Here is a 71,867-nt window from a genome sequence, read left to right as displayed (position 1 = left end):
GCCAGAATATGGGTCATCATGGCACGCCAGCAGAACTTCGTCGCGCAAGGCCGCAGGTACGACGAGCAGATAGGCAGCTTCCGTCGGGTTGTAGTTTTTCTTATACAGAACGCCATCGCGCAAACAGAATGACGACAGTCCACGTGAGAAGATTCGCGGGGGTGACGCAGCGCTTCCTTCAAGATACTCAATGAGAGGCCGTAGTTCACTGTCGTCCCTTTGGTGTTGAGTGAGGACGGACGTGGAGATGGCGCCGAGAAAAATAGAATCGTCGTCGGGATCAGCATGGTTGTCCTCGATAGGAGCACGAGACAGACAGTCGGCATCACTGTGCTTCCTACCGGACTTATAAACGATGGTGACATCGAACTCTTGAAGGCGAAGGCTCCAGCGTGCAAGCCGTCCCGAGGGATCTTTGAGGTTCGCCAGCCAACACAGTGAGTGGTGGTCACTGACGACGCTGAAAGGACGGCCATATAAGTACGGGCGAAATTTGGTCACCGCCCACACAACGGCCAGGCATTCTTTTTCGGTGGTGGAATAGTTTGCCTCAGATCGTGACAAGGTGCGGCTCGCGTATGCGATTACGCGTTCGAGACCATCCTGCCACTGCACAAGGACCGCACCGAGGCCGATGTTGCTGGCGTCTGTGTGCAGTTCAGTGGCGGCTGACTCGTCGAAGTGTCCAAGGATGGGCGTACTTTGGAGACGAGTTCGGAGGTCTTCAAAAGCCTTCTGTTGTTTCAGGCCCCAGAAGAACGGTTCGGAATCTTTCGTGAGGCGGGTGAGGGGCTCAGCGATCTGGGAGTTCTGCACAAAACGCCGATAATAGGCGCAGAGACCCAGAAAGCGGCGCACGCTTCGCTTATCGGTGGGCACAGGAAAAGCAGCCACGGCGGCTGTCTTATCGGGGTCAGGGCTAACCCCTTTAGCACTCACGATGTGGCCCAAAAACTTCAACTCTTCGAAAGCGAAGTGGCACTTGTCGGGCTTCAGGGAAAGTCCGGCCGACCGAATTGCTTCGAACACAGCGCGCAGGCGTCTCAGGTGCTCTTCAAACGTATCAGAGAAGATGACAACGTCATCCAAGTACACGAGACAGGACTGCCATTTCAGATCGGCAAGAACGGTATCCATCATCCGCTGGAAGGTTGCAGGAGCCGAGCACAGGCCGAAAGGAAGCACCCGGAATTCGTACAGACCGTCCGGTGTAATAAAGGTGGTCTTCTCCCGGTCGCGTTCGTCCACCTCGATTTGCCAATAGCCGTTGCGCAAATCTAGCGATGAGAAGTACTTGGCGTGGCGCAGCCGATCCAGGGAGTCATCAATGCGCGGCAGAGGATAAACATCTTTTTTTGTGACTTTGTTTAAACGTCGGTAATCAACGCAGAACCGTAGGGTTCCATCTTTATTTGCTACTAGAACAACAGGCGACGCCCACGGGCTCGTCGACGGCTGTATCACGTCGTCCTGGAGCATTTCTTGAACTTGGCGGCGAATGGCATCACGCTCCTTTGAAGAGATCCTGTAAGGCGGCTGACATAACGGCCGCTGGTTGGCGTCGACTATAATTCGGTGCTTAGTGAGCGGTGTCTGCCTAACCTTAGAGGTCGAGGCGAAGCAGTCACAGAAAGACTGGATAACTCTTTCGAGGCAGCGTTTCTGAATAGACGGGAGGTTCGGGTTCACGTCAGTTTTTATGGGAGTGGCCGGTGCCTCCACTGATGCCGAGGCTTCGGACAAAGCGTGCTGTCCCGCGAATTCGCCGAGTTCTTCGAAATACGCAATAACTGTTCTGCCAGGCAAACACTGAGGTTCACGGCCAAAATTGGTTACCAAGAGCTCAGTTCGGCCATTGTTCAGCTCGACAATTCCGCGAGCAACACAGACTTGCCGACAAAGGAGCAGCGACATGTTGGCTTCAGCGATGCCACGAGCTCCGGTGATGTCGCAATCTACGGTAACAAACATGCTAGCTCTTGACGGGATCAATATATGGTCGTCAAAGACTAGTAGCTTAGTCCCGCGTGGCTCGGGATCGCTGTCAACAGGGGGTTGAGTGGAAAATGATACGACCAGCTCCTGAAGGTTGATGACAGCGCCGTACTCCAGAAGGAAATCCAAACCGAGTATCAGGTCTTTAGAGCAGTCGGGCAGCACAGCAAAGCAACCCGGGAAAGTAGCACCGCGGATCTGGATTCGTGACGTGCAGACGCCAATTGGCGTAACCACATGACCGCCGGCGGTGCAGATCTGGGGTCCAGACCAAGGGGTCAGCACCTTTCTGAGGGCCGTAGCTAGCCGACTGCTCATTACAGAAAAGCCAGCGCCGGTGCCCACAAGGGCGGTCACATCACGATTATCAGCGATTACTGGGATTTCGGCAGACACCAGTCGGTCGCAGAACGTCGTTGTCGTTGAGGTCGTCGGGTCAGGTCGTCGTCGGTCGGATCGTAGCCGCGAATCGTCGGGTGGAGGCTCTTGACTTGATCCAATAGCGGCGGCCCTACCCCCTGGGGACGCCGTCTTCAGTTTTCCCGATGTGGGGACGCGCCTCTGAACTGGCTAGAAAAAAGACGGGCGGCTTGGCGAAGAAAACCGCCTTGGGGATGGCGAACGAGACTGGCGTCGCCGCGAGGTCGTTGGCTGCACGTTATCGGACAGATACTGCTCGATGTCCCGCGGCCGTTCTCCGTAGCGTGGTCGAGGTGCGTCAGGTGAAAACCCCCTTAAGCCCATTCTGCGGTAGGGGCAGTGGCGGAGGATGTGGCCGGGCTCCCCACAGTGGTAGCAGAGCGGCCTATTGTTTGGCGTACGCCAAACGCGCGCTTTTCTCATGGTGGACAGGGGCTCCTGTGGTACGACGGGTACAGCTGCAGTTGGGTACCGCAGTGAAGGCACAGGAGTGACGGGAGAAAATGCTTGACTCACTGGTCCAGGACGACTTTGTAGTGCTTGACTGTACGTCATCACATAGGGCGCTGGCTGCGGAGCTGGTGGCGACTGAACAGCTCGCCGGACTTCATCTCGGACCACGTCCGGTATGGCAGCGACGCTTGCCTGTGGAGCTTCGAAGCGAAGTTTCTCGAGTTCTTCGCGCACCAGGCTCCTCACAAGCTCTCGAAGCTCCTCAGTGGGTAACGACGTGGGCGTGCAGTGGTGAGCGGCTGCTACACTAGCCTGACGGCCGTAGTGCGCGCTCCGTTCATGCAGAGAACGCTCCATGCTTGTTGCCTCCTTGGCAAAGTCGGCCACCGTTCTTGGCGGGTCACGTACCAGTCCGGCAAACAATTGCTCTTTGACGCCGCGCATTAGGTGGCGTACCTTCTTGTCCTCGGGCATAGCAGGGTCGGCGCGATTGAAGAGTCGCGTCATGTCCTCGATGAACATGGCGACGCTCTCGTTCGGCTGCTGTGACCTCGATTGCAAGGCGATTTCAGCCTTCTCCTTTCGTTCGCTGGTGTTGAACGTGGCTAAGAGCTCTCGGCGAAAGATCTCCCAGTTAGTGAAGGAAGCTTCGTGGTTCTCATACCACGTCTTGGCCGAGTCCTGTAGTGCGAAGTACACGTTCCGCAATTTGCGCTCGCCGTCCCACTCGTTGAAGCCCGCCACACGGTCAAAGCTGGCCAACCAGTCTTCGACGTCCTCAAACCTCTCACCGTGGAATGATGGGGGCGACCGAGGTGTGTGAAGGACAAACGGCGGGATAACGCTTTCGAGGCAGCGTTTCTGATTAGACGGGAGGTTCGGGTTCACGTCAGTTTTTATGGGAGTGGCCGGTGCCTCCACTGATGCCGAGGCTTCAAAAACCTCTAGCCCCTCGAGAGCGCAAGGCATGGCAAGTCCCATCTAAAACAGTTCGACCGCGGCATGGCGCCACTGGATTGATTGGGACTGTGGCAATATCATCTGCCTTAGACGCATACCTTCAAGCTTTTCTAACGCTTTCGGAATCGAAAAGTGTCACTACGTGAGACGATGGCTGCTTCTAAGGTCGCTACCTGAGCACTAAGTAGCCGAATTTCGTTTTCACTTTCTGCCTGTTTTTCTTTGGCACCTTTTATCTCCTCCAGTAGAAGAGCACAACCATATTCAAGTTTACGGATCGTATCAGGGGCCTCGGTAAATGTGTCAGCTTCGCCTTTAGACATGGGGCCGGGGGTGGATTCAATATCACCAGAGAGCATTAGCAAGATGTCGCACAAACCGGAAAAAAAGCCACTAAAAAACGCGAACATTCGATTTAACATGTCATCAAGAGCAGGTGGGCACGGCACCGCCAAAAGACAGCAATTGTTACTCTTAACACAAGTGGCGTTGTTCAAGTAACTAACCTGCAACATCAAACCGCGTGAGTGCATCATCCCAGGTGCGATGTCGAGCCCGAAGTGTGCGCTTGCTGGGTTGTTCTTATACTGCGCGCCAACCGCCTCGAACGCTGGTAAGGTGCCATTCTAGCCACCTTAACGCTGGTGTTGTAGATTCGGGTTGCCATACGAAAGGGTAGGATTCTTCCAGAAGTGGTGCGTTTCGACTGGATTTCGCCGTAGTCAGTAGCAGGTGCGGTGACGGGAGGTGGCCTGGGTGAAGGAGCCATGAACAGACCGTCCAGGTGAGAGTGGCCTGCAACATAAAGCAGCGTGAGTGCATCATCCCAGGTGCGATGTCGTGCCCGAAGTGGCCCAAGCCATATATAGCGCGCAGTCAATTTTCTAGCGATAACTACACTACGCTAGCACTTCGGGCCTTCAGCGTGAGCTCAGTTCAGCCTTGAGCTGCGTGGCCGCTCTTGAGCTCCGTGGCTGGTCACGTGGTGCGGAGCAACTGCCGGCAGCGCGCCGGCGAAACCGAGGGAGTGGGAAGTGGAGAGGGGGAGAGAGTGAATCCACGGACGAAGATGAAGGAACGCCCAGCGAAACGGAGCGGCAAAAGGCTGACTTTGCAACTCGACTGAATGAGTTCCACTCGGCCAGCTGTAGCTATCGCGTCACTCCAGGTTTAACTAGAGCTAAACCACAGTTTTGAAGCTGTTTTCTTGACCACGCCCCCAAAATCATTAATATTCTTTATGCAAAAGAGCGCGCAGTGGTGCGGTAGTTAGAGCCAAATTAGGCAAGAAGCGACCCAAATGGTTCGCCATGCGCATCAAATTCCTCAGTTCAGCCGCTGTGCTACAGGTGGCTTTAGACGTTTTAATGCTTACAACTTTGCCGGCCGCGGGGTCCGGTTATATGGCACTTTCGCTCAAAATATGCCCGAAAGCGTGCACATTTTAAGCTAAACGTGCGTTTCAGTTTCTTCAAGGGCGTTATGTAGATGTCTTGGCGTCATGTAGATGTCTCATTACAGCTTACGGTCTTTTGTCATGCCCTTTTTTTGCTGTCACCGAACGCCAAGATGTGGTCCGTGAGGTTTACGACGCCTGGAAGATCGCTAAGAATTTCCAACTTTCTCCTCTGGAAATATTCCTGAGGCGGAAATGATGCCGAGTGGAAGGCTGGTAAAACAGCATCTACCAAAAGGCGTCATGAATGTCGTCGTTCTTCAGAGGCCCTACTTAGTCGAACCTGGTGAAACCCAGAGTTGGCATCGAACTTTGAGAACCACTTTGCTCCAGGTAATTGGTCCAGGAGACCGACCAACTGCTGGAAGCCTGAAACGCTCCCGATAGACGTTATGATTAAATTTCGTGAGGTCCACGCATACTCTCACCTCTCACGGTGGTTTCACGACTGGGACGAGTCGTGCACTAGGGTCTACTTATCAAATGACACCCATCCGCTCAATGCTTTCTGCTTAGCGCTTCAGTGGTACCCCTAACGGTATAGACACTCTACGTGGAACAGCATCTGTCCGCAAGCAAATTTTTTATTCTCCCGAGATTGTTCCGAACCTTTCTCATACCGCGGGTATGCAGGCAATTGCAAGGCGGTACGTGCGCGCAAAAAAAATTATTAACCCATAAATTTAACAGTTTCGGTTTAATGCTTCCCATCATAGTGTAGCTAATAGAGCTCTATTTTTATAAAGAAACAAAACAGGATATGTATTCCTTACGAAAAAAAAACAAACGTTTGATTTGCAAAATTTCAGACTAGCTCGCAGAAATATTTACAAAAATATCATTTATATTGAGCCAAAAAAAGAAGGCAAAAATCTAGAATATACGTGTAATGCGTTAATATAACAGAAACGAGCATTCAAAGTTACAGATCGCGTTATGTTGATCTTTCCAATCAGTAAAAAATTAGCTGCTCGCTCGCGAAGTTGGCTGGGTCTCTTCATGGGAAGGTGGTGCTCGTACGAAAAAAATGGGATGGGGCTTAGCTAAGGTTAAGCCTGGATATCTCGAAGCGGAAAGGTTCGGTGATGCTTATGGTTTAGCTTATGGCTGTGCTTTATGATTTAGCCTATGGTTACGCTTACGGTTTAGGTTATGGATATGCTTATGGTTTAACTTATGGAAATGCTTACGGTTTAGCTTATGGTTATGCTTTATGATTTAGCCTATGGTTATGCTTACGGTTTAACTTATGGATATGCTTTGGTTAGCTTATGGTTATGCTATAGACCTCCTTCACTTCGCGACATCACGAAGATGCGGTGGCGCTGATGTCAACAGCGACTTCCGCATGGTAGGCAAAACAGGATCCGCTTGCGCGTGCCAACCGCAGCTACTGGCGGCTGCATCATGCCTGCGCACTGCAGAAGCAGCATGCATTGGCCAGCCGCGTCACTGTTAGATCCGCGTAGTAGCTTAAAAAGGAAAACTAAATTAGCCTCGATAGGTTTCTCACCGATAAATACCACATTAGGAAACTGGATAACGGGGAATGGGCTGCGGTAGTAAAGCGCGAAGTCTGGAAGTCAATCGGCACTCCCATTCAATGTACTTAATAGAATGCAACTTACTGCGTCCATTCACTTGAACATCAGCATAGTGCGCTTATAACTGCGCAAGGAAAAAAAAGCACATATGTAGCTGCACACGTATTTATCACCTTGAGCCGGCCTGCACGGGGCTCCGGCAGGTTCACTCGCCCCCAAGGAATGCGTTCTTTTGTTAATAGCACAGCATGTCTTAATGGCGCGTTTCATGACATTTATTATTTACTTGAAAGTGTTTTTAATATGAACGACGTAATTATTTGATTCGAGTAGAAAGAAGTCTGGTAAGTTCAAGTTTTTGCGCGGTCACGTTGGCGTACTTAGAACAGCGCACCTTGTGTGCTAAAAGCCACATGCTTTTTCATTGCATAGTGCATGTGTCATGTTTCATGATGTAGTCTATGATCGCGAAGCTTGCTTGGAAAGAAGCAACCGCAGGCATGCTACTAACAGACACGTGGCGAGGTTGAGAGGAGACGCGGCAATGAAAAGTGTTTTCGTTATTTATGCATGCGATATGTAACTAAATTTGGTGCAAATATGAAATTCCTACGCTAGTTTTAGTAATGCGTTTCATTTTTAGCTATACCTGGTGCAGTTCTTGGATAATTATAATTAACACCCTCGTCAAGTTACCTCAAGGTCTTAAATAATTGAGTAGAAAGTGAGAAAAATTTTTTATGCCAGCATGTTCCCAAAGCCCTGTTCTGTATATGACGCTATTAGTTCTTTTTAGATTATCAGTACTTATGCATGCACAGCTACGTGAAAACATTTCTTACAAAATAACTAACATATAGTACTGCACGTGTAGGAAAAAATCGAGAGATTTATTACACTTCTCAATTTCTATTTTCTTGTGTTAGGAAATTACGAAGGTGTGAGTGATGCCAATCGCAGAAAATGTGAAAGGTCAGAAAACGAACCTTTACGTTTATTTCCTCGTTTTTGGCCTCTTCGCTTGCGCTTTGGTCAAAGAAATACGGCCCTGAACTCAAAGAAAGCCTTAAAGAAGTCAACGAAATTTCCTCACAATTTTCGACGAGCACACATTAAAAAAAGTAATTTATAAATTTCTACTGAATATTTTACTATAATTTTTCGTCACGAAACAGAAGACCCCAGGCCTAAGAAAGAAATTAATTCCAGAGATCAAACCTTTTCACCAAATCGATCAGTTTTACAAGGGGAGAGAGAAGTCGACCTTGCTGGTGCCTGATCCCGCGGCTAAAAACAACGCTTATAAGCGAGACAGAGGAGATAGGAGACACGACGCTGCCCTCACTTTTCGCACAGCGCGGAAGGTACGTATGTCAGCAGATGGTGAGCGCACGTCTGCTCTGCCAAAACAACGCCAGCACATCCTCTCACTACTGTGCCGAAGTAAAACCATTCTGGTTAGGGCAGAGTGCCAAAAACTTCTTAATTTACTCAATGCCTAGTTTGGAAATCAACGGCCGAAATGCTTTCCGTTTACTACTAACCATACGTACAATACACAGTGGCGATCTATTTCTCTGAATACGCCCCACGTGGCCAACGCGAGCTCGCCTACTTCGAGAAAATACTAAGTTGAAAGCATCAACCACTGCTGTGATTCGCAAAAACTGAAAACGCGCCTACAAGCCTTGAAAACCCCCACTCAACACCTCTCCGCAACGCCACTCCCTGTCCTTTTGCCTACCGCGAGCCCGCTAGCGACTGCAGCGCCACCTCGTTTGTTTACAAACATGCAGGAGGTCTATAGGGCTACCTTGTCTAGTTATGCAAATTGCTTATCAATGATATATACAATAAATTATGCAGGATTATTAAACTTCTTTATTCATCATTGTTGGGCACATTGTCTTGCGATTTCTGTACAGCCATAAACACAGCTCGATGATCAGAATAGTAGCAAGCGGTTGTTGTTGAATGCGCACGCCTATTCTCTGGCAAGCGGTTATACAGTCGGCCTCCACGATAAATACGCGCTTGCGGTGAACGTCAAACGATGACGCATAGCGCGCGGCAGTGGCCACCTGCGCCGCGCGTGACGTCACGCGCGGCAGCGGCGAAAGGTCAGGCGACGGAGTCGGCGGCGGCCACCTGCGCCGTGCGTTACGTCACTCGTGCTCCGACATACGCCGGCTCGCGCGATGCGCGGTGTTGACTAGCGTAGTGAAGCTGCTCGCTTCAATAGATGTGTTTCGCGATTTCGACGCTCTTGCTTGGATGTAGCATTTGTTGTGCGGCTGCAAGAGCTGCATTGTTTTACTGCATTTTGTTAAGTAAAAGCAATACTTATGAACGTTAATGAGAGCGAAAAAGAAATCGCAGTGAGCAAGAAGCATTTATTTAGTGCTGAAGCAAACACGCTTCGCTAATTGCCAAGGTCATTCAGCGTTCACTTGAAATGCAGTTGAATAAAGTGCCTCGCATTTGCTACCTGCGACGCTTGCAGTCCATGCTTGCTGCCAGCTTGCAGTCGTTGACGGGGAAAAACCAGCTCGCACTAAAATCAGCTGCAGCGTTGTCGTCGTCGATAGCACAGAAACGGAACGTCCTCGCCGTATGCGTACCGTAACGATATGAATTTGTTAAGCAGTCCTACCTGAGGTATAAAAAGGACTGAAGCAATGACAGAATAATTTCTGTCTGCTGCTGCATGTTTTGGATAAAGTGGTGTCGCATGCACGACAGCTTCGTGGGATGTCCTTTCGAATTTTTCGATGCTATGGAAACTGTTCCCTCAGTTGTTCAAAATATCATCGCCGCATTAGGGTAACGTGGCCAGGGCATTGCAAACATGTAAGAGCCCAAGTTGGGTCTCGTGGAACGCACAATGTAACTGGGTCAATCGCGGCTGAGATTAACCGCGGAACCGAGAGTATGGCATGGAAATTTAATGCGATAGCATTGGGAAGGTCGTGAAGGCAGTTACCCCCGTATTCACAAACTGGCCTTACCTTTACCTTACTTTAACGCAAACGGCGACTTTCAGAAAGGTCACTGAAAGTGAAAGGTAATGGAAAGGCCAAGCTGTGTTTCAGAAATCCACCTTTCGGCAGCCTTCCGGAAAGCGCCCTTGCCCAGAGAAGTAAGAGGTATGGTAACGAGGCTAAAGAAATATTAATGTTTGTCGCATCAGTGGATGTACTGATAACTTGTATTGTATACTATAGAAAGCAGTTAAACTTATACTGGAGCTGTCATAATCATTCAGTAGACGAAATTAACTAGACTGGCTCAAATTTTTACGCACCTTTCCTCTTGGTCTAGCCACAGTGATAGGCAGCCGTCGCTACAAGAAGATTTGTTGCGTCCACGTCGGTGTTAGTTTACTTTCGTGTGCCTCTATCGTGGTGTGTTGTGCTTGTGCGCGTTTGTTGTTTTGCGCTGAACGTCAAAAGTGTACCTTTTCTGAGGATTGCTGACCAGTACGGAGATGCTGGTAGAAGGGACAACTGCGATACAAGGAAATTTCATCCCATAGCTGCTTTGCTGCTGCTGCCTTGTGCGGCACGGCCTTGGCTTTCGCAAGATCCACTGCTGAAGGCGTCGCGGAAATCGGGCATATCTTTATTTTATTATGGGACAGGCTCACAGTGAAGGGGGTGACGACAGTAGCATTTTAATTATAGCGCTGGCCTGTTCCGAAGCGCCCTCAGCTGCGGCATCGATGCGAAACTAGCTAGGCTTAGCGACGAGCAGGGCAGTCAGGAAGCAGCGTAGTCCGCCGCCGGGCGCGCCCGCAGGCGGTGTCGCTGCCGGAAGGTGGTCTCTTGCGCAGGCATGCTGTCATTGCTCGAATATTGCAGACAGACTTTCTGATAGCATGACTGTTTTGTTTTTTCTAGTGCGAACGTGAAGTACACCAAGCCAGCTGGCCGGCCGGCCTAGCTGAATCCCGTGCGCCGGCGTCAAAAAATGAGCTGAATATTGTTCTTGATGTAAATAATAAAACATGGGATAGAAAAATGTGAAAAATATATCATTTTTGTGGAGTACTGGCCAATACTGAGTTGCTGGTAAAAGTGACAACTGTGATGCGAGAAAATTTCTTGCGAGAACCACCTCGCAGCTTCGGTTGGCCCGCCGTTGTGGTCCGGCTCGCTTGGCGTCCGCCAGCTCCGGTGCCGAAGGCGTCGTGCAAATCGACCATATCTTTAGTTTATTGCGAGATGTAGCGGTTGACAGCACAGCGATATCAATAGTGCGCCATGATTACAGCGCAGGCGACTTCTGAAGCGCTGTGCGCTGCTGCATCGATGCGAAACAGGCTATAGGCCTAGCGGCGACCAGGGCAGCCGGGCGCAGTTCGTAGCGCGACGTTCCCGCGGGTGATGCTGTAGCCGGAAGCTCGCTACTTGCACAGGCATGCTTTGTCACTGTTCGACGATAGCAGGCAGTCTTTCTGATAACATAGATGTTTTGCCTTTTCTGGTGCGAACTTCAAAGCGTGACACCGGCCGTGTGCGGCGCTTGAGCCAAGCTGCGCATCGATGCTTGCCGATCGGTGTTTCCCTGCTTACAGTGGGGCGGCGGTTCGCAAGCGGCGACCAGCGCAGCGCACCGACGAAGTTTTAGCACATGTCTCTCCTGATTTAGTTTTTGCATATATTCGGTTCAGGGAAACTCGACCAGTGCCGGATTACGGCGGATACTAATCGATACCACCGGTAAGGATGCATCGACAGGGTAGCCGGCAACAACTTGGAAAGTTTCCGCACCGTAAAATCGAATGGTGGTGAGCAGTCGCGGCAGCAGCGGCACGGGGAAACCTCGTCCGTTAGGCCAGCGGTGCAGCGGCAGCACAGGCAAGAGTTCCAGCACGGCAGGCTTCGAAAAGCGGTACCTCGCGAGAAGCTCATCGCCGAACAGCTACATCGGGTACTGGCGATCACTCAGCACTCACCGTGCCGGCCTCGCACGATGGGGCACCTGATCGATTTCTTCCATTAACTCCGTGAACTTGATGAACCGGAAAACGGTCGCCGATCGTACTCTGTTGCCATGTTGAATTGACGAAAGGTGCTGCTAAAGGTAGGCCAGGGGCTACCTTTGCGAACGCGCCTTATCCGAGGCCGAAAGGGCGGCTAAAAGTGCACTTTAAGGGCAAGGTTGGTTTCTGAAACCCGGAAAGGAGCCGTAAAGGTAAGGACCTCGAAAGGGAAGGTAAAGTCGGTTTGTGAATACGGGGGTTAAACTGCCCGCAGGCATCTGCGCGAAGCCTCCATACCTCCTGTAGGTGGCGTTCAAGGAAATTCGCCTCTCTCCACCTATCAGCCGCCCCCTCTCCACTTGTAGGGGACGGGAGAAATACGCAGGACGTTGAGGGACTCTGCAAAAACGAAAATGACTAAGACAACAGCAAGCCTAAGCGCAAAATATGCAGCCTCCCAAAGAGCTGCGTGTGCAAAAATGAGGCTTGCGGGAGCTATTCCTTCTCGCATTGCTCGGGCATTGAAAGAAAAATGCTATCGCATTTTCACTACTTCAGTCCAATCGATCGCCCCTAAATTTTTTCTGCCGCTGGAGGTGTAGCAAGTGAAAGCTGTAGACACTATCGCGTGCCGATAGAACCACGAACGCTTATGTTGAAACGGGCGTAGCTGCAGAGTCATAAGGGTACAGTCACGCTCAATATGAGCTGCAGCGCACAAAATGTGGCAGACTGAAGAAAACTGCCGAGTGTACCCTATTGTTTCTGCATATCGTGTGTTCTGTGTTGTGGGGACCTGCCCTGCAGCCCCTGTGTTTGCTTTCCCGCGAGGCACCGTGCAGCGGCGGTCTCACCTCGAAGATGAACGCATTCCCTTGTCAGTTACATTAACTGGCAAGAGAGGGCGCCAGCATCGCTGCGCGGGAGACTGCCAAAGCCCACGCGCGGGAGAGGGGGCATGGGGGCTTCGGCCTGGACCGTCGGCGCGAGCGGACGTGTCGCTCGCGGCTCCACTCTTCGCCGGCGGGGCGAGAGAGCGACGCGGAGACAGGCCAATACCACCTAGATGGACAGGCTCCCGTACTCGTCCCGTCCGGCCTTCGGAGTATATATCCCTTGCCCTAGCGCGGGCGAACATTCGCTCGGAACCTTGCTGGTGAGTCGGACGACCTTGATTCATTAGCGTACCTTGTTGCTAACTGGCGTTATTGTTGCTGTAGCAATAAATGTCTGTGTCAGCCAATGTGTCGTTCCTTCAGAGCAAGGCCCTCGGCCCTCAGAGCAAGGCCCGCCGTGGTCGGCGAGCGCTCGGTAGCGTATGCGATCACGGGGTGGTGTCCGGGCGGCTTTGAACCGTGTCAGCCGCGATTGAGTGGGGAGAACGTACTTATCTCTCCAATTCAACTCCACATCTGACGTTGTGTAAAGCTGTATTGATTTGCTACAAAATGGAAGCCACATTTGGTTCAATCTAGTCGCGTTGCAGATCATACTAAGCACAATAGTGCATGCGTGTTCGCGCAAGTATGTAGTAGAACGTTACCGCCTCGGATTGGCAGAATCCCATACGTTATTTCATTGGCGTGTTAGGTTAGGCGCATTTTACAAGCCACCCTTGGAGAGCTGCAGATGTCGCAGAAGTTCCCTGGCCAACGTGCTTATTTCCGGGTTGGAGTCGCACTCGTCTGCGGGTAAACGGCTGCGTTTATTTGTACATTTTAGGCTGAGAGAGACAGAACTCGTAAAACCAGGGAGTTGCAGCAAAAAGAGCATCGCCGTGTGGCCCTATTCCACACCGGTCCCGTGCACACTGGCCCTGGGAACTTTTTCATGAGACGATCGATACTTCTTCTCACTAAGGCACGCATGGTGCCCGCCTATTGAACATGTTCCGGAATGGTGCACGCGAGACTCTAACTTAGCTTGTTGATGTGGCTGTTAGACCCTAGAAACATATCCTACTTCAAGCCTGAAGTTCACAGCGAAGTGCCTGCAAAGTGTGCTGCTCTTGCTAGAAGCGCAGAGGCGCCCAGGGCACGGTGCCCCAGAGATGAAGAGCATAAAGCGAATCGTCTTGTCCATCTTCTTAGCCATGTCTAGATACCGTTTCCAACAAACAGACGCCGCGTGCACCACGCCAGAAATTGTGCGGAATATAGTTGACGCGGTCGAATTGTTTTCTCAGATTAGAGAAGAAGCTCGCAAATGCCCATCACGAAGGCAAAACAACGCGCAGAAACGGAACAGAAGCGAAAGACTGACAAACGTACGGCGCCTGTCCTCTGCTTCCGTCCCCTTTGGGCGCGTCGTGCTAGCCATTCTTGTGCACTGCGTAAATCCTTCCTGCACAAGAGGAGCGCATGCCACGGGCTCGTTCCGCACCGCGCCAGGCAGCGCAACGCTTGGATCCGCTGCGCTGATTCGGAAGTGGCAGCGGTGAAAACTAACGCAGTCGCTCGGCGTGCAGGGACTGTGCTGCCGAGCTGCGGCCGTCCCGAGAGAACGGGGGAAGCGGACGCAAGTAAAAAAATGTACAAATATTTATTGCAGTATTGAACAAAACAAAAGAACCGCGTCTTGAGGAGCGGCTCCGTTTCAACGCACTTGGACAGCAAAACATTCACACACGGGCGGAAAATAATTCGCCCCACTCTCGTCATCGGTCCACTTCTCGCAAAAAAAGAAAAAGATAGATCCTATACGCGACTGGCATCACTAAAAGACTGCCCCTGACAGTAGATGTGCTCTCTGCAGGCCAAAGACTTGACGCCCAGTCGATCATTCGCGCTCCGAGAACACGCGTGCAGAAGAAGGCTTTGGGTGCCGACGGTACAGGCCGCCTGTGAAGCTTCTGGGAAAAGCAGGTGCTCGCAGTTCGTTGTACACATGAGAGTTAAACCCCACGCCGACCGACGAAGAATCCTGCTCGAGCATCGCCCTTCCTGTAAGTTGGATACGCCGACCGGAATGTGGACTGTTCGGGCCGCCTTCCCAAGCGCAGCTCTGATGCATGGATGAAAAAGCTCCACAGTCATCTAATCTGCTTAGCCCCGGTACCAGCCACGGCTGATATATACGACGATCTTGACGACACGTGCAAGGCACAAGCGGAGATTTCCGACTCGGACCGCGACCTTTCCATCGGGCTACAAGGATGCCGAAACACCTCCTTTCTGGGCTGTTGCAAACCCGTTCCGCTTACGTCAGGTGCCCAGAAAGGGATGTGGCGAAGCCCTCGTTGTAAAAGTGCATAGCAGACAGGGTTGCGGCACGCTTCCCTATGCGGGTGGCCACGCGCAGACGCATAAGTAACTCGGGCCCATGTGAAGGCAAACACAAAGAAATAAGCTGCTCCGCTATGCCAGCAGGAGACGAAGGGGTGTGCCCTTTCATTTTTGGTACAAAGGTGGCCGCCCTCAAAACTTTCCCCTTTCGAAACAAATCTTCAGCAATGTTTCCGTCAGATGGAAAACTGAAAAGAGAATCTATAGCTGGGAGGGACACCTCAGCGAGCCCCTGGAAAGGGGCATCAGGCCACCCGGAGAGTAGCCAGGTGTGGCTATCCGGGGTTGGCTAACAGTGCTGAGGCCCTCCTATCCCCATATGTGATTGGCCTTATTTTAGTCCGCCGCTAACCCAACTGCAGGCGCAGGACGCCGTCGGCCACCTCCCGGACAGATATTTATCGGTACGCCACCCCCGATATCCGCGCCACATTGCGTTCTTCACATCTTCTTTCGACTACATATACCGCTCGTCCACAGACCGTTTATGGGCACGATTTCAAACAGCGATTTCAAGTTTTAGGTGTATAGCCCAGCCGCTTATTCGTGCCTTATAAAACGCGGCGAGAGGTGGCCTCTGGGTGTTACGGCATCGCGACCTCTCATGTGTTTTTCAGCTCTCTTCGTCAGCCGGCTCAAGGGTCGGGGGAGGGGCGACGCGTCTCATGCATTGCCCACGCAACACCCCCTCCGTACTTGAAGATATGCTAGACGCGCAACCCATCTGATGGTCGACCCTTGCCCCAAATGGCCAGCGTTCTCGATGCCACTCGAAAGCGCAGCACGGTCAGACGGCGGGCGGCCGGTGCGGCGCGACGGGAACCCAGGGAAAATGCGGGCAGAAGGCGGTGTCCAGGGAGGCCAGCGATGAACAGCCCGATGACAGGACGGCTTCACGGAGCTCCTGGCGGGCCTTGCGCACAATCAGGCTCATCAGCACCACGCTGAGCACCACCTGCACATAGCGACACGGCGCAGTCAGCCTCGGGCCGGCAGGGAAACTGGTGTGTACCTGTGCGAGCAGCACGGCGTATCCGGCAGCGGCAGTGGCGTCGTCATCGAGCACTTCCTCCATGGAACGCACCGTGGTTCCCAGGTACACATTGATGACCTGCGTCGGCACCAGGCCCAGCGCAGACGCCGTCACGTACCGGCCCAGGCTCATCTGGCTCACCTGCACCCCAGTATACATGCACATCACTCACGGCCCTGATCAAACGATACGACTGGACTACGCATGCTGCAGCAATGTCCCTTATGCGGAGGTCCTTCGGCATGCGAGAGCGAAACTGTCTCGCTGCTGTTTGCAAGTCAAATGGCGAATACGCAGCGTGGTCTACTGTGACATTTATTTATTTATTTATTTACAATACCTACAGCGCCCGGACGGGCATTATTGTAGGGGGAGGGGTATAAAAGTGAGGCGCAGCACAGCTCTGGATGCCGTCCGCCTACCCACGTTGGGCCTTCCAGCCGCGCTTCTTGGTGTCGCGCTACATGGGCCGCGGGGGCATGACGTAGCCACAAAGTTGTACTGGCTCCGGACCCGGTCGCGAGGAGTTCGAAACAGGCAAGCGAAGAGTGCGGGGCACAGACCAGACGCAAGCGGCAAGGTAAGTGAGCGACCGTTATTCGCTGTCCTCGTGGCCTTTGTCGACGGGCATTCGCGTGCCTAGTCATACAGGTCCCTAAAATCACGAGCCGACAGCCCCGCCCTTGCGGTACCTACGAGCGCTCGGCGAAACCCGTCGAGTAACCGCCGCCGCTGACCCGAGTCAGCAGCGTTTTGCTGCTAGCAGAGGGGGGCAACCTAATGAGGTTTCGGCCTCATGAGGTCGACCTCAACCTCACTTCGTGAGGTGAGGTTGAGGTGAGGTCGGCGACGGCTCGAAATTTTGTGAGTGAGGTCAGCAAATCAGACTTCAACCTCACGCGTGAGTTTGAGGGTGAGTGAGGTCGTCATTCAGTGAGGTCTAGACTTTTCGCAGTTGTCACGTCTTACTCCGACGAGTGCCGCTTCCGAAGCGGAGTAGCAGCGCATCACCGCAGTGTTCATGCAATGACGCTTGGTGTTCGGTTTCCCCTGTCTAGACAACCGGATGCCGCAGTCCGCTCTTAGCTTTCGGTGCTGCGCCGTAATGTCCGTTCAGCCCGAGCCGACAGGAGGACGCACCCCTCTGGTCTTCCTGGAAGGAGTGCTGCTGTCACAACACGCCACTCTGCCTCCCCCTTGCCCCGCTGGCGTAGCACCCGTAGCTGCCTGCCGGTCGGCTCAAACTCCCGGGAGCGCGCAAAGCACGTAACTCACGTTACGTCCGCGGTAGCTTTGTTTGATGCCGCAAACAAATAAGTTCAGTCCAACAAGCACGCAATAAATTCGACGCAGCGCGGGTGGCCCCAAGCAAGACTACTTCATGTTCATGCTCGTTGCCGGCGCTGACGTCATGGCTCTTGCCTTGCAGTCGAATAAAGGGGATCCTGCTGTACACATAGAGAAATTCAGTATTCCACGTGTGTCAACTAATTATGAAAAGAGAACCCACGCATTTAATGTACCTTCATGTTTCAACAAATTTGAAACCGACAACACCTTCACCTCTGTTCGAAATATTAAGGCGTTTATACGGTCATTTGTGCAGTCAAATGAATGACACCATGCGCTTTTCGTATGCTGCCCTTATTAGACAATTGATTTGGAACAATGCTCTTCCTTTATATGTAGTGCTCAAAAGATAATTCAGTTGCAGGAATGCCCTGTCTGGCTTTTTTTATGCGTATTGAGGAAAATACAATCTTGTTCTTATACTATGCCAGTACTAGTACCATGTTTTGAGCCTCGCTACTTAGCGACATACATGTGTTTGTTTATTCCTTTTGAACATTTATGTACTTTCAATATTATGTTTTGTTTCTTGTTTTTGTGCAAGGCTTTGTTTTGATGCACTCATGCTGTACTGCCCAGCCACGCTCACAAGCATCAATGCTTAAGCGGGCTGGTTACTATCATGCACATTTGCCTGGAAATAAACAATTATTATTATTATTATTATTATTATTATTATTATTACAAGCTGACTTAACAGAAACTGGACTAGTCAGCACAGGCGAGAGAATATGATTCATGCTGTTCCTAACAACGACATCTGCTGATTTGATGATAAAAAAGCACGAAGCCAGAAAAACCTCTATAACACCGTCTACGTTTTTGATCGGTGACTTCCCCTTTCGAATGTCACACTAATTCTGTATATTCCCGTTCCGTAATGCAAGCACGCCTGCACGTAACGCCTGCTTTTAATTATTATTATTATTATTATTATTATGTGGACAGAGGTTGAGCTTTTGAACGCCATGGCTCTGCCGCTTCGAACGGAGCGTGGACCTTTGTGTACGATAAGGAGCTCACAACAGTCGGTAGAATTCTCTTTTACACCTTGATACAATCAAGCTGAAAGAAATTTTCTCAGCCGTCACTACACAGCGATTGCCGAAAGATCGTGGTCCTATTTTGATTCCAATCTTCTATCCAGACTTTTTTTTCCCGCGCAAGACGCAATGAAATATGATGACGGTGTCTGGGCCCGCACCATCTCGTTTCCCGCTGATTTACAGCTGCACCCCTAGCTGTACATCCTGTCTTTTTGTCAAGCTTACGGAAACTTCGTCAGAAAATTGCTACTGACACTAACAATCCTGCGCACTGCTGTACCTCTGTGCTATCTTATAGAACGCAGAAAGGTGTACTACGTTCATACAAGTGTTACGTAGGGTTTCTCCTGTTTCCTTTGGAATCATGGCGCACTCGTATCAGTAAAATCGCAATGTTTAGATATTTGCATGCGCCTTTTAGTTGACGCAGAATTTCAGTTGAAGCTAGTTCTTTTTTCTTCAACTTTCACGTTCTTTCGAGCGGGCTGCTTTCATTGACGACCTCATTAATCATGCTTTCTAGGCAACCTTATACACGCCCCAGAAAAGACGTAACCGATTGAAATTCCAAGTACTTCATCTGAAACGTTGCTGATTTCAGTGAATTACAACCGCCCAAAAGCAGGTAACTGAGCATTTACAAAAGTCTGTAATCGAACACTATAACGCTATTTTTCTTTCCACTTTCATTGGCATAAGACATACGATATAGAATGAACCGGTGCGCCTTCCTTGATCTGTTGTCTACTGCAATTCACATGCTGTTAATTTTCCACAGCAGTCATTTTTCTCACTTTTTGTCGGTATTTTTGCCACGCCTCCTAGTGAAAATATCAGCAGCGACTCCCTCGGTGTATGCTCTGGGGGAAGGGCGGAGTGGTAATGTACGAAGACCTTGCACACGAGCTCGCATAGTTATGCAAAGCGTCGCGCTTCGTCGTTGTTCGCGCTCGGGGGGACAAAGCACGAGCTCACTAAACTTGACATTCTGTTGTGCCGCCGCGAAGAAATGTGAACCGCGAAACATGGGGCTAGCCACATGTAGGACGCATATATATATATATATATATATATATATATATATATATATATATATATATATATATATATATATATATATATATATATATATATATATATACATGCCGCCGCAATGGCTGAGTGGTTACAGCGCTCGTCTGCTGGCCCGAAAGACGCGGGTTCGATTCCGGCCGCGGCGGTCGAATTTCGATGGGGGCGAAATTATAGAGGCCCCTGTACTGTGCGATGTCGGTGCACGTTAAAGAACCCCAGGTGGTCGAAATTTCCGGATCCCTTCATTACGGCGTCCCTCATAGCCTGAGCCGCTTTGGGACGTTAAACCCCCATAAACCATATATATATATATATATATATATATATATATATATATATATATATATATATATATATATATATATATATATATATATATATATATATATATATAGTAGTAAAAGACTTTTATTCGACCATAATTTATAGGCCGAGCATGTCGACCGCCTGGGCGACCAGAAGCCGCTGTTCTTCTTCCCCTTCAGCGCCAAGCCAGTCGAGCCAGGTGGTGATGGATAGAAAGGGTGGGGGGAAGGAACCCGACTGCTGAGCAGCCGGGCAATAGAAGAGGCAATGGGCCAGGTCCGCATAGATGCAGGGGCAGTTGGGACAGGAAGGGTCCGATCGATAGCGATAGAGGAAGAGGCGGGACGGGGTGATAACTGCATTCATCTGAATGTGCCGAAGAAGGCGAGACTCCGGCACCGTGAGTGATGGATGAGGAGGAGGGTAAAGGCGTTTGTCGAGGCGGAGCTCAAGGTAGACCTCTTTTATGGTGCGGCGAAGGGTGAGTCTCCCACCGTCCTCCGAGGGCTTGGGCCAGGGGATCAACGGTGCCCGGAAAAGTGTGTCGCGGGCGAGCTGATGGGCCAGCTCATTGCCGTCAATCCCTGAATGCCCAGGGACCCAGCGGAGGAAAACGATGGAAGGCTGAAGTGCGGAGACCGTTCGTTCGACCTCCTGTTGGAGAGAAGGGGTCAGGGTGCGTTTCTGTATGTGGTGCATAGCGGCTTGTGAGTCTGAATAGACTGTGTACTCTTGGAGAGAGGGAAGGAGGGCAAATGACTGGAGGGCATGCGCAATGGTGAGGACCTCGAGAGACAATGCGTCTGGAGGGTGTAGATACGGCCCGCTGGTGTGGGTTTCAGGAGCAGGGAGGTGTGGATGGTACAGGGCGTAGCCGCAGGAACCTCGAGGAGCCACGAAGGGAAAGAAGAGAGATCTGAAAATTGAAACTTGGATTTTGAGGTAAAACGCGGCACTACGCTGCGGCGGAACACCTGTGGCTCGGTTAGAGTGAACAGCTCGGTGCTACTAGTGGCGCATGCGCAGTAGTGACTAGGGAGCGAGAGAGAGAGAGAGAAATATCCGCGGCGAGGCGCGCGTTGTGACGTCATGTGCCTCCTCGGAGTACTGCCATGGCGAAATCGCAAGTTCGCGGCCAGTAAAGCTTTCGCTTTATAAAATTGGAGTACCGTTAAGCTTCGTTGCGTGTTGCAGCGTTGCCAAAGAATCCACGGAACGCTATTGTCCGTTCGGCGCGACGCCTTGCCCGGACAATTTAAGGAAAGGAAACAAATCTTGGTGCTGGCTGAGTGGTTAGGGCGCTCGGCTACTGATCCGGACTTCCCGGGTTCAAACCCGACCGCGGCGGCTACGTTTCGATGGAGGCGAAACGCTAAGGCGCCAGTGTCATGTGCGATGTCAGTGCACATTAAAGATCCCCTGGTGGTCGAAATTATTCCGGCGCCCTCAACTACGACACCTATTTATTCCTTTCTTCTTTCACTCGCTCCTTTATCCCTTCCCTTACGGCGCGGTTCATGTGTCCGCCGAGATGTGAAGCAGATACTGCGCCATTTCCTTTCCCTAACAACCAACGACCAATTATAGAAGGGTGGGAATTAACAAGGAGAACAGGAGCCGCATTAGGATCCCCCTTTCCCAAAACACATGCACCCAGAACTAGACATGACAGAAGACAACAGAGATCCGAAGCGCTGGAACGCATATAGGACCCATGACTGCGATTGAATTGTGCAGCTAGGAGCCGCCCTTTGTCCAATTCCTCAATGGCCTGGACCGTCTTCCTAGCCCCGTCGATCGCTTCGTCATGGTAGCGAACGCAGTGTAGCTTGTCAAAACAGCGCGCAAGCTCAACGTCACTCAGCGAAATGCGCCATCTGAAATATTAGGAAGAGCGGTGGTTGCCAGAGCTAGGGAGCGCATCTTCGCGGGCCGCCGCTAATTCCCGCGAGGGTACTTGAATTTCCTTTGTTGTCCAGTCCGCGGGCCGACAGCACGCCTTTCAGTTTGGTGGCGCACGAACACGTGATGCGCGGGCCGCGGGCGAACGGTCCGTCGTGTGACTCGGCCTTTACGGCGCGGTTCGGGTGTCGGCCGATATGTGAGACAGATACTGCGCCATTTCCTTTCCCCAAAAATCAATTTTCAATTTTTTTCACCCGAACCGCACCGTAAGGCAAGGAAAATGAAAATAAAATTGGTTTTAAGGAAAGGAAATGACGCCTGTCTCCCATACCTCGATGGACACACAAACCGCGCTATAAGTGAAGGAAACGCACCCTTCTAAGACAACACCGTATTCACTAGACGCGCCTTTGTTTATTCCAAACCATGCAGCTGGCGTGACGGTGTGGTTAGAGAGCTCGTCTCGCACTCCGGAGGCCCTGGCTCGATTCCCCAACTCCACCAATTTACTACTCGGTTTTATTTATAAATGCTTCTGGGATTTTTCCCTCACGGCCAACGCCGCCGACGCCGATGACACTGGCTTTTCTGCGTCACGGGGCCCTTAACGCTGTCGCGTTAATACAACGTGCCTCTGTTGGTGCACTGCAGTCGCAGCTTGTTAAGTGCTTTCGAAGGCGACATACAGAGGACTCAAAAGAGATTCTCGCTATGCAGGATAGAGCTAGAAAATCGAAATATACTGATATGCGCCTACATAACCGTCGCATTGGAAAGTACATCGACGACCAGTTTCTTTATATTCGGTAACTATTCTCAAGCCTGAAAAGAGTATCGTGAATACCTCCCCCCTCCCCCCGCTCCTTCCAAATTTCTGGTATATGATGTAGAAGGTCTGTGTTTGTGCATTGGCGGTTCGTGCGTGAATGAGCGAGAGGCTTCAATACGAACAAGTATACACGAAGCAGGTTGCTAAATATTGACACATATAAAGTACTGGTGGTAAGCGCGTATGGGACACCCCTGCCCGCAGGCCATATACTCTCTGAGGGCTCATCCCAGATTATAAGCTTCTCCTATTGCGTGCACATCAATAGTGTCTGTACACACCTTCCATCATCATTTTGGCTTTCCTGTCTCACAGGATTCTCAGAATTGTTTTGAACTGAGAAACTTTTTATTCGCTTTTTGTTTTCTTTTCCGTTTATTTTCTGAGGTCGAGTGGCCGACCTCAACCCCACAATTTGAGGTTGAGTGAGGTCAGCAGTGGCCTCAGGAAAAGTGAGGCGAGGGCGTCAAAGGAGACCTCGACCTCAACTGATGAGGTTGAGTGAGGTCGGCAAATTCTTTTTGAGGTTGAGGTGAGGTCCAGATATTTGAGGTCAAATGCCCCCCTCTGGCTGCTAGGTATCTCTCTCTCTATCCCTTTTAAATTTCTGACCCGCGCTGGCCCTTGCAACCGCCTCGCATCCTTTGCGCGTTTCGCGAACTCCGTCCATCGCGTTATCTCGGGCGCTGTCGCCTGCTTTGCGGCGCCGGTCACAGACAGTTTGGCATCGTGTTGTTTCTTCATGTGTTAGTGATGTAAGTGCTGCGACAACTACGGTGGTGTTTGGTTTTGTGCTCGTGACCTACGAAGCTGTGAAGAGTGCAGCGAGACCCGCACGGATACGACGGGAACCGCTACCTGCGCTCGCTTTCTCGGGAGCCACAGCTCATTTCGGCACCGTGGATCATGAACAATGATTTAGTCACTGCTGTTGACGAAGCCGTCATCGGGTATGGTCCGCAGAAGAGTCGGTACAACGTGGGAACCTATTTTGCAACTGTGTGTTAACTTAATTCTGTTGGTGTCGCATATATCAGCATGGAGAGCGAAGGCCTTTACGTGAAAATGGTTTGCATGCACGCGTTTACATATACTAAACGATTTTTTTTTTGCAATTATATACGATTGCAAGGTACATCGTGCATGCATTAAATTGCGTGCACTCACTGTGCACAGACTGATGCCTTCTGTATTTCGTGACTCAAGCACGAAACGATGTACTGAAATTGTCAGCTGCGCCATTTGAGATAAACTTAACACCTCTGGAACGTCAACACACATTATCTGTATTGTACCGAATGCTGAAACGCAGACATATAGTGTGCATGGAGAGATCTCTCTTTTAGGCTGAAAGCAACGAGAAGGATATGTGTGTCAATTAAACCATGAAAAATATGTTCTCTGTTCTCATGGTTTTATTGAAACATATATCTTTCTCGTTACTTTCAGCCTAAAAGAGAGACCTCTTCATGCACACTATATGTCTATATGTATGCACTCGGCTACTGATCCGGAGCTCCCGGGTTCGAACCCGACCGCGGCGGCTGCGTTTTTATGGAGGCGAAACGCCAAGGCGCCCGTGTGCTGTGCGATGTCAGTGTACGTTAAAGATCCCCAGCTGGTCAAAATTATTCCGGAGCCCTCCACTACGGCACATCTTTCTCCCTTTCTTCTTTCACTCCCTCTTTTACCCCTTCCCTTATGGCGCGGTTCAGGTGTCCAACGATATATGAGACAGATACTGCGCCATTTCCTTTCCCCAAAAACCAATTAAAAAAAAACGCCTGCTTTCGCGCACCTACTCGGTCGAACTACGTTAAACCCCTACCACATTTTTATGAACCGGCGCACGGTCAGCAAATCTCCAGGCCCCAAATTGACAGCCCCAAAAAGCATATTTATGTCAGCTATAATGGATGGGCGGGTGCACGTCTCCTGCCCTTTTCCGCTGCACCGCCTCTGCCGCGGGCCTTTGGTGTTTAACGTCCCGAAGCGATTCATGGGCGATGAGGGATGCTATAGTGGAGGGCTCCGGGAAAAATTTCGACCACCTGGGGATCTTTAACGTGCGCTGACATCGCACAGCACATGTGCGTTTCTGCATTTCGCCTCCGAATACATGCGGCCCCGATTCGATCCCACCACCATGGGAGCAGTAGCCGAACGACAAAGAGAGAGAGAGAGAGAGAAAGGGAGGAATTTTAATGAGAGGAAAGGAGGAGAGGTCGGCCCCAAACTGAGGCACAGCGGCGGTTGCCTCGGTCACCGCAATGACTAATGGTACCGCAGTGGGTTTTTTTTTTCATTTGTTTCGCTGTTTCCGTTACTTGGTCTGTTTTTTCACACTTACGCTCTCTACGCCAGGGGTCTCTAACTCATCTCGCCACATCGGACGCATTGGCACACTTTCTTCGCCCACGTCAGGGAGGGGGAAGGCGACAAAAGGGCGGCGCACCCCTTGCGCCGCGCCGCACCACTGATTAATAATTAATAATTAATAATTGGTTTTGGGGGAAAGGAAATGGCGCAGTATCTGTCTCATATATCGTTGGACACCTGAACCGCGCCGTAAGGGAAGGGATAAAGGAGGGAGTGAAAGAAAGGAAGAAGAGGTGCCGTAGTGGAGGGCTCCGGAATAATTTCGACCACCTGGGGATCTTTAACGTGCACTGACATCGCACAGCACACGGGCGCCTTAGCGTTTTTCCTCCATCAAAACGCAGCCGCCGCGGTCGGGTGCGAACCCGGGAACTCCGGATCAGTAGTCGAGCGCCAATGCACAACAGCGCCGGGAGGGGTGGGGGATAGGCAGGAAGGTGGGAGTGAAGTGAAAGAAAGAAAGAAAAAAAGGAAGAAAGAAAGAAAGAAAGAAAGAAGGAAAGGTGTTGCCGAGGATCCAGCGGAGCCCTCCACAACAGCACCTCATTCTCCCTTCCTTCTTTCACTGTCTTTTGTCATTTTCCTCACTGCGCTGTTCTGCGTAGTCTGAAAGCGTCAAGACTGACTCCGACTAATGTCCTGAGCACTGCAATCGCGTACGTTGTTCTTCGTGTATCCATTTTCACAATGTCATTATTATAAGTGACATTAAACTTATAAGCGTCGTTGGAAAAGCTAACTTCGGAGATACTGTGAACGGACACTCTGAATAAACGGCATTTTTTGAAACTCGTTTAAGCAACAGCTCGCGCATGTAGCGGTTCCTGCAAGAAAGCCCCGAGGCTTTGGAAGCCCGCAGCTCTGTGGAAGGCGCCTGCAAATGGTGGGTTAGTCTGGCAACATAGTACCACTGGGCTCCGTCCTTGATCCAGTTTTTCGTGCCGTTAATCTCCCGATGCAAGAGGATAGACAACAGAATCATCATCATCATCATCAGCCCTGCGCACTGGCTCAGTGGTTAGCGAGTTCGGCTACTGAGCTAGAGTACCCCGGTTCTAACTTGACCGCGGTGGCCGCGTTTCGATGGAGGCGAGAGACGCCCGTGCGCGTTCACGCTTTCCATTCGACGGTTAGGACACTGATATGCGTGCAGATCGGGACCGAGGTCTTCACCGCAAGAGGATGAAGTGGGCTGACTACGTAGGAAGCCTTCAGGAGAATTAGCAAGCTTGGCGGTTTATTTTACATATCTACAACATAAACAGCGAGACCAAAAGTCGGAAATGATGTGCTCTGAAACACGCCAGATTGTGGCTTAAATACAGTTGATATTCCCCAGGCACCTGGCCAGGGAATTCGGTAGGTGGTCGAGCGTCCAATGGGCCTTGCGCCTCTTCATAGGCTCCGCCCTCACGACGTGACCGCGCACACTGCATAGAAACACACACAGGCAAGAAGGAATCCTGGCGCCTTGCAGTCGCGGACTGCGGCTTCCCGCGGGCCGACCAGGTCCAAAAGGTCGTTAGCTCCTTCCGTGGGAAACACGAGTTCTGACGGTTGACACCGGTGAACTCTTCAGGAGGGAAGGACGAATTTTGTCGGGCCGCTCAGGTGCAAGCGGGCGGTGGGACAACGCCGCTGCCGCCGCCGCTCGGGGTCTCCTCCGCCGGTCCACGGGAGAGCACAGTGCGGGAGAAGCGCCGCATTCCACATCACCGGCGAAAGGGATTAGGTGCCTTTGTTCACGGCGTCACCAGAAACCTCCCCTTGCCAACGTTTCTTGTGTCCTCTCCGAACTACAGCGCCTTCGGTCAAGGTAGCTCGATGACGCCTGCCTGGCTCGTCTGTTCCCGCTGTCTGGGCTTCCGATCACAGCGTTACGCGAACGCGTTACGGATGCCGTAGTGCCCCTAAATGGCTACACAAAGTTAACACAACTTGCGCTGTAGAAGGTGGCGTCAATTAATGCGGTCGTGGATAAACATGCAGCCGTCAGTCAGGGCCTCTTCGTCTCTAGCTCAGCCCGGTTTCGCCGCATCATCGTGTAGTGCGCCGCGAACCAGCCCGTCGGCATACTCGAGCCTCTCCACGCGTCGCGCATTCCCCAGCCGGCGCCTGGCGTCGCGGAAAGCTGGCGGCTCGCTCATTCGCGCGTGACGCCCGCGTCGCCGCCCCGCGGAGCCTTCTTTCTGGCTGCTGGTGCATCCAGGCGCACTGGCCGCGTTTGCGTGTCCCGTCTCGTCGCTCGCTTCGAGGGCGGGAGCTGCCGCACTGCTCGGGGCCTAGCGGCCACGGTCAGGGCAGGCAGCGCGACCCCGACCTTGTCAAGGTCACCTGCCACTCCGGCGAACAGATGGAAAGAGAGGGGGAGCTAGGTCGTCGAAGGACGCTTCGAATACGCAGTGTCACTTGGATTGAAAGCACGACATGCAGGACGTCGACAAAATTTTTGGAGCGTCTCGGCCCCTTCGAGGTCGCTGCTATTACTTTGGCCGGCGCCATGCACGATCTGTGACGGTTAGAAATTGGTTTCTAAGAAGGGGGAGGGACATTATGGAACAGAAGCGCAGCTCGTGTTCAGCTCATCGCTAAGAGCGGGTAAACGCCAACTCAAGTTGCCTCTGCTGGTACCTCAACGAGAAGAGGACCCAGGGGGACTTCTATCTTTGGCGACGAAACCGCCGCCACGTGATCGGAGTCAGACGGGCCATTTCTTCTAAAAGAGCCGAATCGAGCACCGGCCGCCGTGTGCGCTGGCCTTGAAGAATTAACAGCTGCTCGAAGAGCAAGCAGTGAAATGTTCCTCGCGGTTCGTATACGCGATGGAACCGAGGAAAGAGTCGTTCTTATACATTGGGGCTCGGGACAAGTCCCTGCGGGGCACGAAAACACACCTTTCTCCCGTCACATTTACCAAGCATCGACAGAACAAAGCCCGAGTGTTTCGAGAAACCGAGACATCGCGGTGGCAACTGAGTTTTCCACGAGCAGACAGTGGGCGCCGCGGAGAAAGCAGGTTCTTTACGCGTGGTCGAACCGCTTCGAAGGCACTGATGCACCGCAGGACGCTGCCAGCGCTCTTTGTTGTTTACGCGGTTCAATATGTCGCTTTTGTTTCGCTCATGGCGAAATGCGGAGCGGGTGTATGCGCACACCGGCGGCTTAGCGAATACGCGCTGAACAACTGCCAACACCACCGCGTCACCAGCCTCGTAGCAGTCGCACGGTCCGTTTCGTCTGTGCTTTACCAGGCTGAGTTCCGATCTTAACATTTGTATTTATTTCTTTGGCTCCGTTGTTTTGCGCCGGGTGTTGTGGCTGGCGGCCAAGGCGGAAGAGCCTTCAATCAAGTCTCTCAGTTGTCATTCAGCGCTGGGCACGAAGTTTGCGCTCGTCTGCCGCCGCTATCTTATTGTTACTCCATCACGTTTCAACAGTGTCCCGCCAGTTGGGTGCGCACAATTCTTGCCTGTATGGACCTCCTTCACCCCGCGACGTCACGAAGATGCGGTGGCGCTGATGTTAGCAGCGACTTTCGCATGGTAGGCAAAACAGGTTCCGCTTGCCCGTGCCTACCGCAGCTACCGGCGGCTGCTTCAAGCCTGTGCACTGCAGAAACAGCATGTATTGACCAGCTGCGTCACTGCTGGATCCGCGTAGTAGCATAAAAATATTAATTTAGCCTCGATAGGTTTCTCGCGCATAAATGCCGCATTCGGAAACTGGCTAACAGACATTGGACCACGGTAGTAAAGCGCGAAGTCTGGGAGTCGATAGGCACTGACACTCAATGCACTTAATAGCATGCAAGTTACTGCGTTCATTCACCTGAACTTCAGGATAGTAGGCTGATAATTGCTCAAGGAAAAAAAAAAGACATATGCAGCTGCACACGTACTTATCACCTTGAGCCGGAGTGCACGGGGCGCCGACAGGTTCACTCGCCCCAAGGAATGCGTTTTTTTGCTAATAGCACAGCACGTTTTAATGGCGCGTTTTATGACATTTAATATTTACTTAAAACTGTTTCTTGATATGACGACGTAATTATTTCATTCGAGTAGAAAGAAGTCTGGTAAGTTGTGTCAATCTTGCGCGGTCGCGTTGGTGTGCTTAGAATAGCGTACCTTAAGTGTGCTAAACGCCATATGCTTTTTCATGCATCATGCATGTGTCAAGTTTCATGAGGTAGTACATGATCGCGAAGCTTGTTTGGAACGAAGCAGCCGCAGGCGTGCTACTAACAGACACGTGGCGAGATTGAGAGGGGACGCGGCAATGAAAAGTGTTTTCGTTATTCATGCATGCGATATGTAACTAAACTTGGTGCAAATATGAAATTCCTACGCTAGTTTCAGCAAATCCTTTTATTTATAGCTATACCTGGTGCAGTTCTGGGTATTATAATTAACACCGTCGTCAAGTCCCCCCCAAGGTCTCAAATAATTGACTAGATAGTGCGCAGTTTTTTCATGCCAGCATGTACATAAAGCCCTGTTCTGTACGATGACGCGATTAGTTCTTTTTCTATATGATCAGTACTTATACATGCATAGTTACATGAAAACGTTTCTTACAAGAAATAACTAACACAGTACTGCACGTGTAGGGGAAAAAAATCGAGAGATTTATTACGCTCCTCAACGTCTCAGGAATAGTTTGCGACAAATGGAATCATTTGATTTTCATGCGAATTAAGAAGGTGAGTGATCCAGTCGCAGAAAATGTGAGAGGTCACAAAACGAACCTTAAAGTTTATTCCCTCGTTTATGGCATCTTCGCTTTCGCTTTGGTCAAAGAAATGCGGCACTGAAATCAAAGAAATTACCTCACAATTTTTGACGACCACACTTCTAAAAAGCGTAATTTATAAATTTGTACTCAATATTTTGCTATAATTTTTCGTCACGAAACTAGACTTCAGGGCTAGGAAAGAAAATAATTCTAGAAATCAAAAATTTTCACCAAATCGACCAGTTTAACAAGAGGACAAGTCGGCCTGGCTGGTGTGTGGTCATGCGGCTAAAAACAGCGCTAAGCGAGACAGGAGATCAGGGACACGACACTGTCACCACTTTTCGCACAGCGCGACACGTAGGTATGTCAGCAGACAATGAGCGCAAGTCTGCTCCGACGAAACAAGGCCAGCACTTCCCCTCACTATTGTCCCGAAGTAAAATCATTACGGCTAGTGCAGTGTGTCAAAACTTGTTTTATTCAATGCCTAGCGCATAAATAAACGGCAGGAACGCTTTCTACATGTTTACTACTAAACATATATACAATACAGTGGCAAACTATTTCTCTTTATAGGCCGCACGTGGCCAACGCGAGCTCGTGTACCTCAACAAATTACTAAGTTGGAAGCATCGACCATTGCTATGATTCGCAGAAACTGGAAACGCGCCTACAAGCCTTGAAAACCCGCGCTCAACACCTATCCGCGACGCCACTCCCCGACCTTTTGCCTACCACGAGCTCGCTAGCGAGTGCAGCGCCACCTCGTTTGTTTACAAACATGGAGGAGGTCCATACATACACGTGTGGTGGCGGCGAGGGTGGCCGTCGTCGCCACCGATGGTCTGCGGTGATGCCGCTGTACTCAAAAGGACTGTCAGGGCCGCCGCGGTGGCTGAGTGGTTACGGCTCTCGGCTGCTGGCCCGAAAGACGCGGGTTCGATCCCGGCCGCGGCGGTCGAATTTCAATGGAGGAGAAATTATAGAGGCCCGTGTACTGTGCAATGTCAGTGCACGTTAAAGACCCCCGGGTGGTCGAAATTTCCGGAGCCCTTCTCTACGACGTCCCTCATAGCCAGAGTCGCTTTGGGACGTTAAACACTCATACAGTCAAAATCAAATCAAAAGGACAGTCTTGTTGACGACGATTTTGATTAGGATGAATGAGAGCGAGGGGAGATGCCCCGAGGGCGCAAACGTTGGGCAGCAGCAACTTCATTGCCTGCGCTCGAGACGGACCCCTAATCGGTGACCTTGAGATGTGTGCGCAAACCGCACTCTGCTCTGCAAAAAGGGTAATCACCCACGGGTACGTGTTACAAATCGTTTGAGCAGGTATGGATTTTATACACAAGAATAATGCGTGACGAACGTGGCAATGAATAACACTGTGTATTAAAAAGAAGCATGCATCCAAAGCACTAGACGACCGCAGTCAGAGAATTGAGAAAGCCGGCACATCACGTGCCTATAACAGCCCTTTATAGCAATGTCCGCACTTGTGCGCATAGTGAACTCGCAGCCTTTTCTGCAGCATGTGCTACACGTAGCGGTGGGTTCTTTGTTTCAGGCAAATTTGGCTTGCTTCATATTGCAAATACGGTGCTTTCTCACTCCAACTAGCGAACGCGGTGAATAGTATTCTTTTTAAAAATCAGCTTGGTGTCATGTCCCCCGCCATTTTCATGCACACAGGCTTCGCTGCAATTCAAATGCCAATTTTTCTTTTTCTAAATTTCTTTCTTCATGCACACTTTCAAATGGGAAGTAATTCCACAATCCCTCGGTTGTTTTTAAGAAAAATCCTGCTAATTCGATTTTACGAACTCGAACCATTCTGACACTTGGCACAAAAATTTGTAGGTGGTTTTGAAGAATTATTTGCTGCAGTTTTGCCTTGTATAAGTATAAATTCGATGGCGGGGCTCAAGACAGGTAGAAAAATATTTACTTTTCAATCAGAATAACTAGTGGCGCCTGAAAGGAATAAGCACGAGCTAGGCAATACTCACGTATGGCAATACTTTCGACTGAATTCCTTTGCCGTTCCCGTTACATGCTTATAAAATGGAGACAGAAACGCCGTATCAGGGACGGCAGTTTTATAGATGGGGTTATGGATGGTTTACATTTCTGCCGTTTCACGACGAGACAGCTGTCGATAGATCAGGATCAGCAATGAACTCGGCCTCAGACAGCGCGCTCTCGCCTGCCGTGCTTACATATTTGTAAAAGCGCCGACCAGAGTTCGTGCCTAAGTTGCCAGTCTCGACAAACGTTCGAGTACCGACGTGTGAGAAACAGCGGTGCCAATGCGAAAAAAAAAACTAAGGAAAAGAACACGCAAAATAAAATGGCGACAAAATGAGCGAGCCACGTATATATAGGGTACTTGATCGCGTTCCGTCGGCACTGCATATACTGCATACACTTGACACAAATTTGGAAAACTGTGATGATTGGTCAGCTGCCGAAATTTTCAGAAAACTTGGACTGCTCGCGCCGAACCAGGGGCGCTTACTGGCCTGAGCTCCGTGTTGTGCATGAACTCTGCCAGCCACGGAGCGGCGGTGGTATATAAAGCGTGCGCAAGGTCAGGCAAGTAGAGCACTTATCACCGCGTCTTTCGCTCTCTCAAGTATTGTATCGATTCTCATCTGAATATAATGAACTGCGTTCTCCAGTCGCAAGACCCGTCCTTTGTTCAACGCACAAGATAGCCTGCTATGACCGGACCACTCTGCATACTCCTTACAGTTGGACCCAGCCGAGGGCGCTAACATCGCAGCGCGCCTTGCCCGCCCCAAGGTGGATATACTACATTCCACGGCTCTCATTCAAAGTGCGCCGCAATCGACCCTGTGGGTGTGGCAGAACTCCGTGTCTCAATTTCCGACCAGCCCGATTATCCAACGGGACGGAAAACAGCCAATATCGGACACTGAAACTCTCCGCGTATCGTGAAGGCACGTTGGGCATCGATGCGCGGTCGCCTTTTAGTGATTATAATATGCTCGTTTGACATTGAGGGCCAGTTGGATCTTCGTCGCATCGAGCACTTCATCTGGCGTGTAGCGGTTGGAATAAGGGTCCAGGTCACGCAAGTCGTTAACTATTTTTTTTTAATTTCCAGCTTAGTCCCAGAATTTTCGAAATAATAAAAGCCTCACCACCCGCACTCTTAATTATGACCGAGTTTACGCAATAAAGACGCTTCATGATTTCATGGTCACCCAGTCCAGCTGTACAACGGGGGGCCATCGAACGCTTTCTTTGAGCAAATAGTAGGCCTTCCGTCTGCGATACTGTATACCGCGTACTAGCGCTGCAGTTTTCTATGCATTATGACCAACGTATTCCATGGGATTTAAAGCGGACAACTGGGCTAGTGTTCATGGTGTCCGTCTTTCTTTCTTCTGTCCTTGTCTTTAGCGCTAGTTACCATGTGCATTGCATCTAAAGTATTCCAGGGTTCTTCTAAATTCCTATTACATATACAAAAAAAAATTTGTTCCGAAAAAAAATATGGCGTAGACAGTGTTTAATGTGGTTTACGAAATTCGAAAATAAATGTGCGGCTGCGCAGTACGTTTGCTCGCTGTTTCACAGTGTCGTAAGCAGTGTTCTAGGAGACATTCACTGCGCGAGAAATGACACGACTGCGAGTGTCCGTGGTCATGAAAGAAAACACTTGCCATTGCTCTGTTGAGGTATAAGGCGAGGAAGCAATGAAATGATTTGTCATTTCTTTTTCAAATCTCTCCGCGTTTTCTCATCACGTCCTACCCCGGATAAGACGCGCGGAAGCGTGTCGGATTCAGTGTCAAACGAGTCTAGACGGCACAAAGTTGTTCGATTCCAAACACGGGTGGAAATTTTGTCTCGTTTCACATTTAAGGGGAACCGAATGTATCTGTTAATAAAGCCGCAACATCTCCTGAGTGCTGAAGAGGCACCACTGGCGGGATCACCTACGTATCATTTTTTTTTCTTTTTTTTTCACGGCGTTCTGTATGAACAGTATACAGGGCGTCCCAGCTAACTTTAGCCAGGGTTTAAATATATGCCGCGCCACTCTAAGACGACGCGACCAAAAGCATGTGGCTGGCTGTTCTATGGAGAAACTCCCGCTGTTTTTTGTATTCGACTTAATTGCATAATTAGTGAAGATTAATTAACCAACTTCACAAGCAACAAAGATAGGCGAAAAAGTGCAATGATAAAGTTGTAGAACGATCCTCGAAACGTCCCACTGAACAGTTTTTAACTTTTCGTCTATTACATATCGGCTTTTTTTTCGCTCACTGCATATGCCCGCGATATACAAAAAAAAAAAACGCGTGACATGTCCGCTTGCGCGCCACGATTGCAGCGCTCTCAAACGTTCCAACCAACAAACAGCGCATTTAACCGGGTGTCATCATCATCATCAGCCTGACTACACCCACTGCAGGGCAAAGACCTCTCCCATGTCTCTCCAATTGACCCTGTCCTTTGCCAGCTGCGCCCACCCTATGCCTGCAAACTTCCTAATCTCATCCGCCCACCTAACCTTTTGCCGCCCCTTGCTGCGCTTGCCTTCTCTTGGAATCCACTCCGTTACCCTTAAGGACCAGCGGTTATCTTGCCTTCGCAGTACATGCCCTGCCCAAGAAGCCCATTTCTTCCTCTTGATTTCAACTAGGATGTCATTAACCCGTGTTTGTTCCCTCACCCACTCTGCCCGCTTCCGGTCTCTTAACGTTACACCTATCATTTTTCTTTCCATGGCTCGCTGCGTTGTCCTTAATTTAAGCTGAACCCTTTTCGTTGGCCTCCACGTTTCTGCCCCGTAGGTGAGTACCGGTAAGATACTGCTGTTGTACACTTTTCTTTTGAGGAATATTGGTAAACTGTCATTCATGATCTGAGGGAACCTGCCATATGCGCTCCATCCTATCCTTATCCCTCCAGTTATTTCCCTCTCATGATCCAGATCAGATGTCACTACCTGCCCTAAGTAGACATATCTTTACAACTTCCAGCACCTCGTTGCCAATTGTGAACTGATGTTCCATTGCTATACTGTTGAACATTACTTTGGTTTACTGCATGTTAATTTTTAGACTCAGCGTTCTGCTCTGCCTGTCTAACTTATTGATCATGATTTGTGGTTCACCCCCTGAGTGACTCTGCAAGGCAATGTCATCAGCGAATCGCAGATTATTTAGGTATTCTCCATTTATTCTTCTTCCCAACTGTTCCCAATTCATGCCTGGGAATACCTCCTCTAAACAGGCGGTGAATAGCATTGGCGAGATCGTATCTGCTTGCCTGACGCCTTTCCTTATTGGAATTTTATTGCTAACTTTATGGAGGACTATGGTGACTGTGCAGCTTCTACATATATCTTGCAGTATTTTGAAGTAAGGCTCATCTACACCCTGATTCCGCAATGTCGGTATGACTGCTGAGGTTTCCACTGAGTCAAATGCTTTCTCGTAATCAATGAAGGCTATATATAGCGCTCTGTTGTGGGACGTGTGTGTTTCTTCTATCCCGTCTTTAGCGCTGTAGACATGGAAGTTGAAAACCAACTCGCCCAGCATACTGTGTGTATATATATATATATATATATATATATATATATATATATATATATATATATATATATATATATATATATATATATATATATATATATATATATATATATATATATATATATATATAGGGGTTGATTATATTCTGCGCATTCCTCTGTCACCTGATTGACAGTGTGCATATGATCTATTGCGGAATATCCTTTACGAAAGCCTGCCTGATCATTTGGTTGAATAAAGTCTAACGTTGCCCTGACTCTATTAGCGATTACCTTAGTAAATACTTTGTAGGCAACGGATAGTAAGCTGATCGGTCTGTAATTTTTCAAGTCCTTGGCGTCTCCTTTCTTATGAATTAAGATAATATTTGCATTCTTCCAAGCTTCTGGTACGGTCGAGGTCATAAGGCATTGCGTATACAGGGCGGCTAGTTTTTCTAGCAGAATCCCCTCCGTCCTTCAACAGATCTGCTGTTACCTGATCCTCACCAGCTGCTTACCCCGTTTGCATTGATCTTAAGGCCGGGAGTGCTGCCGCTTAAAAGGGGGCAGGGCTGCGACGCCGGCGCTGACTATGCGATTACGCGAGCGCAAGCGATAAGGGCTGCGTCGGCTGGTCGCTATCATCAAGCGCCGCAAGGGAAGCATACCGCTGGCGTAAATCGCACAGCCAGCTGCTGCGTCTCTGTCCTGTCACCTTTTAAGCGGCAGCACACCAGGCTAAATGATGTTTGTTCCTACACGGAACGTTTGAGAGCACTACAATCGCGGCGCGCAAGCGGGCATGTCACGTGGTATTTTTTTTGTATTTCGCGGGCATCTGCAGTGAGCGAAAAAAAAATAGGCAGTGGCTTAGCTCTGGTTAAGCCTGGATACACAAGCGAAAAGCTTCAGTTATGCTTGGTTTGACGTCATGGTTATGCTTCGTAGCTTAGCTGCTATTGTATGCATTGTTTATCTATAGGCGTAGACATGGTAACTCAATGGCATATGTTTATGAGTTAGACACAGAAGCGACAGTATCAAACTTCTTTATTTATTATGCTGCACGTTTAGCTTCGGCTTTATCATTTTTTCGCTGTTGTGCAGCCAACTCCCAAGCGAGTACTTCTGGATCGGACGAATTTAGTTTCTCAGCTTTTCTGCGTAGTCTAGCAGCAGTCGCACTCTCCTTCCCTTCCACGTCGAGTACGCCCGCCTGTTCTCTGGCGAGCGCATTATATAGCCTCATTGCGCATGCACATGACGCACACGTGCAGAAGTGCGCGGCTGAGCCGAAAGGTCAGGCGACGGAGTCGGCAACGGCTGCGGCAGCGGCGAGGAGCGACCACTTGCGCGGCGCGTGACGTCACTCGTTTTCGCGCATGCGCATAACTCACCAGTTCGGTTCACGCGAAGCTGGGCTCTGAGACCCGCGTAGTGAAGCTTTTCGCTTCAAAAAAGCTGATACGTAATAGATGGAAAGATAAAAACTTAATCGGACATTTTGCGCACCGTTCTACAACTTTCTCATTGACCTTTTTCGCCTATCTTTGTTGCTTGCGAAGTTCGCTAATCAATCTCGACTAATTATGCAATTAAGCACAATACAAGAAAAGTGTGGCTTGCTCCATAGAACAGCCAGCAGCATGCATTTGGTCGCGTCGTCTTAGAGTGCCTCGACGTATTTTTAAACCCTGGCTAAAGTTAGCTGGGACGCCCTGTATATAAATGATAGAAAGCTGCCTGTCAGTGGCTGCGGAGCTTTCCCTCTCCTCATTCCCACTGCGATGGATGCTCGCAATATTTCGTCCGGTACCACAAAATCAAGCTATGCTCTTTGTATTTCGCTTCTCTATTTTCATAAGTAAAAATATAACTTTATATGCTTAAAAACACAATTGCAGGAAACTGAATAACGTGCCATTTAATATAACACTCTCCTCAGTGCAAAAGAAGGGAATCATGTGAATGAGGATACCTTCGTCGAGTGATTGAAGCACGTGTACAGTAGCGAGCTATGACGGGGTCCCTGTGCCCATATGCACGCAACGTATGATACTGTCGAGTACTGCGAGAGGCCTGTATTGGATCGTGTTTAGTGCAGGACAGGAAGTCATTGTCGGCCCGCTCTCTCTGCCGCGCAGGTCTCCTTCTGAAACCTGCCCTTCGTGACACGGAAGGAATCCGGCCAGCAGCAGTCCTCTGTGACATGTGAAAGTAGAAACCACCTTCAGGAAGCATGATCAGTGACCGGGGTGTCTGACATGCGCCTGAAACGGCAACCAATATTCGGTGGCAGATTGCATGCAGGAGGTATTCGGCTGGATTATTCATCATTACGTGAACCAAGGCACGAGCGGGTTTATTTGTGATGCTCAAAAACTATCATCATCATCCTGACTACGCTCATTGCAGGAGAAAGGCCTCTCCCATATTTCTCCAGTTAACCTTGTCCGTGATCCTGTCGTTTGGAGACACTTAAATTACATAACGTGTGAGGAATGCGATTGTATCAGAATCAGCGAATTTTATGACAGAACACAACGCCGGGGTTTTTCCATAGTGAGGCTTCTGTTTGCGGCGATGCAGGTGGAAAGGGGACGAAGGAGAGGTGGCAGGTCACCTGACCTAATGACGTCAGAACTGTCTCGACGAAATCAGTGAACGACGGGTTTCTTCTGTGATGGATCCTGTAAAACTATAGCATTAAAATTTGTTTCAAGGCTTATATATCAGGTGAGCGTTGGCCTTCTGTCTCGTAGGATATTTCTTCTGGGCATTCTGACACGACTGGATTTTTCGTCGCGTATAGGCGTTCGCTCAATAAACTAACACATGTCCACTCGGATCTTCCGCCCCGTTAGACATTTTGTTCTGAACGTAAAAGCGCAAAAACACAAGGACACAGACTAAGGCAGACAACACGAGCACTTGTGTTGTCTGCCTTAGTCTGTGTCCTTGTGTTTTTGCGCTTTTACGTTCAGAATGGAAAACCAACTCGCCCAAATGCAGCCATTATAAGAGACATTTTGTCCCGCCTAGCACGCAGAGCATTGGACCTCGCTGCAAGTTGAGTCTCACCGGAGGCCACAAAGAGTGCGGTGAAAAGGCGTGTTCTGCGTCGTGAAACGAAGCTGTCGCGGAGGGTCGCTCAAATGGAACGTTATTCGGGCTAGATCCGCACGTATACGCCCAGGAAGAAACACCTCTTCATTGTTTCTCTCGTAGCAATGAACGTGATTTACTTTCTGCGTTTTTACCCGGGAACGAGGGGGAGCGGTGCCGCTTCAATCCGGTGACAGCTCACGCAGCAGCGACGCACAGGCTGAACGTCGCGGGAGTTGCAAACCGCGAAAGACCGCCGAACAGCCGTCCGCCCGGCAGCTGGCCAGCCGCCCCCAATCATTTTAATGACGTTCGTCAGCCCAGTGCGGACACCAGCTGGCGATATTCCGCCCACGTACTGACACGCCGGCCATCTCCGAGGCCACCGGTGCTCGTGGCGCCGCCGTCGGAGCCGACACTGCTGTCTCGAGAGTGGCGCATTGACGAATGCGTTGCGCGGCGGCAGCCCACCAGTGCTGCCAGTGCATCCACGACCGTGGCCTTGGTCACGTCGTTACTCTCCGCGCCCTTACATCATAATCGCAATGACGGTTATCGCAGTACTTAGCACTGACCTTGGGAGACCAGGCGCCCGAAAGACGGACCCGCGGCTTCCTGATAAGCGGGCGAGGGGGGGGGGGCGGCCGCCAGAGGTTACTGGAGCGACGGGCGGCCTTGGAGGGTCGGGCCTGTTTGGGTGCGCGCGCTGCCCCAGGCCCGGTCGGCAGGGAACCGGTCTCCGGTGACCCTATGAACTATCCGAGGACACCCGGAAGAAGAGGCGCATGGCATCGTCGGCCCCGCCGAGCGGAGAGGCTCGGAGCGGAGCTGCGCGCATTCGGAAAGCAGGGGAAAAGAAAACTGACGCACGAGCGAGCGTAATGTGACGACTTGAATTGAATTTATGCTTGCAATGTATCGGCGAGGGATGGAAGTGCTAGCGCAGCGTGACTTCGGCGCGAGACCCGACCGCAGTGGCGTAGCGCCTTCGCGAATGGGACTCGTTGCATGCACCGCTGGAGGCAGGAGTGGGCTAGAAAACCGCACCCTCAGCTTGCCTGCAGCGACCTCGACCTGTCGTTTGGCCGGCCAAAATGGTAGCGGCGAACGTACACTTCCTCCGTCCGCAAATGGAAACTATATCGCCGACGAACGCAGAAAAAAATAAACAGGGAAGTGGGGACGCGGGTCAATTGGCACGCGCCTGTTTTTTATTTTGTACAAGTGAAATGCAATCAACAGCGCACTTGGTGCGAAGGTGTACATTTTCCCGAGAGGTGCTCGTCATTTGCAGCTCGAAACAATGAGGCAAGATAGGGAAAGTGACGGAATAAGCGACTGCTGCAACATGTTCTCTGCCGCCATATCTCATATACTGCCTTCCGTTATCTGCACGAAATAAAACAACAGTCAAAGGCCGTGGAACAATGCCAGCAGTCATTCCTAGCGTTTTTGCTGCTACTTGCGGTGGAGGCGGCTCTAGCTCGACGCCGTTACTTGGAAACTGTTTTTAGAAAAATAACGACAGCAGGTGCGCGCGAGACTGGAATGCAACCAATATCAGTGGAGTCCGGTACACCGTCGTCCTCTGGAACGCCGCCACAATTAGCCAGCCGTGTTGGAACGACGTATCTATAGCTCACTTTCACATGCTGCGACTGGACCGAAAATATCCGGTGTAGTCGGTGAGGCCGCAGTGCGATTTTCGGTCACTGCTTTCACATGCGGCACCGACACAACGAATTCGGTCGGAGGAACAGGCAAGGTTCCCTGATGTTTGCATAGACAACCCATTATTAAACGCGACAGAAACGTCACACGGAATGTGTTGATGATTTTATGACCAGCGTATTTTTAGATGCAAGGCAATATTTCGCATGTTTTGATTAGAGAAAACAGTTTTGCTTCCGCCGCGGCAACAGCTCCCACGTGACCGCATGTCGCACGCCGTCTCGGCGCTCCCCAATGGTCAGTCGCAGAGCGAACACATCGACGCTGCGACTGAATTCCAACCGGACGGAACTCGATCGCAAGCCGTCTGCGACTAGACAGACGGCCCTCCCCAGTCGCAGACCGACGGAATTCGCAGTGTCGCAGGCGAAAATCGCATGCATGTGAAACGGGCCGTAGACGGAAGCGCTTAGCGCTTGCTCTTACCGGGGTGAACGCGATGCAGATCGACTCCCAAAAGCAACTATGCAACTCTGTAGTCTGCACGCTCCGGATGTATTGCGCACTGTGATCGACGTTGCACTGTTATACAACGCAGACGACGACACATCCGGAACACCGCGATACGTTCCGCGACGTTAGATCTGCAGCCACGGGGTCGGATCGAAATACCAGCGTTACATTTTTCAAACAGTCATGATATTGAACAGAACAGACGTAAACGTCGATTTCAAAAGAGACTTTGCTGTTTTTAAAAAAATAACGTAAAAATTTCTTCGTTTCATGTAGTATTTTGTTTTCATTGTGATGTTCACTATCTTTCATTTTTCGTACTTTCATAGAATAGAGCGCAATCTCACACAGGCGAAAGAGAAAAATGTTAGTGTCTTTTTATTCTTTGTTTCTCGCCCGTCAATCCGTCCCAAAGGTTTATTTTACCGATATATTTGTACCATCCCTGATGAAATATCTCTGCTGCAGCCATTGGTTTTGCTGTCTCTTCTGTTTGCTCAGTAACAAGCATGTGTGTGCTCATTAGCTATGAATTCCAGTACTTTTGTACTTAGCATGTTATTGCGCTTGCTTATTTCCCTGTTATTTTTTTTTTCGATACACATTTATTTGGCTTCTCAAGTGTAGTGCCGCTTGCCGAACCGTATTCATTGATCTTTAGTCCTAGATATATGTATGCAGGGGGCCGGGGCCCCGTCAGGCGAAGTTCCTAGGCCTTTAGCTTCGGTCCGCCCTTGGACGTGTTCCAAGAAAAAAAAAATCGCACCTTCATCCCAAACTGGACCGTGAACTTTATACGGTCGATTCTGTTCTTCGCCTTTCAAGCGGCGTGCAAGTGCACGCAGTTTGCGGCGAAACTACAGCCTGCGATATATTAAAGATCATCCAGCAGTGAGCACAACGGATCACGGTGGGGGACCGCGCCATTCCGGGCATCTCTACTATGCACCCCAGCGCGAGCTACACGAATTATAAGCTTTATTACCGGCTACTGATTGTTTGCTGATATGCTTATGCTGTTCGCCCCCCCCCCCCCCCTTTTTTTTTCAATGTATCGTGTATTTTTGTTTCGGGGAAGCGAGAGCGTGTCAATCTAGAATCCTAGCTTTTTCTCCCTGCCTCCCACATCTTTGTGGTGGAAGATGAAGGCATTATTATTGTTTAGTATTATTATTATTATTATTATTATTATTATTATTATTATTATTATTATTATTATTATTATTATTATTATTATTATTATTATTGCAGCAGAGTGAGGCAGCGCACCGAAACAACCGACGAGACGGACGCTCTGTCGTTTGTGTTTCCTCTCCACTGAGCCGTGGTGCATGCTGGGAAGACAGCGAGGGCTCCCTGCCGTAAATACCGCTTTGCTTGCTGGCGACTCGATTTCGCTCGCGTGTTGCTCCTCCGAATGGCGGTTCACGATGCGTCTGCACTGACTCAGCCGCCGGCGCGCGTTCAGCACTCGGGGGTAAAGAAAACAAGCAGCAGCCGCCGCCAGCAGCTGCAGCCTCGCGGAAGAGCCGGCCACGGAAATGGGGTCGCGCGCTCCCGCATGCGGCCCGCGGACGGACGCCGCGGTGAAACGTATGCGCACGTCCTGGGCCGATCCAGTGGGAGCGCGGAGTCGGTTCGTTGGCAGCACCGTTGCGCAACCCGCGCGGCAGTCGGGTCGCCGGCTCACTGCTCCCCTCGCTCGAAACTAGTGCACGCTACTCACCCTCCGCATTAGCTGGCGGTCACTCGCCCACTGCTGACGCGTATAGACTACGGCTCTTCGAGCGTACTCCGGAGAAACGTCCACGCCTTGAGAGCCGAACGCGCGAAAGCGTAGGATTTACCTCCAACTCAAGCCGACGGATGCGTTGTTGCACTGAGCCTAGTGGGAAAGGCAGCAGGGGCATGCACTCTAACGCGGAACGCTACTCGATGCGTTCAGCCAGCAAACTCCACCACCACCAGCGGTATGCTCCCTGTCCTGCTTGCAATCCGACGCGGCCTCGTTGCCTCCACGGAGGTTAACAATATCTCTTTCCGCTCCCTCTCGCTTCGTGTGTGAGACGCACAGTGGCATTGTTTTTGTGTTGTTTGGAGCGGTGGTTCCCAAGAGGGTAACGCATCAAGTCGATAAAAGTGCAACCTGGTTGCGAATCGCAGCCAAGTGACAGCTGACACGACGTTCGCGTGGAACAACAACAACAACAACAACAACAACAACAACAATAATAATAATAATAATAATAATAATAATAATAATAATAATAATAATAATAATAATAATAATAATATTAATAATAAATTTTGTCTTTATTTCTGTCAGCAAACTTCGCTTTGGGCTAGTTGGTAGTACGTGTTGATTTCAAAAGCCTTTGAGCGAACAACAACAACAACAAAAAAACAGAACACGTACGAAACGACGACTGCGGTGCTTGTGGTTGCCGTCTACGCGCTCTCTCTCTCTTTTTTGTGCCTATACTAGTTATTTGCGTCGCGCAAAGCCAAAGCCATCCAGTGCTTGTGAGGCAGATGGTGCCCAGCAGTCGCAGAGGTCGCATGCTATGCTGGCAAAACCATTTCCCCAAAACACTGGGTCTACCAACGCCTTCCGGGTTGAACAGCAACACCAACAAAGAAAAATGTTGGGGAGCACCGCTGTCTCCGCAGCTAAAGCCGAGCAAGCGTGACCTTACTGCCGTTTGCCAATGCGCACCGGCCACTGCCAATGGGAGCATCGCGGCTCGCCTACTTTTACGTGTCGACTCGAGGCTTGATCCTGCTCACGCTGGCAAACAGGTCGGGGCGCAGCGGTAAAACCAAGCGGACGGAAGTGCTCTCCGCGGACTGAGCGGGCCTGCATGGCAGAGAGAGAGAGAGAGAAAAAAAGAACCCTCCTCGTGTCCTCGTTTTACAAGCGCCGTCTCTCTTTTTGCGCTCAGCCGCTACACGTGTCCGTCAAAGTCGGCATCGGTCCGCCCGGCTGTAACACGAGACGAGCATTACGACTTCCGAAGTCGGCGGCAGTCCATTAGAGTTCTGGGGACATTTTTTTTTCTTCGCACGCTCTCTGGGTCCCGGCATTGAGGCCGCACTGACTCCATCTACGCACTGGCGCCGTTATGGCCTCTTCCATCCCTGTCCGCTTTCGGTTGAGCAACGCTCAGTGGCGTGCAACGGCTTCGCGCGCGCATTTTTCACCCGAGCTGACGCTGCAGGCCGCCGCACGCCAGCCCGCTATGCGCGCGTTTGTATATGTATACGCACATGCGTGGCACGCAACGTGCGACGCGCCAACTGGCGGCTCGCGAGAAAAAACTTGCGCAGACAAAATGCTAGCCGCGCGCCACTATACACGGGCACGAAGCTGACCTTCTCAGCCCTCCTATCGGCATGCATGTATTATTAAGCACGCTCTGCTTGCACACGCGACGGTGACACGCAGCGCTAGCCCGGGCGCACTTTTCGTCTCACGTCATCTTGGGGCAACGAGAAAAAAAACGGCAGAAATGTGGGTCGAAAAATTTAAAGTTAAGCGATTTCAACCGCTCTCGGCAGAACTGCGCAGAACGCGTGCGGATATCACGCCCCTGCGGGAACAGCGAGAAAAACGCCAGCAGACCGACGCGCCCTCTCGTCGGTGCTGCGTGGTACTCTTGCACTACGAGCTGAACCTTGTCCATTTTAGAGCTCTCAACCAGTGCGGATTCCTCGACCCGAGCTCAGGTACGACGACGCGTCAACGGATCAAGCGTATACCCTTACAACAATTTATTTAGTCAGTCTATAGACTGTCCATAGACTTCCGTCTATAAAGTCTATAGGCTCTATAGCCAAATCCTATAGACAGTCTATGGACAAGCTATAGATTTATGGCCATACACTTTTATTAGACTTTTGTCTATAGACAGTCTCTAGGCTATAAATAGACAAAATGAAATATCTATGGGAAGGGAAAAGAGTCTCTAACAAGTCTATAGACCGTTTTTATACGGGTATACCTCAGGCGCCTGGATTGGGTGCGTTGGTTCGTGGCGTTGTGTCGAAGGACCAAACTGGTGCGAGCTGCGTCGTGTCTGGGATGAGAGCTGACGTGACCGACCATCATTCGACGGTGAAGCTCCCGAGCTGGACGTCGGGCGCCGTTCGCGTTCGTTCCCACAGTATGCACTCCGCGTATAATTAACGGAGGCAGCGTGCTTCCGCGGCTTTTCTTTTCTCCCGCGCCATTTGGGGCTGCCGACACATCGAGTCCATGGCGTGCACTGGCAGGTCCCTCGTGCGGCACACGACGTTGCTGATTTCCCCCGCTCATGCAGGCGTTTTCTCCCATCAGTTGTCAATACCTGTGCTTGCAGCGAAAGCATGCTGCGAAGGGTTCATCTGAGCCCCAAGGAAGTGTACTCGAGGCACAGAGGAAATATGACTGTTTTTTTTTTTCTCGCACGCCTCATATAAAGGCGAGGAAGTTTGGACCACCTTATTCGGGTGTCTGCGTGTGCACCGTGAGCCCCAGCTACCTGGGCGCTCTTCGTGACTGCACCCCTGGCTAGCATGTGGTTCGATAAAGAATACAATGGAGGCGGCAAAAACAGGTACGATTGAGGTCACTATGCGCAAGTACGCAGTTAGAACGACCCAGAAGTCATTTGGAACTTCTCTGCTCAAGTCTGTGCCCGTGGCCCCAAGACTCCCGACCATTACGACGAAGGATAGTGCCTTCTGCGACGGCTGCATCCCAGTCACGCTGCCTCAGTGAGAATGCAATATACTCGGGGACAACTTTCAGTAGAAACGCAGCAGACGAGTGCGAGGCGTCAGCTTGCAAGCGCGTGAGGCTTGATCGAGAGACCAACCGCTTGTGGAAGCTGTCGCCTAGTGCCGTCGACTACAGCGCCACACAAATTTGTCCTCGAGTATACAGTTACTGTGCGTTGCAAATCCATCAATTCGGTCCTCATTCATGAACTATCTTTACACTATGTTTCATTTCCTTTTGCTTGGAGGCAGCAAGGACAGCTGTCGCACAGGCCAGCTGCGATAAAGAGCAGCTGAGGCCCGCTATTCTCAGCAGAGAGGCGATCAGAAGGGCTGCGCAGTGAACAACGTCGTCCTTGCGCGCTGGAAAGCCGGTCTAAGGTAAACGGCGTGCTCGCCTCTCCTGTAGTTTCCAGCAAATAAAAGCGGGTCACGCGTTTAGGGACTGAAAAGCAGCGCATGATGCGAATCTTCGACGTTAACGTAGGAGAATGGGGACGCTCAAATCGCTTTATATAGGTTGCCCTGAATGCGCGCCAAACGCAGAAAGAGCAACGAGCACGAGTTTTCGTGCGGCGGCCGACGTTGTGCTTTCGTACCGGCGTGCGTGAGAAATCGCAAGAGGACACGCGCCGGCCGCATTCTGGATATGTTCGCCGCAGCCCACGTCCAGAATGGCGTTTGTCCCGGCTAGTTGAGATGATCGCGGCCGAGTCGGATCTAACACGATCGACGGCGGCGGTATCGCCTCTTCGCGGAAAGGCCGAGGGACAATGATTCGTTTCCAGCAGCGCTCGACGCTGCAAGGTGCGCTGGGCACACCGTGTAAGCAGCGCCACTCTATCCGGGATACGCGGCTGAAGGCCACGCTTGAGGAGTCTCAGCGCAGTGTTACCTAAATATACCGCGCTAGTAGCGCCAGCCGCCAACAGCGCATGCGCCGATGCTCCCTCGGGGTTATCTGCGCATGGATTGTTGACGGCTGGCTGTAGCGGTAACACTACCCTAAATCTCTCTAATAGTGAAAACAGGCGCGACAGGGCGTTCACAAAGACGCCGGATGCTGACCTACCCTTTCTGCTGGAAACCCAAGGGAACGAGGTCTGGTAAACGAAGAGCCCCCCCCCCCCTTTTTTTTTTCTTCTTTACTCATCTTGTTGCCCCAACAGAATTACATGACCGTCATTTGCTGTCCCATTCCTCATGACAGTTACGTGCGGACATCACGCAGCCTGTACTTGCTTGCGGCGCTTCTACAGCGCAGACATACACAAGACGACATATATACGCTACCAGCGCTCTGGTCTCTGCTCGTTGTGTCGTCCCATGTATGCTGTATGCGCTGAAGACAAGCCACGAGTAATCAACTGGCCAGTACCCGCCCATGTCCTGGAGAACGTGTAACTGCGCCCGGTGGAGGGGCTAAGGGCTACAAGAACCGCTACCTAAGGAAGATAGGTCTGCTATCTCGAGACCTCGACGCCGAAACTCGATTTTGGGGTAGTTTCTTGAGTGCTCCCGCGTTTTGATTTATCGAAAGAGACGCTGATAAATAAGCAGGTTAGAACTACAGGGGGCAAACCACAGGAGATGATTTGGAACCATTTAGAGTGCCAATTAACGCAACTCGGGCGTTCCTAAATAAGCAGGAGCTACGATGACCGTGTAAGCAGGAGAACCGAAAGCACGAATTCGGCAAAGGCACACTCTCGAGGTCTGCAGTCCAGAGCAGTGTGCCTGCACAAAGCAAAGCGCACGACTCGTCCAATACAGCCGAGCGCCACTCGCCAGACACGCCCGGGTTTACGACTCCGGAGAGCACTCACCGCGAACATCGCGTTCTGCAGGCCGAACGGGATGGGCGTGAGCCTGGAGATGATGACCACCTTGAAGGCGTGGCCGGTGTCGAGCAGCGCCAGCGTGGAGCGGACCACTTCGCTGGACAGCAGGCGGGCCATGATGAAGCCGAGGAAGAAGCGCTTCATGACCGTGTGCGCCACCGAGATGCCGACGGAGGCGGCGCCGGCCGTGACCGCGACGCCCAGCACGAGGCCGAAGTGGTAGCCGCAGGCAAAGTTGAGCAGGATGTAGCCCCAGGTGAGCGGGAACGCCACCAGCGTGTACATGAGCACGAAGAAGAGGCACACTGTCTCGCGGTCTTGGCTGTCTAGCCAAACGAGGCATTCTCGCACGTACTGCTTGCCCCACAGCAAGGTGACCACGAGAGCCGCCAGCACGGCGACCGCGGTCAGGGCCTTGAGCAGCCAGCTCCGATCGTACGCCGGCTTCTCTCCGGTCGGAGGTGGCGACCGATGCTCGACGGTGACGATCGTGCAGGGCGGGACATCGGCCTCTCCGTCAGGCGCCCAGCCGCGGAGAGATAGCAGACGACCGTGCGCGGAGGAAACCATCGGCTCGCCTGTCCCATGTGCGGGCCGCCCGCTGGTGCTGGTCCGGCTTGCGCGAGCAGCCTCTCTCCTCGCGGAGTTGAGCCGAGCTCTCCCGCGCGACCTACCGCATGCCCTGCCTCGCCAAGTGACAGGGCACGGCCGTCGGCGACAACGAACGGACTCCGACGGCGCGTGAACACAACGGCACAACCTTCCTGCTCGCCGCCTCCCGTTGCTCCGACGGCTCCACTCGCCGCTTCTCCTTTCCCGTTACTCGCCTCCTGCTTATCCCTCTCTTTCTTCCTCCATCGCTGGCGGTTGTGGCGCCACTGCTCGGCGCAGTGAGATACTAAAAGCTGGAGGGACGCGCTCCGTGATAGACACTGAGAGCAGCATTAGACAAGCGCCTGCTCCAAGCGAATGACACGGCGGGTGATCGAGGCCTTGCGGTACTCTGCAAAGCGACAAAAAAAAAAAGTTGATGCCGTTACGAAGTGCATTTCAAGGGGGATGTCTACATTCCAACCCTTTAAGCCAAGGATCCAAGAGATTTGCCTGGAGACATGTTATCTGATGCGGCCGAAATATTGCGAAACCTAGCTAGTACACTGTGGTCACAAAATTTTTACTTATTGTCTCGGGAGAACAATTCGCATGCCCTGGGGATCCCGCGCGGAAGGTTGGGAGTTTTGCATTGCACGTTTCTCGAATCGCTTTCGGTCGCGTTGTCTCGAACCCCGAGGTTTTCAGCTATTAAAAATGCTGCCGTTTCTGAGCGGCACTTGCCAAATCGTGCATATTTATGCGACGTCCTTGCTTTTTACTAAATTTGTTCTCATGACGGCGCATGCAAGCAATTTCCAAGCAACGGTCTTTTTCACACTCACAAAAACTGCCACGCACCCTGATGGAGGAGGAAAAGCCAGACCTACGCTTTCTGTTCTGATCATCGACCGGGTAGAATGCAAGAGGAGGACCGACGGAATCTTTGTTTTCTGCAGGCGCACCTGCGACCACGGTTGCGTCGCATACGCACAACTGGACTTTCTTTTTTTTTCCACTGTTTGCACGCTCGTTTCTTGAGAAGAATGACCAGTGACGTGAATCACATTATTTTGCAATGCGCAGCGGCGTCGCGGGGAAGCTTGACGACGTGCGCTGAAACGTAGAATTGAAACGAATAAGTAAGAACTTGAAAACGTAAATAAAGTCCGGATACATACGGACGGATTCTATGAATACTGAATAAAACTCATGACCACCCCCCCCCCCCCCACCCACACACACACACACGCACACGCCCCGTGTGTGCGTGCGCCAGCGATGCGCGCCAAAATTTGAGAACACCACTTCTCTTTTTACACACCATAATCAAATCACACTCGAGCTAAAGGAAGCGTATTACATCGCAAAATCAATCGACACGTGCATTAGCACCCCCTCAGTCACCCTAACAAGCCATGAAATAGCTTTCCTTGATGACACTTGATTCTGTGTCGCGTATTTCTTCTTTCGTGCCGATGTTCACTGCATTGCTTTAAATCTGTTGTTGATGCGCGTGTAATCCGTTTCTGATTAAGATTTCTGGTGCGGCGTCATTGAACTTTAGTTTCTTGCTTCTTTGTATTTTCGGTTATTGTGTACATACTGCTGTTTTTTTTTTTTTCAATCAACGTTCAGTTGCGAATGAGCGCTTGTGTCATGTTGTCGTCTTCTCTGCGTCTTCGTCTGTTTTGTTCTTAATAACCATGAATGCGTCCTTTAGGACGCCATTTTATCAACATGTAAAGTGGAAATGCCAACTTAACGGGCTAATTGGTTGGTTTTTTGGGGAAAGGAAATGGCGCAGTATCTGTTTCATATATCGTTGGACACCTGAACCGCGCCGTAAGGGAAGGGATAAGGGAGGGAGTGAAAGCAGAAAGGAAGGAAGAGGTGCCGTAGTGGAGGGCTCCGGAATAATTTCGACCACCTGGGGATCTCTAACGTGCACTGACATCGCACAGCACACGGGCGCCTTAGCGTTTTTCCTCCATAAAAACGCAGCCGCCGCGGTCGGGTTCGAACCCGGGAACTCCGGATCAGTAGTCGAGCGCCCTAACCACTGACCCACCGCGGCGGGGCTGCCAAATGCGTATTTTCCACGGTCCTTATCTCGAATTACTATGCTAATTCAGAAATTTTATAAACTAGGTTCTCCTTCTATGTTGAATGCCTTCAATGTCACAATATAGTATTGTGCGCTAAAGGCACAAATTAAAAGAAGTTTATCAGTTTTTTAGTTAATTACTCGTCTTTTCGCTGCACTCAATTACGTAAACAATGTACGCCATGCCGTATAATCCACCTGCACAGAGGGGACAGACAAACCTTTCACGGCTTTTCAAGAAAAATCTCTATTGAACAATTTGAAACACCCTGTATACACTATGTGACTGAGCACACCTCTTCTTTGGCGTGCGTGGTATGCGATGTGGTTGAAAGTTATGATTGCCGCAACGTGAACTTTGTGTTTGCGATCAACAAGTGACGAACGATACGTTGGCGCTGCTGATATAAAGTGGCTGACGGGACGAGTTTGTTCATTTCACTTTGCTGTGCGTTTTTTTTTTTCGCTCCAGTGTACTTCGCTGTTTCTGTCGTGAAGCGTGCGCCTGTAAAACGCGACATTGCTCTCGGCGACTCCCCGTCGCCCGTGTGAATGTGCCAGTCCTTAGCAGAAGATATGCTGCCCCTGACCCCATCACCCAGTCTTCTGATGAGAAGGGGTGGGGGGGGGGGGGGGGGGGGGGGGGGGGGGGGGCTAAGCTCCTTCGGAAAAAATTTGGAGGGGGGGGGGGTGGGGGGGGGGCTCGAGCCCGCAGTCGGCGCTATGGGTGCCGTAGTGGAGGGCTCCGGAATAATTTCGACCACCTGGGGATTTTTAACGTGCACTGAGATCGCACAGTACACGGGCGCCTTTTGCGTTTCGCCTCCATCAAAACACGGCCGGCCGCGGTCGAACCCGGGTACTCCGGCTCAGTAGACGAGCGCCTTGGCCACTGAGCCACCGCGGCGGGTTTCTGAAATGTTCTAAATTCTAATTTCATTTCGGCGCAATGATATTTTTCTCTGTAAATCTACCAGTTAAACTCTTCTTTTTTCTACATTTGGGTAATATAGGGGAAGTAACGACGAAATACCGAAAGTGCCCAACTTTTATCCCACATTCTCACTATTTGTGCATCACGCGGTTAACAGCGCACCGCGAAAGTGACTTACGCCTCACGGCTAAGGCGATGTTACGTGGACACAACCACATGCAGCTAAGCACACTGATGCGTTCGGATTTGTCTGTGTCAGCTGCAAAGTGGATTTCAGATTCATGAAGCGCGTACAGCACACCAAATCTGGTGCTTTCTAAGTAAATTCCAACTTCCGTGTAACGTGGGCCAAGCGCGCTAGAAAAACTAGTGCACCTCGCGCGCACGAAACTCAATCGATATTCTTGGCGGTCGCCCACAGACCGAGCAGGGGTGTTTTTTTTAGCATATTGACAACGTAAAAGCTGCCCTCCGCGGCTAGGCCGACAAGCGACGCTTTCCAGCGTGTCAGCCATTCGTGTTCACGAAGTGTTTACGGATAGGCGACGCCCCCGACCAGGGCTTATCTGGTTGTTTTGTGTTTCCTCGCTCGGTTCAGCGTCGTCCCAAAAGCGCTGTCTGGCGCAACGCACCGTCGACGACAGCCAAGCCCTTTCTTCGGCACCTTGGAAGCGGAGCGTTTTATCTCTTCAAAGGTGGCTACGCGGTAGCCTAGTCTGCGTTTCCGCGGCTGGCGCCGAGCGGTGTGCTCGACTATCAGGCGAAGCAACAGCTGACGAAACGCGCTTGCGCCGAGAAAACGTTTGCTTCACCAACAAAGCTCAGTATGTAGGGACTGCAGACATTAGGGCGCTACATCTTTAATGACAAAGATTTTCTTGTCCCTGTTATGATCGTACTTCTGGCCGCACGGGCCGGAGCAAGAGACAACCTCGCGACGGCTACATAGCGGATGCCCTTTGTCTGGGGAAAAATAAAGTTCCCTCTATCGCACCTGCTGCCCACGTCGACGGGGCGCTGGAAGACTGAGGCCTGCGCGACTGCGGCAGACTTCCACAGCCTACCAATGAGTACCGGGAAGCGATGCGGGCTCAAGCCCGGGCTTATCCTCGATGACGGCGCCAGTTGGCCTTCCCTGAAAGCCGCCGGCGCAGCTCTGCCAGCGTAAACGACCGTCTCGAGAAGATCCAGGGGTCAGCGGAGTTCACTCACCATGTTTTGACATTGGAGTTCATCTCTAAAGGGGAAGCGGACACCGCGTACCCTTCCGCGTAGCCTCGCCCGTGCATCGATGAGAAACACGAGCGACCACCTGCAACCGTGGGGACGTGGCCCGTGGAGATTCTTGTGTCTTCCCGACGTAGATAGCACCCTCCTTCCAAGCTCAACACGTGACGGGGGCGTGTTCCCTAGGGAGAGAGTGCGTGATCTGCCACAGTGAACTTGGACACGCCTTCCTCAGCAGACCCGGTCTCCATCTAGGGATTTCAGGGAAGAAAAACCATATAAAACTCGGGCGCAGAGTACGACCAAGAGGGACCTCACATCGAGACCTCCCTCACGTCGATACTCTTTCACTGAGACGCACTCTCAGTTGCTTTATGTGTACATAATGTAAATAGTTGTATAAAGCTTTCCTCGCCTCCCTCCTAGCCCCAGTCTCCGATCATCCTCGTCCCCATCTCCGGTCCGACCATGCTACCCGAGTGGCAACCTCCTCAAAAAAAAAAAAAAGCGCTGCTGATCAAGGAAGGCCTTCAATTCAGGTAGAGTATTGAAACGCGCCGATTTATTACCACGGGTGTCGAGGTTGTGAATGGACAGTGATGTAATACTTTTTTGTAACAAGGACGAGGAGATGGAGTTAAAATAAAAAAGAGCAAATATAGAAGAGCGATATACAAGTCGCCCGAATGGCGGTGGCGTCTGCGCAGTCTCGTGAGACGATGGTGCTGACACCGTCGGGGTCTGGCGGCGGATGGCGCACGTTTTCATTTGACTCGCACGTCTTGTATGATTGAGCGACACTCGTCTGCAGTCCTCTCCACGAGTGCGCTGCCTCAGGGTTTTGAAAGGGTTAAGGCAGCGTGCGTGGAGCGGAAAGTGGGAGCGGCAACCACCGGAGTGGCGTGTGTAAGAAACGAAATGCTGTCGATCATATCGAAGAGAACTACAGCCAACAAACAAGCGCCACACAAGGAGGACCAGGCGTACACCAGGCTGGTTCTTTACATGCACCGCAACAACAACCATGCTCTGCAATGGGCGGTGGCAGTCAGCATATACATACACTTCAAAGATGTGAGTGAAGAAGCAGCAAGGAACATGAAGGAGGCTTGGCTTGGAGAACTCGAAAGTTGCTGTATTTGAATTTGTTCCTGAGCTAGTTCGTGCATGATTGAAGATTTGATTTGATTTAATTTATTGGTATTTAACGTCCCAAAGCGACTCAGGTCATGAGAGACGCCGTAGTGAAGGACTCCGGGAATTTCGACCACCTGGGGTTCTTTGACGTGCACTGATGTCGCACAGTACACGGGCCTCTAGAATTTCGCCTCCATCGAAATTCGACCGCCGCGGCCGGGATCGAACCCGCGTCTTTCGGGCCGGCAGCCGAGCGCTGTAACCACTCAGCCACCGTGGCGGCCATGATTGAAGAGAACTACAGCCAAGAAGTAGGCGCCACTCAGGGAAGAACACACGCATAGCGATTTGAAGCTTCCCACGTTCGTTCCGGCTGAAATGGAACAAGAAATGTTTCCTGGCGTAACGATCATTCTGTCTGCAACAAATATCACGGTGCACTATAGAGGAATCCTTCGGCTAACTAAGGCCATGTATTCGTTGCAGCGCACTTGCTAACACGAACTGTGTTAGAGCAGTTTGATCGGATTAGGTTAAGCGTGAAGTGATCACTTTCAGGTCGTCTTAGACTGAACACAAGCCGTTTGTCGGTGACGGGAGGCAGTCACCGACAAACAGCTGACGTACACATGAAAGGTTTACTGAGACGTGCTGGCACACGCAAGGCAGCAGACAACGCGAGAGAGGAACACGAAAAACCGCTAGCCGTTAGCGTGCCCAAGGCTAGCCAAGTACAAAATAATACAGTTCGGCCGCGTGACGGCTCCACTAGACAAGTAGTGTGTCATTACTCCCCCCTCCCCCTGAAAGGCACAGTCTTGACGCCGCACTGGAGTCCGAGCAATGGTAAGCAGAATGAGAAGGGACGTCGCAAGTGTCTGGCGCCTGGTAGACACGAATGAGGTGCTAACGGGCGTGGTACGTCTTCATCCTGGCGATGTGGGCAATTTCGGAAGTCAGCTGTCTTGAGGAGGGAACAGTTCCTTGCGGGCGAACTTCGTAGCTCACCTCGCTGAGTTGGCGGAGCGCCTCATATGGGCCAAAGTATCGGCGAATAAACTTACCAGAGCGCCCTCGCAGGCGGATTGGACTGTACACCCGGACTTGTTCGCCGGACTGGTAACTCGCATCTCTGTGGCGGAGGTTATAGCGGTGTACGTCGCTTGCTTGCTCGTGACGTATTCGCTGTCCAGCGAGTTGGCGGGCGACCTCGGCGTTACTAGCGAATTGGTCAGCACCCGCAACAGAGGAGTTAGCACTATCTGGAAGCAGCATTGAGCCCAGCATGGTTATGGCTTCGCGACCATGCTCTAACAGAAACGGACTGAAGTGCATCGTTTCTTGGATCGCAGTGTATACGCAAAGGTGACGTAAGGGAGTACTGCGTCCCAGTTCCGATTGTCCGCGTTGACATATACGTTGAAATCTGTGGGGACTGAGCCCCGCAGCTTTCCCTTTTCGTTTGCTTTCCCGCTATGCACCGTGCAGCAGCAGCCTCGCCTCGAGGAGGGGCGCATTTCCTGGTTAATTACATTAACTAACAAGATAGGGCATCAGCTTCGCAGCGCGAGAGAGAGAGTCTCTGGGACTGGGATCGTCGGACCGTAACGCACGCAGCGCCATAGCGCTTTGCGTACACTCAGCTAAAACTGTCTAATTGAAACTTTTAGCAGAGCGGGCGAGATAGGGCGCCAGTGAGCATGCGCAGAACGCTCAGCCGACCGCGGCGGTTGTGTTTTTATGGAGGCAGAACGCTAAGGCGCCCGTGTATTTTGCGATGTGAGTGCACGTTAAAGATCCCCAGGTGGTTGAAATTATTCCGGAGCCCTCCACTACGGCACCTCTTTCTTCCTTTCTTCTTTCACTCCCTCCTTTATCCCTTCCCTTACGACGTGGTTCAGGTGTCCGCCGATATATGAGACAGATACTGCGCCATTTCCTTTCCCCCAAAACCAGTTATTATTATTATTATTATTATTATTATTATTATTATTATTATTATTATTATTATTATTATTATTATTATTATTATTATTATTATTATTATTATTATTATTATTATTATTATTATTATTATAGCAGTGGTCTAGCGCAATGGATGGATCTAGGGTGTTCGCAAAGCGAACCAAGCAAACGCCTAGTGTAGCTCCCGCTACAAGAACTGTCAGGAGGGCGGGTCGTTACGGGGAACGGAATAATGCAGGGTTATTTTGATGCCAACGCGACAGGTGGCACTGAGCGCACCGTTAGCGTCTTCTTCTACTCTACCTGGTGGCTCTCGCGTTCGAGGGCTGAACCCAAGGACGCGGGGTGGAATTCCGGCCGCGGCGGTAAAGGTGATAATAAAAAAAAATGGCGGCGGATTTGCACAGTTATTCAAATACGAAGTGCGCCACTGCTTGAGGGATCGCGAGAACAGGAGAAAAGGGAAGAAGAAATCGACAGGGACACGGAGAACAGAACAGCAATACTTAGCTGCGTCTCAGCGTAGTTCCTTTTTAACTGCAAACAAAACTCAGCTCTACGTCATGTTGATTTTACACCCACATTTAGATGCTGGCACGACAGATGGCGCTCACTAGTGGCGCATCCTAGGGTATCTCGATGCCAGCGTCTGCCAGCGCCGGGTGGAGACAACTTAAGCGACGCCGCCATATTGAATTACAACTGGCCTCTCCTATGTACCGTGAAATGCTCGACTGGTAGCAGAGTGTAGCTCTCGCTGCAAAAGGCCGTTCAAGTTAAAGCACTTTGAAGCGCGCCGAGAGCATGAACAGCGCCGTTACAAACGCTAGCGCCGCTGATCCCGTGTGATTCAGTATGGCGGCGCCGCTGAAGTTGTCTCCACCCCGGCGGCGCTGGCATCGAGACACCCTAGCGCATCCTAGGGTGCCTGGATGCCCGCTCGCCTCCGCTTTCAGGGTGGGGACACCCTTTGTACTACCCTGCGCCGCCGTTTCCCCCTCGCAGCGGCATGTTGGGTCTCACACGTCAGTTGCGCGCAGTGCACTATGCGTCTGGAACGGCTTCTGTGCGGTCGCGTGGAGACTGTAATAATGCTACTGATCTGGAAATAGACAGTATATACTTGTTTCACTCGTGGCAGCAGTGTTTTGGCAGTTTTGAGCGTATTTTATGCATGGTGCATTCGCTCTGACTACACGACCAACGAAAAGTTATGACGGACTGCTGTGTCTTTAAGTCAACGGCTGCACTTTAAACAGACAGAAGTTATTTCATTTTCCTTGATAGGATAATATGGACTATATTAGGGCCACCGAATTTCATATAATTATGCTGCCTTTGTTGCTTTTAACGTAAAGACTGTTCCCAAGGCCCCAAGGTTTTCTTGTATGCAAGCAGCGCGGAGCATGCATGTCCTGCCAAATATAATATTTTTGAGCAGTCAAAATTCACTTTCCAACATCTTCTGAAATGCCTTTGTCTTGTTGCTGCACCGTATGTGAAAAATTCCACGTAATAATGTCAAATTTCTCTTCCAAGTAATCTGTCACCTCACTGCTCTAGAGCAGAACGCTGAGGACACGTCTGAAGACAAATGGTCATATTTTCTGAAGTGCTTTCCTTAGTGGGTTGTACCGCAACAAAACAATTCAGATGGTTGCGTTTCCCTTTGGATGGTGTTGGCTACACGTAGACTGATGATGTGATGCGGTGACATCTTCCTAATTCGTAGTGATTAAGTCGCTTTATTCGAGGACCAATTTTGCTAAACGATTTCTGTTTCCTTTCAAAACATGAAGAAAAATCATCAAAAGCGACTGATGCAAAAAGAGGCCTCACAAAATCAGCCCCTGATAACTATTTATTTTCAATACCATTGTCTCTGCCAGGGTAAACCAAGAAAGAGGAGCCGGAGCAACAAACGAAAAAAATGAAAATTGGTTTTTGAGGAAAGGAAATGTCGCAGTAATTGTCTCATATATCTGCCGTAAGCGAAGGGAGGAAGGTGGGAGCAAAAAAAGAGAGAAAGAGATGCCGTAGTGGAGGCCTCCCTAATAATTTCGACCACATGGGGACGTTTAACATTCCCTGACATTGCACAGCACACCGGCGCCTTTGCGTTTCGACCATCCCTGCTGCTGCTGTCATCGAAAGAGGCAAAAAAGTAAGCTATAGGATACGGTTGCCCAGAAACGCGCGTGAAGAATTTTACTGACGTGGCTGCGTGAGGGCAATGAAAAGAGCCTTTCTTTCCCAGTTGTGCTTTCTTTAAAAATGATACGAAAAGGAAGGAAAATAAACCGTTACTGGAGAAAAAAGACGCCTTGCGTTCGCGTCACGCAGCCACGGCTTCTTTGCTTACTGACGCACAGAAGATAGGTGTGGCGCCAGGATATTTGTAGTGAGCTGGCACAAAGAAGGAGAGAGGAGAGCCTTCGTGCCTTCGTGGCTTTAAGATAAAACAAATAATAAACTGAACAAAAAGCTGCGACGAGAGCTTCACATACTCGCTTACGCTCAAGAGCGCATAAATAATACGGCTGCCTTATCGCGAAACGCCTTTGTGATCAGGTTGTGAAGCCGAAGCCGCTCGGCAACATTTGATGCGGCGTACGTGGCAGGTTTTAGCACTCGCCTTTCAGCTTTCTTGGCCTACTCCATCAGAGCAAGCGCTTGTGGTCTGGTGGTCAAAACATGCGACTTTTGACAGTGTGGTGCAGAACGTGCGATGTGTGCCGAGGCGGCTGTAATCGGGAGAAGAAAGGCCGCGACGCGTGACGATGACGACGGGCTTCTAATCGGAAGAAGAAAGGTGGTGGAAAACGCACAGAACTTGCAAAACCGAGGCGAAAACGGGTCACGCCCCTTTGATTCAAGTGAGCTCGTAGTGTGCGTGATGTAGCAGTCAGAGACCAAGTTATGAGGTACTGTTGTGTTCCCGGGTGTTCTGCCCGCACTATTGAAATGCAGCGGCTATTTGGCTTTGCTCGTGACAGCGCGCGCCGAAAAAATTGCCAATCACGGGTCAAACCAGACTGCCTGAACAACAGAAAACCTCAAATTATGAGAGGTAAGGCATGCGAAACACTTGTTTTTCAGAACAATTTCTGCTTGGGACGGAGGAATAATGCACTACATTATCTTTGCATCCTCATAATTATTGAAATTAGCGGCCATAAAACGCAACTTCTCGCATTGATTTCATGGCGAACGAAAAGCTGCCTGAATGGCAGTCTTTGGCCAATATGCAACTGCAGCTCGAAATAAGTAATCCTGATTGTTGGAAATGTAATTGAAATGTAGAGTATTCGGGTCAAAAGGTTGCACTGGAATATGCTACGCAAGTTGTAAGAAAGCTGTTATGAAGGAACACTGCGCAAAATAAAAGCTACAGAAGAGAACCAACACGCATGAGTGCATCTACTGTTCCTAAGTCGCCGACTTTATCGGCAGGTTAGCTGCGAAAGATAGTGTACTTTAGAGTAACTACCTCTGATTCACTGTTAAAACTATCTCTGGTACCACTCTGTCAAGGTAGAACACCAAATTTTCTGAATTCCTCGCGGCAGCTGCAGTTTTTTCTTCGAAACGGTGCACCGCCGCATTGCGCTCAATGTAACTGAACGGAAGAGTGAGACCCAACATGCCCCCGCCAGAAGCGGTGTCTTCGCCCTGAAAGCGGCGCTGGCGGTCGAGGCACCCTAGGGCATCCTATAGGGTACCTTGATGTGCGGCGCGGGCATCGAGGCACCCTGGCGCATCCTTAGTGACTCTAGCGCATTCTATGTTCTCTTCTTCGATGATTGGTTGATTGATTGCTCCCTAGCCCTTGAACATTCGGACGCCCAATACATCTTCAGCGACTCCAAAACGGCTCTGTCCAACTTTGCCAGGGGCAGGATTCACTCCCCTGCTTGGCAATTGTTGAACACCCCTACTCAACATTTACCGCGCAGGGTAGAGCTTCAGGGGGGGCGGCTCACTCTGGGAACCCTGGAAACGAGGCTGCCGTTAAATTGGCCCGAGGTCTGATTTGCCGGGCTCAGGACAGTCTCGATCCAGGATTCTCGAGGGAGCGGGCGTACACCTTTGCGGAGCTCACGCAAATACCCTGTTTGGACCGTCGGACTTACCCTCCTCCCCACCCCTCTCTTACGCACTCCCAACAGATCCTCTTCAGACGCCTCCAGACCCGCTCTCTGTCATCCCCTCAGCTTTTATCCCACTATTGCGGCACATCCCCTACATGCTCCCTATGCGGTGACCCCCACGTCACACTCCCCCATATCCTTTTCGGCTGCCCTGCCGACCCTCCCCCGCGGGGACAGCACGCCATCTCGAGCTGGGAGGACTGGGAGGTCCTGCTTATGTCTGCAGACCCGACATCGCAGCTTGCTGCGGTGACTCGGGCTGCCGACGTCATGTCCCGGCATGACCTGCTTGATGCAGTGCGGGACCGCGCAGTGGCCCAGGGACCCAGCTGGGTCTAAAACTCACTTGCTCAATAAAGTTTTTCTGTCTGTCTGTCTGCTCCAAAGGGCGATGATTTTCGAGCTCTTCATGGTTGGCACCTCTGGCCCAGGGCGCCAGCGGCTTCTGAGAAAATTGGTTTTGGGAAAATGAATGCAGCTTCCTCGGTGGACCCCTCCGTCGCACCATAAGGGAACGATTGAAAGGAGACTGCAAAGAAGGAAAGAGCCACTGCAGTGCAGTAAAAAAATTAATGTGGATTAGCTTAGCTAATCCAGGATATACAGAGCGAAAGATGTCGGCATTTACTGTGTTCATTGGCGTTTGAGTTGATGTTCTAGACGGTGATGGCTTTGAGGAAAGGAAGGGCGCATAACTGGCTCCCTGGATATGCGGACGCCTCATTCGTGCTTTGATACATGTGGCGGTGGCTAGAGAGAGATATGGCCTGAATGCATTAGCGCTGACAGCGTTGTGGCTGACATGCGGCACTGCAGCAATAGCTAGGCCGCAGCGTTCATTTGGTGATCAATCTCTCGCGATCAACCATTAACTGCATGCCACCTCCCTGGGTGGCAGGGAGGGCGCGCTGCCTATCTAGTGTGCGGAACACAATAAAAGCAGGCTTTTGCATTTAGACACCAATGCCACATGCGTGAAAGCGAGATTGACGTCTCCACTAACCCACGGAGCCAGTTGTGCGCCTTTCCTTTCGTGAAAATGAACGGCCTTTGCAAAGTTGTCGGTGCCACTGACTTATGAACGCCGTCGGCTCACTTGTTTTGTTTGGTTTTTGAGGAAATGAAATGACACAGTAATCGTCTCGCATATCTTGGTGGACACCCGAATCGCGCCGTAAAGGAAGGAATAAGGGAGGAAGAGAAAGAAGAAAGAGAAAACTGAAAATTGAAAGTTGGATTTTGAGGAAAGGCGCGACGCTGCTCAGCGGAGGAACACCTGTGGCTCAGTGCTACTAGTGGCTAATGGCTAGTGACCAGGGAGCGAGAGAGAGCGAGAAATATCCGTGGCGAGGCGCGCGTTATGACTTCATGTGCCTCCTCGGAGCACCGCCACGGCGAAATCACAAGTTCGTGGCCAGTAAAGCTTTCGCTTTAAAATTGGGAGGACACTTAAGCTTTGATTTTAAGAGCAGGACGCGACTGGGTGTTGCAGCATTGCCAAGGAATCCACGGAGCGCCATCGTACTTTGGTGCGACCCCTTGCCCGGACAATTTAAGGAAACATCTTGGTGGACACCCGAACCGCGGCGTAAGGCAAGGAAAATGAAACTAAATTTCTTTAAGGAAATGAAAGGACGCCTGTCTCACATATCTCGGTGGACACCAGAACCGGGCCTTAAGGAAGGGAGATTGAAATGAATAATAATAATTGGTTTTGGGGAAATGAAATAGCAAAAACTTGGTTTTAAGCAAAGGAAATGACGCCTGTCTCACAATTCTCGCTGGACACCCGTACCGCGTCGTAAGGGAAGCGAAATCCCATACCTTACGGCGCGGTTCAGGTGTCCACCGAGATGCCCCATTTATCGCTCACGGCTAAAGACGCCAACGACACCGGCTTTTCTACGAAATGAGCTCCTTAACGCTGTCGCGTTAAAATAATAGCATAGCTTAGAAAAACGTTATTGAGCTCAGATCAAGTGTCAGGAGCCAAGGCGGGTCGTTACAGGGAAAGGAGGAAAGCAGGGTTATTTTTATGCCGACGCGACAGGTGGCGTTGAGCGCACCGTTAGCTTTTCTTTTACTCAACCAGGTGGCTCTCACGTTCGAGGGCTGAACCCAAGGACGCGGAGTGGAATTTGAGGTAAAAGCGATTCCAAAAAAATGGCATCCGATTTCCATAGTTATTGAAATGCGAGTGCGCGACTGCTTGATTGATCGTGAGCCCCGCAGCGTCCCCTAAAGCTTCACTACGGCGTCCCTCATAGCCTGAGTCGCTTTGGGCCGTTAAACCGCCATAAACGTTTGACAAGAAAAGCAAGAAAGAAGCCCCTTAATGTGCCACCCAAAAAACACATCAGCCAAGCACGCGACGTGGGATTGGTTGTGAGCGCACACTAATCCTCGAGCCCCACGACAGAATTTTTTCATTGAAAACTTTATTGAACCAAAAAGGTTGCGTTGTCACCGCCGTGGATGCGGTGTTGGGTCCAGGCTTCAGGCGATGGCCGCGGCTTCGTGCCTGCAGGTGACCTCCAGTGCCAAATCCACCACCAGCCTCTGAACTTCAGGTTCCGAGCTGGTTACCGCAGTCTCCCACTGGTCTTTGTTGCTAATATGCCATTCTGGCCGAGGCCTAAGCCTGGGGCATCCGTACATCCTATGTGCAAAGTTCCCTTACGGATCCTTACACATGGGGCTTTGTGGTTTAAAGCTACCGGGGTACATTAGGACTCTTCTGTGTGGGGCTAGGGAATGTGTCTGTTTGAAGTTGCCTCCAAACAGTCTGTTTCTGTTTATTTAGTGATTTATGTGAGGCAGGGTATATTAATCTCTGTTCTTTGTAATAATAATTGGTTTTTGGGGAAAGGAAATGGCGCAGTATCTGTCTCATACATCGTTGGACACCTGAACCGCGCCGTAAGGGAAGGGATAAAGGAGGGAGTGAAGGAAGAAAGGAAGAAGAGGTGCCGTATTGGAGGGCTTCGGAATAATTTAGACCACCTGGGGATCTTTAACGTGCAGTGATATCGCACAGCACACGGGCGCCTTAGCGTTTTTCCTCCATAAAAACGCAGCCGCCGCGGTCGGGTTCGAACCCGGGAACTCCGGATCAGTAGTCGAGCGCCCTAACCACTGAGCCACTGCGGCGGGTCTGTTCTTTGTAATAGTTTGTAATCTCCTGGTATGTAGTCATGCGCTCCTCAGCTATCTCCCAGGGATGAGAGCTCATGGCCCGGTTAATGAAACCTCGAGCTTTTTAATGAGCCATTTCATTCCCTGGATGAGAGGAGTGTGCGAGGACCCAGATCAATTTAATCTGGCGGATTTGAATATCTTTCGCCCTGTCTAGGATTTGGTGTGCAATTTCGTGTTCTTTTCCTTGTGTAAAGTTCCTCACAGCACTTCTAGAGTCACTCATTATGACTCTACATTGTGTGTTGGTTATCGCAAGGGCAACTGCTGCTTCTTCTGCTTCCTCGGTGTTGTTTGTGAGGGCAGCAGCAGTTGTTGCCTCGCCGTTCCTGGTTTACAGCGGCTATCACGTGGCCCTTCCTCTCCTCATGCTTTGCCGCGTCCACGTTGGTTACCTTCCCTTGGCCACCGTAATATTTATGGAGAGCTTTAGCTCTAGCCAGTCTGCTTGCTTCATGTCTCGTGGGGTTCATATTTTTTGGAAGCGGCTTAACTTGAAGCATCGCGAAAATATTCTTAGCTATTTGATGCTTCTCGGTTTTTTCGGTGACATAGCCAATATTGAGTTTTCTAATGATTGTTTGGCCGGTTTTAGAGTTTGCAAGTCTCTCCAACTGGGAGATTTTGTGAGCCTCAATCAGTTCCTCTATCGTGTTGTGTATTCCTAACCACAACAATTTATCCGTAGGCGTAGTTGTGGGTAGGCATAGCGCGATTTTGCATGCCTGCCTAATCAGGGTGTTAATTTTCTCTGTTTCAGTCCGGTCCAGATTTAAATGCGGTGCCATATATACGATCCTACTCAGGACGAAGGCCTGAACAAGTCTCCTGGTGTCTGCCTCTCTCATTCCTTTCTGTTTGTTGGTGAATGTCTCCAGCGTCTTCCAGCGTCAACGTTCATGCATCGCACTGTGACGTCATCGGAGCCAACAGCTATAAAAGAAACCACGCAGGAATACAGCTTCAGTGGGCACGGCGGACTCGGATCGACCATGTTGCTAACGGGAACACCGTTCTTCGTACTGCAGGTTGGTAGTCATACCAGTACATTTCGTAATGACTGCCGCGGTATTGTTGTCCTGCCGTGCCCTCATTGTTGTCTTTCTTTGGCATACGATTGTTTTGTTTCTTGTAAATTGCTCCTCTGCGGCGACGTCGAAATGAATCCTGGCCCGTCTCAGAAGGAAATTCTGGAACAATTATTGGATGATCAAGAGTCGCTTCAAGCCGAAATCACTGAAATAAAAACAGAGCTCGTTAAAACTGTAAATAAAGTGACTGACCTGCAGCGTGTACTATTACTGATGGAAAAAAAAGCTTAATGAACCGTCAACCCTCACCAATCCGCCTCAGCAAATCCACAAAACATTGAAATCAATAGAAAATGTGATGGGATTTCAAGCCAAAAAAATAACCGATCTCGAAGATCGAAGCAGACGTTCGAACCTAATTATACACGGAATCGCCGAAGACCCTGAAGAGACTGAAACTACGCTGAAAGATAGAGTAATCAAGGAAGTATTTGAAGATAAACTGCAAGTTAGTTGCCAGTCTATAGGGCGTATACATAGGCTGGGACGTAACAGCGAGAAAAGGCCTATAATTATTTACCTGCAGAATTTTGTAGAAAAAAAGACAATAGAGAACGTTAGAAAACTAAAAGACTCAGGTATGTCGATTCAGAATGACTACTCGCAGTCTACACTGAAGAAGCGCAAACTACTCTGGGATAGCTCGAAAGAAGACAGGGATAAAAAAAAGGTCGCCCCTTTTTCACGATACGCTAAAAGTGGATAAAGATAGGTTCGTCTGGGATGAATCCCAAAATAAGCGCGTAAAGATAGCCTCCTCAAAACCTAGAACACCTCAAGAGGACGAGGCATGACGTCTCTCGGAACAATGCAAGCAGCTGCGCGTAGTGAACCTTAATGCACGTAGTTTAGTTAATAAAACAGCCAATCTTGAAATAACCTTATCACAGCATGATCAACACATTACAGTGATTACTGAGACGTGGCTTCAAAGCGAAGTGAATGATGATGATGTATTTCCTCCCGCCTACACGGTATTTCGAAAAGATAGAGAATCTAGAGGTGGTGACATAGCTATCCTCATTAAGAAACAAATTGCGGCCGTCTTGCAGGACGAGGTACCAGAAATTGAATGCCTATGCGTAAAATTGTCATGTTGGGGTCATAACTTCGTTTTATATGCTCTGTATAGACCACCCGACTCTGGAACTGACTGCTTAAATAAACTACAAAATCATATGTCACAGCACGAAAATAGCAAAATTTTGTTGATGGGAGATATCAACTTGCCTGGTGTGGATTGGGAACACCTTGAGTGTTTTGGTGCTAACAGTAAGCATGCAAATAAAATGTTTAATATAATGCTAACTCACAACTTGATGCAAGTAGTTCACGAACCAACCCGTCAAGTTGGTTCCACGAAATCATTATTAGATCTGTTGTTCCTGCCTCGCAATCTTGTAAGGTTTACTGTCACTGTGGAGCAGGGGCTTTCTGATCACTGCCTAGTTAGTGCTTCCTTACCTTTGGTACAACACACTAAAAACAAACAATCATCACCACCTTGTTTTAAAGATTATTCACGTGCTAACGACGCATCTGTAACTGAGCATCTAGAAACCTGCTTTCTAGATTTCGATGATACTGATGTCTGCGCACTCTGTGACCGGTTCAAAAAAATTTTTTTTATTGCATCGAAACTTTTGTGCCAAGCAAATATAGAAAAGAACGTAAGGAAACCCCATGGATGGCACGTAGCATAATTCAACTCCGGCGAAAGGTAAAACGGCACAAGAAGCACACAGACCCTAAACAGATAAAACATTTGCTCGACAATCTAGCATGCGCCATACGTGATTCTAAAGATTATTTTTTTAACACATCACTTCAAAATTTCATAAAAAACGAGCCAAGTAAATTTTGGAATTACATCAGTGAGAAAAAGAAAACCGTGTCACAAGTTTCGGTGAACAACGCTATGGTATGTGATCAGATGGCTGTTGCCCAGCATTTTAATGAGTACTTTCAAAGCGTATTTTCCGCTCCGAGCGCGTGTACCGCGAATAGCCGGGTGTATCATCTTTCTGAAGTGAATTTCATATCTTATTCAGGTGTCTTTTCTATGTTATTAAACTTAAAAACGAAAACGTCATGTGGTCCTGATAATATTCCAAATGTATTCCTTCGTCGTTATGCTGAAACCCTGGCGAAATTCCTCGTGATCATATTTCGTGCTTCTTTTCTGACAAGCAAATTACCTGATGACTGGAGGACAGCCCGAATTGTCCCCGTTTACAAAAAAGGAAATCGTCTTTTGTTGCAAAACTATCGTCCCATATCATTGACTTCATCGTGCTGTAAGCTGCTAGAGCATATAGTTGCACACTGTGTGAATGAATTTCTAGAAAAAAATTTGGTCAAAAACGAATTCCAACACGGGTTCAGAAGGGGTTTCTCGACAGTAACACAACTGATTACGGTAATTAACTCATTCGCATCCTGTATAGATAGTAAGGGCCAAATTGATGCAATATTTTTAGATTTCAGCAAGGCGTTCGCCAAAGTTTTTCATGATAAATTAATTATAAAAATGAAACATATTGGCATTCCTGAGATTTTCATAACTTGGATAACCTCATACTTAAAGGACCGCAGGCAGTTTGTTGAAGTTGGTGGACAATGTACGGGCTCTCTTCCAGTTTCATCCGGTGTACCACAGGGAAGTGTTTTGGGCCCTCTGCTTTTTCTTTTATATATTAATGACATTGTTCAAGTAATTAGCCCATCAGTGCATATTAGATTGTTCGCAGACGATTGTATATTATTTAAAGAAATTACTAATAGGGATGACCAAAATGTTTTGAACAATGCTGTGAACAATGTTTTGAAATAGTGCGACCAATGGGGCATGGTTCTCAATGCTGACAAAAGTGTGTATCTTCCGATAACAAGAAAAAACATACCACATAGTTACACATACAAATTAATTTCGTCCCCTCTTGAACAAGTATCTAACTACAAATACTTAGGCATAACTATAACTAGCAAATTAACGTGGAACTTGCATATCAATAACATTTGCTCTTCCGCATTTCGCAAATTGTGCTGCTTAAGACATAAACTGAAGAACGCGCCTCCTAACATCAAGCTACTTTGTTATTCTTCTATAATCAGACCAAAACTCGAATACGCATGCGTAGTGTGGGACCCGTATACTAAATCTAACATAGCCAATTTGGAACGAATACAGAGAAAGGCTGTTAGATTCATCTTTAATAAATATGCAAAGACTGACTCCCCCACCACTTTGATGTAAATTAACCAAATTGAACGACTTGAACTCCGAAGAAAAAAGTTCAGGTTAGAGTTTCTTGCGCTTTTATTAGAGAACAAATTTGGTCTGGACCCCTTATTATACTTAAAGCCGTTATCTGCCAGAGAAACTCGACATTACCACCCTAGTTTTCTAACCCCTATATTCGCCAAAACAGTCACCTACAAGTTTACATTTTTCCCACGAACTATAATAGATTGGAATCAAATAAACCAACCATTGCCCCATGAGGTCTAACCAATTAGTGCTATTTCTGTCTATTTTTCAGTGCTCTTTCTTATTTCGCTCACTTGTACGCCCACCCTGCTTGGACTTAGTGTCCGCAGTATTTCATAAATAAATAAAATAAAAAAATCTTCAAATTCACCTGCTGAATTGACCTACGCAAGAGACCATTTTCTTGATGGCTGTGGCGTTTTTACCATTACTCTGAATGTAGAGTCCAAGTATATTAAGTTCCTTGACTTCCGGAATTTTGTTTTGCCCCAGAAGTATCTCAATGGGTGGGTGTTCTTTAATTCTCGGGTGCCTTATTGTTAGAAGTTCCAATTTAGACTGTGAACAGGTGAGTCCAACCCGCTCGGCTTCCCTGACCACTGTGTCCGCGCCTCTTTGAAGGGTTTCCTCCAGCTCGGCATCACTTACCTTGGTGGCCCATAGCGTGATGTCATCGGCGTAAAGTGCGTGGGGCAGGTTAGGCACTTTGTTAAGTTCTTTAGCCAGATTTATGAGAGTTATGTTAAATAGGAAGGAGGACAAGACTGATCTTTGTGGGGTCCCTTTGCTTCTTAATTTAATGGTTTCACTTTTGAGTGTGTTAATATGTATCTCAGCCGTTCTGTTTTGAGGAAACGCTGAGATATAATTGTAGGTGTTCTTCCTACCCCCCGCGACCCTATATAGCGCCTCTAGAATAGCTTCGTGCTGGACATTGTCAAAAGCCTTGATTAAATCTAGCGCTAGTATTGCTCGGGTATCCCTACTGCTTTTTGGGTTAATCACATCTTCGGCCAGCTGCAGCATGACGTCCTGTGTTGACAAGGAAGGCCTAAAGCCCAGCATAGAATCCGGGTATAGGTCCCCCTTGTCCATGTGATGCTGAATTCTGTTTAGTACTACGTGTTCCAAAAGCTTTCCTACACACGATGTGAGAGAAATTGGTCTTAGGTTTTTTAAGTCGAGGGCCTTGACTGGTTTGGGTATCATTATTATCTTTGCGTGTTTCCAAGTATCCGGGATTTCTCCCGCTAGCCAAAATTGATTGAAGAAGTCTGTGAGATCTTTTACAAACCTGTCATCTAGATTTCTTAGCGTTTCGTTGGTTACGTTATCTGCTCTCGGCGCCGAGGCGGTGCGTAACTGGTGCAATGCTGCTCTTACTTCCGCCTCCGATATGTACACGTCCATATTCGAATTTCTAGTACCGTTGTATTTCTGATGCGGTGCCGAATTGGTGTCGCCAATGCAGATACGTTCGATTTCCTTTAATGAAGCGTCATCTGTTAAACCTGCCTGGTGTATTAGTCTATTTATACCCTTCCTGCTTTCCGCCTTGCTGCTTCCTGGGTCTAATAAGTGCCTCAGCAGTTGCCACGTGTGTTTATTGCCTAATTTGCCACTCCTCTGATCGAAAAATTGATTCCACTGTTGCCTAATTAGGCCTTGCGAGTGCTTTCCCATGTTAAGATCCAACTGGTTGATTTTTAACTTCAGTTTCCGGTTGTGCTTTTGCTTTAGCCACCTTTGCATCAAGGAAGCTCTTGCCTGCCACATGTGTAATATCCTACTGTCTAGCGCTTGGTGTTCTCTTTCTATCGGCACAGATTCTGTTGCTGCAGCAACGTCCCTTTCCAGCTGTCCCAACCAAGTGCTAATATCTTTAGGGGTTCCTTCCTCTTTCCGTTGGGTTCTAGTCCGCCTGCATTTTTAATAATAATAATAATAATTGGTTTTTAGGGAAAGGAAATGGCGCAGTATGTCTCATATATCGTTGGACACCTGAACCGCACCGTAAGGGAAGGTATAAGGGAGGGAGTGAAAGAAGAAAGGAAGAAAGGGGTGCCGTAGTGGAGGGCTCCGGAATAATTTCGACCACCTGGGGATCTTTAACGTGCACTGACATCGCACAGCACACGGGCGCCTTAGCGTTTTTCCTCCATAAAAACGCAGCCGCCGCGGTCGGGTTCGAACCCGGGAACTCCGGATCAGTAGTCGAGCGCCCTAACCACTGAGCCACCGCGGCGGGTCAACCTGCATTTTTCCCAATTAGTTATTTTCGCCTTTAATTTCGGAATGTATCTTATATGCCTAATCGGTAATGGGGTTTCAATAATAAAATTGTCATTGCCTACACTGTTTTGGATGTTTTGTCACTTTCCGTCCCCCGAATTTTTACACATGGTCAGGTCTGGGCTGGTGTTTCGTTGGACATTGTTCCCAATCCGGGTCGGCTTCATTGGATCATTGAGAAGCGTTAGGCCTTCGTCCTGAATGCAGTTCCAGATCCCTATACCTTTTGGTTGGTCTATTTTGTATCCCCACGCAGTGTGCGAGGCGTTTAGGTCTCCAACCGCTATTAAGTGGCTGTCTACCGGTCACACTAAGCGCTGTTGGGATTCAGGTAGCGTGACTGGGCCGGAGAAGAGACGAGGACGATCGGAGGAAGAAAAGTTTAAAACTTTATACAAAAACTATTTACATAATGTACAAGTAAGGGCAACTGAGAGTGTCTCTCAGTAAAGGGAGTTTCTTAGCAGTGGGAAGTCTCTCCCAGCAAAGGGTATCTCTCAAGAGGGGGGCTCTCTCTGGTACCAAACCAGCAGCTCGTTAAATACTCTTCGTATTCCCCAGATCCCTAGCTGGGGAATACAGTTCGAAGAATGATGTCCAATCGCAGGATGGCACTGATGGTGCCACCCACGGCAGGACGGTCCTGATGTTCTCTCGCAGCTCGGTCGAGTGAAAGGGAACAGGACCCGGTCACGTTGTCGTCCACGCGGCCTCCAGGTGGGCGCGCACGTGTGTCCAGACCGTGCCCATGTGGACCCGGAAGGCGCCTGCGTGACACAGGAATGCAGGCTGTCTCCCAGCAGGGGTTGAAAGATCTTGTACTGATGGCCGGAACGCGGAACCTCTGTCGAAGGCGCGGCACTCGGGCAATTGTTCAACCCCAGCGTGACTGAAGAGGACAACACTGATCTTGCACTTCGTCGTCTGATGACCGGAACGAATACGTGAGGACGCTATTATCGTCGCTGCACCCGATGTTCCTGCAGCCACGTTTCTTCCAGAGGGCACATTCACCTTCGCGGTGGTTTTCAGGGAATCCTCCCTCGTGTCCAACTTCGCCGAACTCAACAGCAGGAAGGGAGCGCGAGCACAACAGCACACCCGCCGCGATATTGCGCCCGGAAGATGAACTGCTCGCACGTAGCTCGGCTGACTGGGCGTGCCAGGAACCAGATGCTCACTGGGAGTCTTCGGATGACCTTCAGTGCCGAAGCTAGGCATCGCTTCCCCTCGTCAGATGGCCGTTTTGGGACATTCTTTGCAATGATAGCCAAAAAGGGATCACAGACGCCAAACCACACCTGACAAAAGCAAGTGCCCTCAGAGCCCACTCCTCCCGCCAGACCAAAACTCAGGGCCAAAACTGCACTTAGCAAAAAAAAACTTCAACTAAAACTTGGAGAGATCAAATGTTTTGCCTGAATGAACACATGGTGTCTCCCGATGAGGAGTTTGGACATGGCACCTGTCCAAGGCGTGTGTTCCCGCTCGAGGTGCACTCGGAAGGAAAAAAAAAATCGCTAAATGAAATCAGGTTGGTGCTTAGACGGCACGCGGTACGGGAATAGGTGGCTGGTTCTGGCCGACATGGCGTTCAATATTGCCCGCCCCAATACCTCAGACTCAATGTACGTTACACCACTCGCTCTTACTTATCCTTGGTCGAAAAAAGGAAAACGTACTCCTAGGTATGTTACCTGATTACGAACAACATTATTGCAAAGAAAGTGGGAAATATACGCTCTCCATTAGGAAGAGAATATGAAATAAATCTCCAAAACTAAAAATTTGGGGGACATCCTCTTTTGGTAAAATGTTTACCAGCTAAAAGGCTCGGCTTAGCCCGTCGGCATTTGTGTGGAGCTTGCCTTTCTTGTAGCGAGCCTCGAAGCTGTGGTGCTGGAGTGCCAGGCTGCACCTCAGTAGACGACCATATTTTGGGCGACATATTGTGCAGCCAAGTCAAAGGGCAATGGTCCGTTTCTACTGTGAAACGGGACCCGAAGACGTAGCATGCCAGTTTGTCAATAGCCCAGACGAGGCATGCGCATTCTTTTTCATACGTGCTATACGCCTCTTCCTGCGTGCTAAGCTTTCGGCTCAAGTATAGGACAGGCTGTGTGTGCCTGCCATCGCTTTCCTTGCAAAGAATAGCGCCTAACCCGCGGTCGCTGGCATCACATTGTATGATAAAGGGTTTCGAGAAATCTGGCGCTGCCAGTATTGGGCGCTCGCTTAGGGCCATTTTCAGACTCTGAAATGCCTTCTCTTTCTTTTGGTCCCACGAAAGATTGGTAGGCTCACTTTTTCTCAGCGCGTCGGTCAGGGGGCTGGCTAAATCAGAGTAGTCCTTTACATAATGCTGATAATAACCTGCTAGGCCAAGAAAAGCCCCGAGTTCCGATTTTGTGGTTTGGCGACGGTACTCCACCACGGCAGCCACTTTAAGTTCTGCAGGTCTGCGTTGGCCTCGTCCAACCACGTGCCCAAGATAGTTCACTTCAACGCACCCCAGGTGGCATTTTCCCGCCCTTACCGTTAAACCAGCCTCAAGCAGTCGGCTCCACAAAATACGCAGGTGTTCGATGTGCTTCTCCCAGTTTTGTGAGAAAACGGCCACGTCGTCAAGGTAGGGGTGAGTGAAAACTGCAGGTCCCCGCAGCACTTGGTCCATTAACTTTAAAAAACAGTACGGAGCAT

At 50.1% G+C, this 71,867-nt stretch overlaps 1 protein-coding gene across 1 annotated transcript; it reads right to left on the bottom strand.

Moving 5' to 3' along the window:
* Nucleotides 1-14,330: 14,330 nt before the first annotated feature.
* Nucleotides 14,331-48,017, bottom strand: LOC144113811 (transmembrane protein 64). The gene is made up of 3 exons (XM_077647146.1): nucleotides 47,192-48,017; nucleotides 16,109-16,270; nucleotides 14,331-16,051 (listed from the first exon to the last, which is right to left on the bottom strand). The coding sequence occupies exons 1-3, from the start codon at nucleotides 47,774-47,776 to the stop codon at nucleotides 15,884-15,886; spliced, it is 915 nt and encodes a 304-aa protein (XP_077503272.1). The 5' UTR covers nucleotides 47,777-48,017; the 3' UTR covers nucleotides 14,331-15,883.
* Nucleotides 48,018-71,867: the final 23,850 nt, after the last annotated feature.

This window comes from Amblyomma americanum, chromosome 1, assembly GCF_052857255.1.
Source record: "Amblyomma americanum isolate KBUSLIRL-KWMA chromosome 1, ASM5285725v1, whole genome shotgun sequence".
NCBI lineage: Eukaryota > Metazoa > Arthropoda > Arachnida > Ixodida > Ixodidae > Amblyomma > Amblyomma americanum.
This window is presented reverse-complemented; position numbering and strand designations above follow the sequence as displayed.

Bases quoted from the DNA above. Each gene is read 5' to 3' on its own strand.
- LOC144113811 (XM_077647146.1), bottom strand. From the start codon at position 47,776: ATGGTTTCCTCCGCGCACGGTCGTCTGCTATCTCTCCGCGGCTGGGCG. The intron at 16,271-47,191 runs GTGAGTGCTCTC...ACTGGGGTGCAG, and splicing joins TGCAGAACGCGATGTTCGCG to GTGAGCCAGATGAGCCTGGG. The intron at 16,052-16,108 runs GTACACACCAGT...CGCTATGTGCAG, and splicing joins ACGCCGTGCTGCTCGCACAG to GTGGTGCTCAGCGTGGTGCT.